Consider the following 60,948-nt stretch of genomic DNA (forward strand, 5'->3'; position numbering starts at 1 on the left):
GTTGTAGATAGAGTAAATGCAGACTTGTTTTGGGCTTGGATAATGCTCTCTAGGGTTATAGAAAAAAACTGACTTAAATTGAAAAAAATTCAAACTTTGGACTGAATTGGCAAAAGTATCAAACCACAGGGACGAAAATGACCAATAACTCAAAATAAAAAGGAGAAAGACAAAAATACCCTTAAACTAACGGCATAGCTGGATGCCGTTAGACGGATAGGACGTAATTGGCTAATATTTAAATCTATGAGGACTAAATTGACAAAAATACAAATTTTGGACTGAAGTGGCGAAAGTAGCAAACCACAGGGACGAAAATGGCCATTAACTCTAGTTAAATTAGTTAGATATATTAATTAGAGAGATTTATTATGGTTATATTAGTTGTATTGATTGGAGAGAGAGTGTGTATTTATTGTTGCATTTACATTTTATTTATTTATTTTTTAATATTTAAAACCTAAAATAAAACTAGTGGTTCATATTCATTTCTCTCATTTCTTACAATAATTTGATTTGTTTCTTGAACTTAAACATATATATATATAGGGGATGGTTCAAGAGAGAAATCACTTTACTATAAGAAAAGCGAGAAATGAATCTTGGCCCTTAATTGTGTTTGATCAATGGTCATTAATAAAAATGGCAAAACTGTAAATTTTAGGCCTTTATATTAATTGAATTTAACACAAAAAGGTATACTTGTATTTTGTTATTAAGAATCTATTTAGGAAACACATTAACATTTCTTGAATTAAATGTGTCATAAATGTATTTTGTTGACTTTTACATAATTTTATCCCTTGTTTTACAATAATGTTTTTAGTTGCAATTTCATAGTTCTTTTTAGTTGGATGAAGTTTTAAATAAATAGTAAATTTTGTAATATAAAATTTGTGTGATGATATTCTTAGAATTTAAATTGATTCTACTTACATAAATAGATATAATCCTACACACATTGGTGAATATGTGTAGGGTGGTTTGATTGTATGTGGATGTTATCCTACACAAATTGGATATACTCCTACACTTCATAGGTAAATATGTGAGAAGGTAAACTCATAAACATCTATATAGGCTTCAAGACAAGTTATTTGAATTTTAACAAAAAATATATATCAAAGGGATGTTCGACGCAATACAAATCTATGTTAAAAACTCGTACGCAACCAACCCACTATTATAGTTTACAAACATACATATAAACAATTTTTCCTACACAACTTCCAATCATCACAGACTTTAAAATCCTCTATGGTTATTACAAAAATATTAATAACTACATTTGAATTTAACAAATAAACTATGTAGGGAAAGTTTTAGTTGTGTAGGCTACTAAAAAGATTGTGTAAGTATATCTTAATATAATTCTCCAACACATAATGATTGTGTAGGTACATGTTAATATGGTATATAATTTGTGTAGGTTGTTAAAAAATTGTACAAGTATATTTTAATTGAGTAGTGATATATTAAAAATGATTTCAAGTGTAGGTTGTTTTCTTATAAATGTAGGTTATTATTATGATTTTTAAGCTCTTTTATCTTATTTTTAGGAGTTTACCTCCTTTATAAACACTTAAAATTAATTTGTCACAATCTAGTAATATAATGTATGTCATTTAACTGTTAAAAAATAAAATAAAGACGATCTCAATTTGTTCAGCCGAAAATAAATCATCTATTATGTATTATATACGTAATGGGAATTCTAGTTATTTTTAACTTTTTATTAAACCAATATTACTCTTAATTTTTAATGCATTAATATATTCTTAAAAACTATACAGGATCAATTAAATAATGTTAGTGTTATTGATATTAATTTACCGAAAATACAAAACATAGAAAATTTTACCAACATGTCCTTATAATTAATAAATCATAAATGAAAAAGAAAATTATATGATTGGTTGAAAGGATTTCTCACACTTCTTGTAATAAAATGATTTTCTCTCTTGAATTTAAACATATATATATATATATATATATATATATATATATATATATATATATATATATATGACGTCATCCGGGTTAAAATCCGGTCCGACCTTCCAGGCCGGTCTGACCTGTGACCCGGTAAGGCATCCGGGTTGATGTCCGGGCCAGGCCTGAAAACATTGGTAGGCATGATACTTTTGACCCACCATCCCAAAATTGGGTTAATATGGGTTAATTTAAAATAAAATTGGGCTGATATGATAAGTGATTTTTTCCCATAGGATGAGTTACAATAGTAGGTTGACTGAGACAACAATTTCAATGAAATGAGTCATAAGAGATTGATGTTACTTTTCAAATGGGTTACAATGAGTTAATGTTATTTTTCAAACAGGTCATAACGAACTGATATGGGGCGCTCAACTTGGCACTGGTAGGTGTGTATCGTTGCATCGACCGCCTAACCCGACATTGATATAAGTCTCTAAAGTTTCCAGTTTGGATTATGCTGTTCTCATTATGTAACAAGTTTAGGTTCGAACACTAACTTCATACCAAACATTATGTTAAGTTTGTAAAAATGATCAAAATATCATTTATTAAAATAATTAAAGAAAGGGAATAATAGGCCTGATATTTTTGACCCACCATCCCAAAATTGGGTTAATATGAGTTAATTTTTTTTATAAAAAAGGGTTGATATGATCAGTGATTTTTTCTCATAAAAAGGGTCAGAGTAGTAGTTTGATTGAGACAACCTTTTCAATGAAATAGGTCATAAGAAGTTGATGTTACTTTTTAAATAGGTCACAATGAGTTAATGTTATTTTTCAAACGGGTCATGGGGCACTTAACTTGGCACTGGTAGGTACGTATCGTTGCATCGAACGCCTAACCCGGCATTGGTATAAGTCTCTAAAGTTTCCAGTTTGGATTATGTTGTTTTCTTTTCTATATGTAACAAGTTTAGAATCAAACACTAACTTTCATCCCAAACATTATGTTAAGTTTGTAAATATGACCAAAATATCATTTATTAAAATAATTAAAAGAAGATAATAGTAGGCCTAATATTTTCGACCCACCATCCCAAAATTGGGTTAATTTTAAAAAAAGGATTGATATGATTAATGATTTTTTCTAATAGAATAGGTCGGAGTAGTAGGTTGATTGAGACAACATCTTCAATGAAATGGGTCATAAGAGGTTGATGTAACTTTTCAAATGGGTCACAATGAGTTAATGTTATTTTTCAAACGGGATATAATGGGCTGATATGGGGCGCTCAACTTGGCACTGGTAGGTGCGTATCGTTGAATCGAACACCTAACCCGACATTGTAATAAGTCTCTAAAGTTTCCAGTTTGGATTATGTTGTTCTCATTATGTAACAAGTTTAGGGTCAAACACTAACTTTCGTATCAAACATTATGTTAAGTTTGTAAAAATGACCCAAATATCATTTATTAAAATAATTAAAAAAAATCCTAAAATTGGGTTAATTTTTAAAAAAATGAGTTGATATGAACAGTGATTTTCCTCATAGATAGGGTCAGATAGTAGGTTGATTGAGACAACCTTTTCAATGAAATGGGTCATAAGAAGTTGATGTTACTTTTCAAATGGGTCACAATGAGTTAATGTTATTTTTCAAACGGGTCATAATGTATGTGACGCTCAACTTGGCACTGGTAGGTGCGTATCGTTGCATCGAACGCCTAACCCGACATTGGTATAAATCGCTAAAGTTTCCAGTTTGGATTATGTTGTTCTCATCATATAACAAGTTTAGGGTCGAACACTAACTTCTGTCCCAAACATTATGTTAAGTTTGTAATAATGATCAAAATATCATTTATTAATATAATTAAAAGAAGGGCATAATAGGCATGATATTTTTGACCCACCATCCCAAAATTGGGTTAATATGGGTTGATTTTAAAAAAAGGGTTTATAAGATTAATGATTTATTCTAATAGAATGAGTGAGAGTAGTAGGTTGATTGAGACAACCTTTTTAATAAATGGGTCATAAGAGGTTGATGTTACTTTTCAAATGGGTCACAGTGAGTTAATGTTATTTTTTAAACATGTCATAATTAGCTGATATGGGGCGCTCAACTTGGCACGGGCAGGGGCGAATCTTTATTGGGGCATGGGGTGGCCCCGACCTCCCTGTTTTTTTGCGCAGTTGTGTAAATTTACCTGTTTTCGGTTGAAAAATTTTATACGTAGTGTAAGTTTAGCCTTTTTTGGTCGAAAAATTGAGTCCAGCTCCCCTCGTTTTTGAATTTTTGTATACATTTTGAGCTCGCCCCCCCCGGGTGCCTCAGTCCAAGCTTCGCCACTGGGCATGGGTAGGTGATGCGGGGGTAAAATAATGTGTTTATAATGTCTAATATCGTGTGCTTTAGTGGTTTTCATGTATCGAACACTGTTACTTTGAAGTCTGATTGTATTGAGTTGGTTAACGAGTAAATGAGCTAATAATAATAATAATAATAATAATAATAATAATAATAATAATAAAATAACGTGATAGATGTTTGGAAATTCTGGATGCTAAAAGTGTTTTTGAGTTATAATGCAATTAATTATTAAAGTACATGTTGAAAATAGTGGTGATGGCATCATGGTTGGCCGCACTTGTATTAAATTGTAACGTCACTTGTATATATTATTATACGATTTCCATTACATATGCAGATGAGTTTTAATTTGGAGTTGGGCCGGATGGAGAATTAAAGAAAACATCGTTGGATCATGGCCCACAAGACTTAGGGAAGTAAAGAAAGAAAAGGGAGTATTATTATTGTGGTTTTTCTTTGGACGGCAGCAGCATCACGAGGTCAGGGAAAAAAAAAGGAAGAAAAGTCATTCTCATATATATATTCATATCTATTGCCTATCAAACATCTGAGTGAGACCAAATTTTCACCATGAGCGGCTAACCTCCTCGAGTTATACCCGGGATGTAGAGTTTTTCAGTTTTCTCATGTGTTTAAGAACGAACAATTTTGAAATTGTTTATGATTAATCTATGAGTATTGATGTTTGGTATTACTGTGCACTCTATCGGTTTAGGTTTATTTCGATCAGAACGATTTGTTTGTCAGTTGCTATGATAATTGCTTATAGGGTTTTTTTGACTAGTTTGAATATGATGAAGCATACAATTGCCCTTAGTTGAGTCACACTGGTATGGACTATTTGATAACCAGTGCCGTATGTTAGCGATTGTTGAAGCCTAAGGTTTGCCTAGTTAGTCAATCTGATTTGATTTTTGACAATTAATCTGTTAAGTGAACATGAGATTATTGTATATTTGCTTACTTGAAACCCGGGTGTGATTTGTCTTTATTAATTGTTTGAAAGTTGTTTAATTTCTTATTTAATATTAAAACCAAAACCGTTTACTGGTGTGATCAACACTTTTGACGTTCACTTCGTAATATTAGAAATTGGTTACTCATTACACTGACCACATACTTCTCGTGGTTCGACACCCTACTTACCCTAGCTTGTTAGGTGATTAGGAACTTAATTTTTAATTGTTATTGACTAGATAGTGACAGTCTAGCATCCATAGGTGCGTATCGTTGCATCGAACGCCTAACCCAACATTGGTATAAGTCTCTAAACTTTTCCAATTTGGATTATGTTTTTCTCATTATGTAACAAGTTTAGGACCGAACACTAACTTTCGTACCAAACATTATGTTAAGTTTGTAAACATGACCAATGTTGGGTTTAATACGGGTGTTGCCCCGGCCCGTCTTGGGTTGGGCAGTTGAAGACTAGAAGGGTTGAATGGGCTGGCCACCCACTCAACTTTAGTGGCCCGTTTTATATTATTTCTTGTAACTTATGGAGGAAGAAATAAAACCCTAGTTAGCCTCCCTATATAAACAACGTTGTATCTTGTAATTTCTTGAACACCTCAATAAAAGAAGAGACCCTGTTCGTTGCCCGTGGACGTAGGTTACACACCGTGACCGAACCACGTAAATCCCGTGTTCATCTTTATTGCTTTACGATTATTATTATTATTATTGTGTTTTGAATCTGTGTTTCGTAAACCCCACTGCCACCACCAAAAGCATATTTATATTGTTTTGTTTGGAAGATTGTGTGCTTGTGAAAAGCCACTGCCATATAACAATTATTATTACATGATAGGAATGTGTGTGATTGGAATTTGTTATATGTGTTCTTGAGTTATACTGCCGCCGCCATTATTGTTTAATATTGAAATTGTCATTGCAAAGTCAAAGCAGTGTATATCAAGTTTGACCCTCTCGTTCAGAAAAGAAGCGGAATCAGGTTCATTGCTTTCGTTTCAGTTTTCTGTTTGGGTTATTTATTGGTTCAGTTTTACTTCTCGTTTATCCGCTGCGTTTACGTATTATTGTTCGTTTTAGAAATCAATTAGAAATACCGTTGTATTGTATTGATTTCTGTCACCCTATCCGACTCCTTTCGGGTCAGCCGCGTACACGTAATACCTAACAAGTGGTATCAGAGCCAGTGTTGGCTCTCACTCTTTGATCTCCGGTATTATGACTGATGAGGGTAAAACGAAAATCGAGAAGTTCGATGGACAAAACTTTGGTTGGTGGAAGATGCAAATCACGGATTTGCTAATACAGAAAGATCTAGATGTGGCTTTGGAGGAACCGCCAGAAAAGATTACAGATGAGTGGAAAGCTATTGACAAGAAGGCGAAGTCAACAATTAGGCTTGCCTTGTCTATGAACGTGGCGTACAACATCTTAGACGAAACCACAGCGCGTGGAATCATGGAGGCGTTGTCAAACATGTATGAGAAGCCATCATCTGCAAATAAGGTGTTCCTAATCCGGGAGTTGGTAAACACACGCATGAAAGAGGGAGGTTCTGTTACCGAACACATATACACCTTCAATTCTCACCTGAGACGTTTATCATCGGTGAAGTTCAAGATTGATGATGAATTGCAAGCTTGCCTACTTTTGTCTTCATTACCTGACAGCTGGTCAGGAACAATCACTGCAGTCACCAGTTCAATTGGTTCGGATGCCTTGACTTTCAACAAAGTTCGTGACCTGATTTTGAATGAAGATTCTAGAAGAAGGAATAATGGAGAATTATCAAGCACTTTGCTAAGTGCTGAAGGTAGAGGGAGAAGCAAGAACAAAGGAGGCAACAGGGGTAGATCAAAATCTAAGAAAAGAAGCAAGTCTAGACCAAGAAAAGATATTACCTGCTGGAATTGCCAGGAGAATGGGCATTTCAGAAGTCAATGTACCAACCCCCCAGCACCTCAACAGAAAAAGGAAGTAAAATCTACTTCGGAAGTAAATGCTGCTACAAATGAAGTTTCAGGTGATGAAGCCCTAGTCTGTTGTGTTGAGAACACAGTTGAGTCTTGGATCATGGACTCTGGTGCGTCTTTCCATGCCACGTTTAGCACAAAGAGCCTAGTGAATGTTAGAACAGGAAACTTTGGTAAAGTCCGTTTGGCGAATAATGAGGCTCTAGATATTACCGGGATGGGGGATATCGACCTGAAGACTTCTTTAGGAACTACATGGACTCTGAAAGATGTCAGAATAATTCCTGGGTTAAGGAAGATGCTGATTTCTATTGGGCAGCTTGATGTTGAAGGTTATAGTGTTACTTTCAGAGGAGGGCAATGGAAGGTCATAAAAGGTAACTTGGTAATTGCTCGCGGGAAGAAAAAGGGTACGTTGTACATGCAGAAATCTCAGCGGGAGAGGTGAATTCAGTGGCTAGTGGATCGAGTCCATCATGTTTGTGGCATCAACGACTCGGCCACATGAGTGAGAAAGGTTTGAAGATACTGGCAGAGAAAGGAAAATTCCCTGATTTGAAAAAGGTGGAACTTGATACAGGGTTCTGTGTTCCTTGTGTGCTTGGCAAGAAGAAACGGGTCACCTTCATAAAATCAGGAAAAACACTTAAAGCAAAGAAACTTGAGCTTGTTCATACTGATGTGTATGGACCAACACCAGTATCATCATTAGGAGGCTCCAACTACTACGTTACTTTCATTGATGACGCTACACGGAAGCTATGGGTCTATTTTCTCAAAAACAAGTTCGAGGTATTTGAGATTTTTAAGAAATGGAGGGCAGCCGTGGAGATGGAAACGAATCTGAAAGTGAAGTGTTTAAAGTCTGACAATGGTGGGGAGTACATCAGCAAGGAATTCGTTAATTACTGTGCTGAGAGGGGTATAAAGATGATTAATACCGTTCCCGGTACGCCACAGCAGAATGGAGTAGCCGAAAGAATTAATAGGACACTGAATGAAAGAGCTAGGGCAATGAGGTTAAATGCAGGGCTTCCAAAGACCTTCTGGGCAGATGCAGTCAACACTGCTGCATATCTTATAAATAGAGGACCGTCAGTTTCTCTTGGATTCAGACTTCCAGAGGAAGTATGGAGTGGAAAAGAGGTTAAATTCAAACATCTTAAAGTGTTCGGTTGTGATGCTTACATTGGGATAAAAGATACTGAGAGGGACAAGCTTGACCCTAAGGCGAAGAAGTGTACTTTTATAGGCTATGGAGACGCAAAGATGGGCTATAGGCTTTGGGATCCAGAGGCCAGAAAGGTATGTCGGGCTCGTGATCCGGTTTTTAATGAAGCAAGACTTTACAAAGATAGAAAGTCATTCACACAAGAAGTTGATAAAGAACATGTAGAGTTTGAAGATTCAAGTGAGAAGGTTGATAGTCAGAGCTCCGAAACATCAGAAGAGGTTTTGGAAGAAAATGCAGATGAATTTGAGGATTTCTCTGACAGTGGGAGTTCAGAGCCTAATACTGAACAGTCTCCACTAGAACAAGAAATGATTACACCTCAGCTAGAGGTTAGGAGGTCTTCCAGAACCATTAGACCTCCTAAGAGATATTCTCCTTCTGTTAATTACCTTCTACTGACAGAGAATGGTGAACCACAGTGTTACTCTGAAGTAATGAGCTTGAAAGACTCGTCTCAGTGGGAGAAAGCGATGAGAGAAGAGATGGATTCACTTAACAAGAACGAGACTTGGGTTCTTACAAAGCTTCCGGCCGGGAAGAAAGCTCTTCAGAACCGATGGGTATTCAGGATCAAGGATGAAAGTGATGATACAAAGAGATACAAAGCACGATTGGTAGTGAAAGGGTTCCAACAAAAGCATGGGGTTGATTATAATGAGATATTTTCCCCTGTGGTAAAAATGACTACAATCAGACTGGTGCTTAGTATTGTGGCTGCAGAAAACTTACATCTGGAGCAGTTGGATGTGAAGACTGCTTTTCTGCATGGTGACCTTGAGGAGGATATCTACATGGCACAGCCAGAGGGGTTTCAAACAGTTGGTAAAGAAAGCATGGTGTGCAAGTTAAAGAAGAGTCTTTATGGGTTGAAGCAGGCGCCCAGGCAGTGGTATATCAAGTTTGATGATTTTATGGGCAGGAATGGATACAAAAGATGTGAGATGGACCACTGTTGTTATCTCAAGAAATTCGCCAGTTCTTATATCATTCTACTGTTGTATGTAGATGATATGTTGATTGCCGGTTCAGACATGTCAGAGATTAATAAGTTGAAGCAACAGATGTCTGAAGAATTTGAAATGAAAGATTTAGGTCCAGCCAAGCAAATTCTTGGCATGAGCATCACCAGAAACAAGAAGGACAGTTCTCTAACTTTATCTCAGGAGAAATACATATGGAAGATTTTAGAGAAGTTTAACATAAGCGATGAGAAAACCGCTACTCGAAGTACACCTATGGGTAGTCATATTAAACTTTCTAAGGATCAGTCTCCTAGTACTGATGGAGAAAAGGCAGATATGGCAAAGATTCCTTATGCATCTGCAGTGGGTAGTCTTATGTATGCAATGGTATGCACGAGACCTGATATCGCTCACGCAGTGGGAGTTATTAGCAGGTTCATGTCAAATCCAGGGAAAGCACATTGGGAAGCAGTGAAGTGGCTGCTTAAGTACCTAAAGGGAACTTCAAAGATGGCGTTATGCTTTAAAGGCAAGAATGCAATTCTTAAAGGTTTTTCAGATGCTGACTTGGGCGGATGTAAGGAGACTTATAAGAGTACTACGGGATATGTGTTCACTATGGGGGATACTGCAATCTGTTGGAAGTCTAAACTGCAAAAGAGTGTGGCACTCTCAACCACAGAAGCTGAGTATATGGCAGCTGCTGAAGCAAGTAAAGAGCTTGTTTGGTTGAGGACTTTCTTAGAGGAGTTAGGCAGGGAACAAACAGATTATCCATTGTACTGCGATAATGAAAGTGCTGTGAAATTAGCCAAGAATCCTGTGTATCATGGTAAAACAAAGCACATTCATATGCGTTATCATTACATTCGGGGTTTAGTCAGTGATGGGACTATTCGGTTGGACAACATTAGGGGAGACAGGAATCCGGCGGATATGTTTACCAAGGTTGTGACCTTGGACAAACTGAAGCTATGTGTAGCTTCAGTTGGTCTCCAGGAATAGTGTTGAGGAGGTGGCGACGAACAGGTTGAAGACAAAAGATTACAGGTACGGGTGTGTTTACAGGTGGAGCAAGTGAAGACGTTCCGAGGCTCCAAGTGGGAGATTGTTGGGTTTAATACGGGTGTTGCCCCGGCCCGTCTTGGGTTGGGCAGTTGAAGACTAGAAGGGTTGAATGGGCTGGCCACCCACTCAACTTTAGTGGCCCGTTTTATATTATTTCTTGTAACTTATGGAGGAAGAAATAAAACCCTAGTTAGCCTCCCTATATAAACAACGTTGTATCTTGTAATTTCTTGAACACCTCAATAAAAGAAGAGACCCTGTTCGTTGCCCGTGGACGTAGGTTACACACCGTGACCGAACCACGTAAATCCCGTGTTCATCTTTATTGCTTTACGATTATTATTATTATTATTATTGTGTTTTGAATCTGTGTTTCGTAAACCCCACTGCCACCACCAAAAGCATATTTATATTGTTTTGTTTGGAAGATTGTGTGCTTGTGAAAAGCCACTGCCATATAACAATTATTATTACATGATAGGAATGTGTGTGTTTGGAATTTGTTATATGTGTTCTTGAGTTATACTGCCGCCGCCATTATTGTTTAATATTGAAATTGTCATTGCAAAGTCAAAGCAGTGTATATCAAGTTTGACCCTCTCGTTCAGAAAAGAAGCGGAATCAGGTTCATTGCTTTCGTTTCAGTTTTCTGTTTGGGTTATTTATTGGTTCAGTTTTACTTCTCGTTTATCCGCTGCGTTTACGTATTATTGTTCGTTTTAGAAATCAATTAGAAATACCGTTGTATTGTATTGATTTCTGTCACCCTATCCGACTCCTTTCGGGTCAGCCGCGTACACGTAATACCTAACAACCAAAATATCATTTATTAAAATAATTAAAGAATGGAATGGTAGGCATGATACTTTCGACACGCCATCTCAAAATTGGGTTAATATAGGTTAATTTAAAAAAATGAGTTGATATGATCAGTGATTTTTTCTTATAGAATGGGCTAGAGCAGTAGGTTGATTGAGACAACCTTTTCAATGAAATGGGACATAAGAGGTTGATGTTACCTTTTCAAATTGGTCACAATAAGTTAATGTTAGTTTTCAAACGGGTCATAATGGGTTGATATGGGGCGCTCAACTTGGCATTGGTAGGTGCGTATCGTTGCATTGAAGGCCTAACCCGACATTGGATGTGTAACCGGTGTCGGTCACGCATAAGATGACACTAGTACGTTCGTAACTTGGCATCGAGCGTGTAACTAGTGTTGGTATGCGTAAGCATGGCAACCGACTAATGTAGATGTTTTTAGATGAAACTCAATTGCATCTGTTGATGCACTTTTGTGGCGTCAATAATGTAGCTTACCCGCAACAACTGTTGGACTTTCTATTATTTTAGGGCTTTTAACATGTCCTTTATTAGTTAAGATCTAGCTACAAAATGAATGGAGTTAGCAGCTCTGAAAATGGTGAGGTTGTATGCAAACAAATGCTCTTTTTTTCATTTCGTTGTATTGGGAGCAGTCCCTATATCTCATGGGACAAAATTAAGGTTTTGTACTGTACCACCCTCCCCATACCCTACATGATTTATGAACAAACCGGGTTTGACTTAAATGGGGAACTCTAATGCCAACTAGTGAGCAACTCTAATGTCAAAGTCGATGATGATGATGATGATGATGACGAGGGTGCAAACAAGCCAAGCGACACAAGGCTACTTAACTCACTAAAAGCTCGTATCGAGCCATGCTTAAACGTGTTCGATCATGAGCTCAAGCCTAAAAATAAGTTAATAGACAAGCACGAGCTTTCATTAATCAAGCTCAAGCTGGCTCGCAATGCTAAATGATAAACGAGTCGACTCAAGCTTGAGAAAATACTCATGCGCTGAGCTTGAGTTTGCTCTATTAGAAGTTAAACAAGCCAAGCTCGAGCCTAGTCGAGCTCGTGCTCGGCTTGTTTACACAACTAGTGATGATGTATATCAATAACCGTAGAGAAAATATAATGTGCATGTCACATCTCCAATGCTTCCTTTTTGGCCTTTAAAACTGGCAAAATAGGTGGGTCGGGTTGGGATTAAAACAGGTTCTGATTAAAATACATGGGGCAGGGTGACTGGGTGAGTCGAGAAAAATCTGGTGTCCAAACGGGGTTTAACTAAAGTGGGTTTCGGTTAAAACGAGTCGTTCTAGAATGAAATTCATTTTTTCCCTTTTTAACTATTGCTTTAATAACTTTTACTCGTAAGAGTTATGATAACATAACATAACCAGGATCCAATCAATCATTGATCAGGCCATGTTTCAGTACACAAAACACAAATTGGGAAACTAACAAAAATATGCAGCTTTGGCATATTTAAGTAATAAATCTTGTTAGGAAACAAATATTCTTGAAATACAAGAAAAAGAAGAAAAGATTACTAGAACTGAAGACCGTGTTCTCGTCTGAATCAGCAAGTGCCTGAATGTAAGGCCCCGTTACCGGTAGCCCTACTTTCGTGTTGGATTTACTCATAAACACAGTTCTAAATATCAGAGTTAATTTAAAACTTTACGCGGAATATAAAACTTTCATAAAACATTACATAATTCATAACTTGTCTCAAAACATCCTTTGTCTTTCAACATTAAAGCATTAAAATTAAAACATCATAAGTCTTCAGATGCCAGGCTCTTATTCTTCTGCCATGTGTCCCCACTCAAGCCAGCTGTCTCATCCTACTCACCTGCGTGCATACTAAAAGTCAGCTACGCTGAGTGAGTTCTAGTTAATCATACGTTATACAATACACAATAAATTATATTCTTTCATTCACACTTTCATACTTTCTTACTTTCATACTTTCTTACTTCCACATCTTACGTTATAAAGAGCATTACGCACTGCATTCCTCGAGTATTATTAGGGCTCGGTACCCTCCTTCCTCGAGTATTATTAGGGCTCGGTACCCTCTTTCCTCGAGTATTATTAGGGTTCGGTTCCCTAGTTCTCGAATATTAGCAGGGTTCGATTCCCTCTTTGTTACCATACAACCATACTTTCATTTTATTTTATTAACTTTATCACATTCATACACATAAGCATACATATCATACTTACCTTATTCTTAGCGCTGCAACCTGACAGTACGTGCAATATCCGAAGATCGTTCACGTACCGTCAAGCAATCATTCATATCTATCACATATATCACATATGGCATACACTTATCACTTAGGATAAATGTATTAACAAACACATCGAGTATGCACGCAGCCCCGAAAACATAACAAGGAATGGGGCTAGAAACTCACCTGAATCCTGTTACGCTCTCCGTTAATAGTTATTCCCTTCTTGAGTTGTGCACGGCTAACTGTATAATATTTACACGTATCAATTAATTACTACTACTCATGTTGTATTTCTATCTTTATATGACCCACAACGAACGGGGGTCCGGGGGCAGCGCCCCTGGTAGCGGGGTCTAGGGGCGGCAGCCCCTAGTAGGGTCCAAGGGGCAGAGCCCCTGGCTGGGGTCGAGCTGCCAGGTCAGCTTGGAAAAATTTTATTTACATTAACTGTCTTAACACATTTTCCATTAGGTTTTTAATTTATTTTCTAAGCGAACTTAACTTTAGGCGAAGTTAAACCTTAAGCGAACTTAGCTTTAGGCGAAGTTAAACCTTAGGCGAACTTAGCTTTAGGCGAAGTTAAACCTTAGGCGAACTTAGCTTTAGGCGAAGTTAAACCTTAGGCGAACTTAGCTTTAGGCGAAGTTAAACCATATGCGAACTTAGCTTTAGGCGAAGTTAAACCTTAGGCGAACTTAGCTTTAGGCGAAGTTAAACCTTAGGCGAACTTAGCTTTAGGCGAAGTTCATCAGGCGAACTTAGCTTGCAGGCGAAGTTCATCAGGCGAACTTAGCTTGCAGGCGAAGTTGTCGTCTGCAGGTTCTGTTCGCTCTTAAATCCTTCGTTCCTTAACCAAATAACTCGATTTAGGTACCCATGGAATCGTCTGACCAGCGCCTACAAACCCCAACTATCAAATCGACCTAACATCGATGTTTAGAGGGTGCGATTTAGGCATATAGGTTACGGGTCCTTTTTATCAATCGATTAACCCATCAAATCATAACCATTTTCAGTAAGTTTAGCTTTGTTGGATTCGTTTTTACCATACAAACTCAGATTTACCATTTCTCAAATCAAACCGAACCTATACGAACGATTTCTAACCATAAACGTACCTTGAACGAGTCGAACTTACGAACACGAGCTGGTCTTGTTGCTTTGGTTCGTCACGACGATCTAGCACCAACTAACGTTTACTCTCTCTCGGATCCTGCTTGTTTATGGTGTGTGTGTTTTTGAATGTGTAGAGATTAGAATGGAAAGAGATGAGGTTTAGGGTTTTATGGTGGTTTAGGGGATATTTATATCCCTTAAAGCCCATGGACCTAAGGCCCATTCTCATTTAACCCATCTCAATTAATCTAAGTCCATGATCCGTTCTTTACACGATATTAATTAATTAATAACGCGAAATCACTAAACGTAACTTTCTTTATTTAACATTATAAATTTTAGGATGTTACACTGAATCCGTCCATGATAAGGATAACCACCTCGATCAAAGGCCACGGCTGTGATCCCTTTCTCTATGCACGACTTTGCAATCGCTTCCCCAATTTTCTTAGCTACATCCTGACACCAAAAACCGTCTTAAAGTTACACCTTATGCATACACCTATTATTGATATTGCTAGTGTATACTCTGCAAATTGATTCAATATTTGAAACGCTACTTACAATTGTGGGACCAGAGGTGAAATCAAACTCCTCAGAGAGCGGTTTCTGCATCGTGGAAGCTGATGCAAGAGTATGCATTTTAGTATCATCAATCACCTGGACATACAGATGCTTGTTGGACCGAAAGACGCACAATCTTGGCCATTCTGGTGTCCCCTCCACCTAAAATATATGAATCATCAAAACTTTATATACCAGTAATTTACAGAAGCTGCTGCATGATGAGTAATTAGGCTAAGACTTCAGAGTAAATTAGGATTGTTCAAAAGGTTCGCGACTCGCTTGAAAAAAACTCGAAAAAAGTTCAGCTAGAAAAAAATTCGTACCTAAACGAGCCTAGCCCGAGCTCAAGCCAGGGATAGGCTTGGCTTGTGGAGCGGTGGGATTTAACTCCAAATAATATACACACACACATATCATAAATTAATATATATAATAATAACATATAAAAGTATAAAAAAATAAAAAAATCAAACATAATACGCCTCTCGATATTTAAAAAAATAAATAAATATTTACATATGATGGTTCTAACGGCGATAGTATATATAATGTTATAAATTCTATTGTTTATTAATTTTGCATCAGATATATTTAAAAAAAAACATTTGTAAAAAAGAACTTAAAAAAAAGCTCCCAAAAAGACAATTAACAAGCCGGCTTGACGAGCCACGGAGCTCGAGCTTAATTTTTCAGCTGGTTCAATTAAACATGATCTATAAACTCCAATAGAAAACTCCAACCTGTAATTTAGTGTACAAAATTGATAGATACATTGAACAATACCAGAAACAAGAAAATTCAGTGTGCAAACTTAATACAAACTTCTTATAATTTGGGGAAAATAACCAAAATACTTCAATTGCTAGATATCAGATAATTAGTATAAATTAAACCGCATAAAATTGGGGAAAGTGTAAACAGTAAAGAGAACTAGGGTTAATAAGAATCACCTTCTTACGAATATGAAGAGGTAGGTCCCAGCAGAGCCCAGTTGGACCTGCAAGACTCACCTTGAACAGGGACGTCTGCGCGGTTGGACCCGCAAGACTCACCTTAAAAAGGGACGTCTGCGCAAAGACCAACTGGATCTGCAGGACCCACCACGCTCAGAGAGATGACGTCCTTACGCGCAGTACGCAAACTGTTCCCGCAGGAAAAGCCTCCCAATGGTAATGTACTCCGCTTGTTCCCGCAGCTGCGGATACTAGCCATCAGGGAAGGCTACCCGCACTAACAGCAAGGCTACACGCACAAGGCACTAACTCTCAAATAATTCAGTAGTGTCACCTGAAGAAGGAATGAGCAAGCCGGGAATACTCCCGCCCAAAGCCGGGAAAACTCCCGCCCAAATGAGCCAGTCCGTACGCTACTGGAGGATCTTTTGTACTATACCTGCCAAGGTATGGACAAAAGATCCGACCAAAGCTACGACAGCTCACTGACAACAGTACGACGAGCAGCACGCTCTAGTACTTAAAGTCACTATCAGCCGTTGCCTACTCACCAACCCCTGTCGTGGCACGTACATAGCCTGCAGTTGGTGGAAAAGGAATAGTACACAGCCGGCCATGTCACTATCAGCCGCTGCCTACCCACCAACCACCAGCATGGCACGTGCGTAGCCCACAGTTGGTCGAAAAGGAATATTATACAGCTGGCTGTACCTGCTTGGACACCTACCTTCGGCTATAAATACTCCAACACCTTGGAACGGTATCATATCTTATTATCATATCTCATAATATATGCTCTAGTCATTTCTCTTAATATACACTTATATTCAAGAGCAATCTAGTCTGATTCTCACGCCGGAGGGTGGTCACAAGGAGGTACCCCCCTCCCTTCTCAGTGACGAGCTCACGGTGTCTGTTTTGCAGGTCATCAGAAGAATAACCATCTTGCCGGACCTAACCCTCGTGGGAAACATCTATTTAACCCCCAGATTATCCGTAGTCTGCCGGGGTCACTTAGTGTTTCTTCAGAATACGAGCGTGACGAGCTTTCCTGTTATCTTGACGAGTTTTGGCGGACGCTTGTACCACCAGAGAGGTTGTTATCCGGTGAGATGACGATGAAATTAACGGCGGTTGAACCAACAGCTTCTGGTGCCGATGAAGGTTTGAGTAGGAGCAAGTGCTCTGTAGAAATGACAGCGAAATTGATGACATTGTTGCTGTGTTTATCTCACGCACCTGTTGTTTGTTCTTCGTTTATGCAGACTTCAACTGAAGATAACGTTTTATTGAACAGATAGGCGTAGGAAGTTGTGATCTTTTTGGTTTTTACACAAATGGTTTCTTGGTCGACTAAGCTCGAGCTCGATTTGTTTTGAACTTGGAGGGCTCAGGCTTGAGTTTGACTCGTTTTGTTATTTATTTATTAATTTTTGTATGTTTTTAGTTATCTTTATACAATTTTAATTATAATTTTATATACAATATACTATTAATGATATAGTTATTTTTATGATAATTTCACATATAATATATATTATTATATAAAAACACTAGTTTTTATCCCTCGTATTACGGGGCTATTTACATTATTCGTTTTTAATATTTATATATTTTGTTGAGTTTAATTTTATTTATTGTAAAGAAATTTATAATATACTTAGAGTTTGATGATAAAAGGGTTTCACAAATAACTAAGATGAAATAACCCGGTTTAAAAGTTATCTGGTTTTGATGAGATCTAAGATCCGCTTATTTTTTTTTATAAAATTGTTTCTTATAAATAATATCTTTTAAAAAAATCATATAATAATTTTTAGTATATCCTATTTTATAGGATTTTCATATCAATAATTTGGTGAGAATAATTTTTAATTTAATGAGACGTTATAACCCGTTTAAGGAATATCTGGATTTGGTAAGACTCATACCCATGAATTCGGGTCAAATGCATGAGAAGCCTCAATTTAAAAATCAAGCAAATCTGGTGACTCTTAAAAAAGGGGGAGCGACCGAATCGCGACACATATGATTTTTATGCTTTCATTAACATAGATTATAGATATATTTGGTATATTAAATAAAATTTATATAAATAATACACTTGTTTAATGTTTAGATTCACGAGCCTAAACAAGTTTATTTATAAGGTTCAAGCTCAGGCTCAAGCTCGTTTTGGCTTGGCAATATTCAAACTTTTAACGAGCCAATCTTGAGTAGCTTACACATTAGCTCGGCTCGCTTTCACCCCTAGGTTAGAGGGTTGAAGTTGTATACTTAGGGGGTGTTTGGCCTAGCTTTTTTTTATAAAATAAGTTTAATTTGGTGTTTGGTTTAGCTTTTCTAGCTTATGCTTATAAGCTTATATATGCTAATTTGAAGAAGCTTACTTGAATATGGTTTTTTAGCTTATTTGAAGAAACTTATTTGTTTAAGGGGGTAAAATACTCATTTGCCTTTAAATGGTGATGGATTAATAATATTGAAGCAACTTATTACTAAAACAAATTAACGAATGATGGATTTAACAACTTATTAAGACGTATAATCAACTTATAGAATATAAGCTAATCCAAACACTTATAAAGAGCTTATCAAATAATAGAAAATAAGCTATGAGCTACTTTAAAATATAAGCACAAGCTAAAAAATAAAAGCTAGGCCAAACATCCCCTAAGGGTGTTTAGGTTCACATGCCTAACTTATTTTAAGAATCAAGCTCGTTGAAGCTCGGCCAACATCAAACTTTTAACAAGCCGATCTTAGGTAACTCACGAACCAACTCGGGTCATTTGCAACCCCCTAGATTAGAGGATTGAGATTGTATTATCATTCATATCGGTTGGTTGTAATGCATGCACACTTGTGAAACATCTAAATGGGTGGTAATAAATATCTGAATGGGTTTGTGGGTTGAAGTTAAAATTTTCATTGGGTGTGTGTGTGTGTGAGGTCATGATGAATTCTGTTATGTAAATTGTGTTTTCTCTTGCCATCAAATTTGGTTCTAATAAAATTATTCTCTCTTTGTCCTAATTCAATTGTGTTGCTAATCTGTTGTCTATCAATCTCTGATCATTACATTGGTGCTTGCATTGTCCATCCGCTACGATACGATGGCTGATGGAACTCGCTCGAAGATCATTGATGAAAGCCTGAAATCCTTGCATGAGTCTCAACAACAGATGCAGGCGAATCAAGCGAGCCTCCGATCGGATTTGGATTCGATATCAACTTCCCTGGAAGAACAAAAGAAGATGTTGAATATGGTGTTAGCTAACATGGGTCCTCGCACATCGTCGTTCAACGCTGAATCTTCTTCTGGTGGTTCTCGCCATAAGCCTGCTCCCATTTACCTTACCCGTTTTGCAGGCGAGCATCCGGAGCGTTGGGTTGCACAAGCGAATCGTTACTTTGATTTTTACTCCATTCCTGAACCCGATCGACTCACAATAGCCTCGTTCTATTTGACGGTGGTGCGTGCGATTGGTATGATTGGATGCAGAGGAATTACAAACTTGCAGGGTGGGAAAATTTTACGGAATCCTTAATCCAACGTTTTATGGCTCGTGAATTGGAAGAACCGGAAGGAATACTCGCTAAACTGCAACAAACATCGACGGTGGCAGAATATAGAGGTCGGTTCGAACAAGTGTCTAATCGTGCAATGATTTTGCCGCCGGCTTTCCTTGTCCGATGCTTCATATCCGGATTTAGGGATGACATAAAGCAATCGGTACTTGTTCATCAGCCGACGGCCTTGGAGGACGCTATGCGATTGGCTCAACTGCATGAGAACAGAATTAACCTGGAAAAGGGCTATTTCATTAAAATCATTAAACAATACATCAGCTGTAAACTCAAATCCTGATATTTGAACAATACACGATTACTGATATCGACTTTTAATTCAAGTTACACTAGATAACATGTTTTAGAACTTGTGCCGATGTATGAAACCTCACTCTACAAACACTGATTTCATAACACATTTCCCAACACCTGCAAACCAGTCGACGCATGAATGAACGGCACGGGCCAGCTTTTAACTCAAGTAATACAAGTCTTCACAGTTCTTACACCTGCAAACCAGCAAACAGCTACAATCTGAACACAATCAATCTTCAACTCCAGCCCGTTTGTCAGTTTGATACATACAAAATGCCATCAACATTTAAACAATTTGTGCTTTTATCGTTTGATTTATAAACTTTGGTCCTTGACAAACGGGTGCATCAATAGTTCAGCAGCGGTCGGTCTATTGTTTTGGTTAACTTGTAAACACTTGCGAATAAAATCCTGTGCCTCTAACGATAATGTTTCAAGAATAGGCGGGAGTTCACCCCTACCAATTCTGAACAAAGCTTGCATCTGTCAAACCGAAACATCATTCATGTTTTCATTACAACAATATAACCTAATGACTGTTATAAAGAGTTTTAAATACGAATTAAGAACAAACCCCTTCCAAGTGAGAATATGGAATTTTGCTTGTTAACATCTCCAAAACCGTGCATCCGAGGCTCCATATATCAGCTGCAAGTCCATACCCGTTATTCTTTCGATTAACAACCTGGTACCCCAATAATAAATTGTCAAGCGATAATATTCTCCAACATAATCCCTTCTGATAAATATAAACTGAGATATTAAAGAAACCTCTGGTGCCATCCAATATGGAGTTCCTTTGCACGATTTAATATCATTCAATTTTGTCGCCTGCGATCATAAACTAAAATAATTAATCAGTTGAACAAATGAGGAAAAAGATGTGCGTCTGTTACCTTTGCCAGCCCAAAATCTGCAAGCTTCACCGATCCGCTTGCATCGACCAATATATTAGCACATTTAATATCCCTAGAGGATGAATATGAAATGCTCAAATGAGAATAAAGATCAAACTGTAAAATAATGAATTTATGGTTATGTTCAAAGTACAACTTTTACCTATGAACCACGTTACGCTCATGAAGGTAATTTAAGTCTCCTAGAATCTGCCTAGTGTATGAAGACACTTGGGAATCTCCAAGGTGATACTTATGATAAAGACTTGCTAGTGAACCTTTTGTTACAAGCTCAAGGAAAATGTATAGTTTGCCATCACCCTAAACAGTAAAACACCATTTCTTCAAGAAAAGTCAACACTTATCATAGATATAGAAAATAAGCAAGTGTAAACTTGTTTTGCTCTAAAGATATATAAAAATGCATACTGTATCAGTCCCAAGATACCGAACTATGTTCTCGTGTTGGAATTGGCTTAATAAAGAAATCTCCTAAAACAGCATAGAAAAAACAGGAATACATTAGTATGCAGCAACAACTCGAACGAGAAAAACAGCCAATAAACCACCTGTTCAAGCTGAACAATGCTCTGCTTTCCTTGGCTTCCTTCCTCGAGCAGAGAAACCTCCTTAACAGCAAAGAATAACCCGTGTCTGCAAACAAACATCTATATCATACGAAATAAACAATTCCCATATCAACATTTTTTGATCTCCTTGACATGTTGTAGAACAGTGCAGCATGAAAACAGAAGTGATTCTTAGTTTACATAAAAGAAAGCACAACATTTACTTAACTATTTCAAGAAGTCGAACCGAAAGAGATGGCCGACAAGTCACATCCTAAAAACCTTCTTACAGTAGCATTAATAACCACCTAACAATATGTAACAACTGAATGTCTAAATTTGAATGACTTTCTTTTCTCTCTTAATGTTTTAAAGTTAAAGCTTTTTGATCATTCTACTAGTTAAAAGTTTCTTTATGTAAGACAAATGCATATGCAGCTTCAAGGAAGTTTAACAACAATTACATAACATCTACAACTGCAACGAAAATTCAAACAACTTACTTGGTGAAGCCTTCACAAACCGTTCCATACGACCCCCTTCCAAGAAAATCCCCCTTCTGCCAGTTCGTAATACTACACTTCAACGGTCCATTAGGCGACAGCGAATCAACTTCAGTTGCCGCATTTGAAGACAACTCATCCTCATCATCCTCAACCACATCTTCACTTAAATTCACATCCAATCCAGATAAAACATTAACTTCTTCCACCATACTAGCAAATCCCCAATGCGAACCGATGCTATCTTCCACCACGACAACCGGTGGAGTCGCAAGCACCGGAGGCCGAACACCCTTAATCCCACTTTGACAAGTCACATAACTCTTCTCACTAACTCCACATAACCGATATATCACTGATATATCGGCGATATCGACTGCTTAGTTTTAAACACAATATATTAATTTACTTTATAATGATAAAATTTATAAAACACAACAATATTCAGTTATATTCTCGTTTGATGTTTAATCTTTTCATTTTTGTAAATGGCTTTCCTTACTTTTTATTTTACAGGGATGCAACGGAAAGTTTGTTATTGAAAGGTTTTATCAAAAGTGATAAGTAAATAACATCACTACTAATGTCCATTGTCGGTTTAACGGTTTCTTATTCCAATCAGACCAGAAAAGCCGAAATTTCATATCTGTTCATAGGGTTGAAAATGAACATAATAAATACAAACAATGCCTTGTTCGTGTCTGTTTGTTAAAGGAAATAATGTGTTCACGAACATTTACCGAACGAGATTTTATGTTCATGCTCGTTCATTAAGGAAATGTGTGTCTTCATGTACGGTTTACGAACACAAATAAAATCAACAGAGCCTAGAGAGTGAGACCGATGTGTTCATCCATGTGAATAATGAAAGCCTGTAAACGAATTGAACGAACACGAACAAGGGCATGCTCGTGTTAGTTTATTTAACTTTAAATAAACACGAACACTTAATCGGACAAATATCTATGTTCATGTTCGTTTATTTAAAAAATGAACATTTGTGTTTGTTTGTCTAAAATCTAAACAAACTAATCGAACAAAGATAAAAGAACATATATGAACAAATGTAAATGAACATAAATGAACAACAATGAAAACATAACACAATTTAACAAATATAAAACATTTGAATAGATGACTTATCCAGATAATATTTAATTATTTTGTATTAATACATAAAAAACATAGACATAAACGAATAAAAATAAACGAACATAGACGAACGGAACATGTGTTCATATTCGTTCGTTTATTAAATAGACGAACTTTATATCAAACGGTTCATGAACATTTCACTGAACATTCAGTTCGTTAACAGACCTATCCTTTCATGTGTTAACTGCGTGTTATCCTAACAGATCATAATCATCAATTACACGTTACCAAGTTACATGTTACCTACTTCATCAGAAAAGAAAATCAATAAAAGGTTACATAACATGTTACTATGCAAACTTGTTTATTTTGTTTTAAACAACTCATATGATAATAACAAACAATTAGGCTTAGAAAAACAAGAAAAACACACACACAAATTTCTGTGAAAATTTCACAAAAACAAGCCCTCACGCCAAAGACATCATCAATTCCAAAACCAACACCGAACAAGAAAATAACTTCTCCCTATCTCTCTCACACACAGTCACATACTCGCCGGTGCTGTTTACACGGCGGCAATCACACAGTACACACATACTATCTAATTCACACAACCAAGAAGATAATACACACGACGAATTAGGGTTTTTTTTTCGGGTGTTATTTTGATCCAACGGTTGAGGGTTGGAGTCAATTTTGGATATTTTTCGTAAATTTTACGAATTTAGGATACCCTTTTGGTCATTATTCAGGGCCGTGTATTGAACGAACAGAATTAGGGTTTCGATTTGTTTTGCCTAATTTGGACGGTTTCAAGATTAGGGTTTGGTGATTGTATGCAATGGGATATAGACGTTTTTAAGTTTAGGGTTTGATGCTAGTGCTAATTGAACTTATTTATAAGATGAGGGTCTGGTGAGTTTTGATTGGAATTGAAGTTTTGGTGGATACAATGATGTTTTATGGATTGTTTTAGCTGATGGTAGTGGTGTTGTTGAATAAAGTTTGAAACTTGATCGGAAAAAAAGGTGCGGTTGTTGTTTTTTATTTTGTTTTTATGATGTTCAATATTAGCTATGGAAAGAAGTGAGCCAACGTTTGTACCCGAATGGTTAAAGAGTACCCAATCATCCACATTGCACTCTGGTAATTCTGTTATATTTTAGTTAGTCATATCTTAATTAGTATTAACTTAATTAGTCTTAACTTTGATAATGTTGTTTTGTATCTTTGTAGATGAACAAGGTGTGTCAAGGACATTAAGAAATAAGTCGCTTGTTAACATAAGTGATAAAGACTTAGGACGGCCTTTGGTTTCAGAAAAGACAACTTCTTCGTTTTTTAGACGTGCGTCTAGTAGTAACGGGTCACCGTACTTGAGGTCTTACGGTAGTTTTGATCAGTATTCCGATAAGGAAAAGTCAGAAAGTAGGCATCGTTATTCTGATCCTTTTTTACCAAGTAGGTTTGAAAAAGACGGGTTAAGACGTTCACAATCAAGTGTCTCTACTAAGCGTGGCGAGTCATGGCCCAGGAAATTCGTAGCTGACTCAACCACTGGTGGTGGTTTATGGTCCGGTGGCAGCATTGGTGGTGTAAAGACCGCTTTTGAGCGAGATTTCCCGTCACTAGGGGCTGAAGAGAAACAAGCTGATGGTGAGATTGGTAGAGTCCCATCTCCTGGTTTGAGTGCTATTCAGAGCTTGCCGATCGGTAACGCAGCAGTGATTGGTGGTGATGGGTGGACCTCTGCACTGGCGGAGGTGCCAGTTATAGTTGGGAGTAATGGAAACAACACATCTGTTGTACAACCGACAACTGCAAGCGTGACAACTGGTAGGAACATGGCTGAAACTTTAGCACAGGGTCCGCCTAGGTCTCAGACTACTCCTCAGGTAGCTGAAGAATATTTTGCATAATGCATCGTTTGATGTTATGTATTGCGTACTTATGTTTATTGATGTTCATGTAGTTGTCGGTTGGAACTCAAAGGCTTGAGGAGCTTGCTGTTAAGCAATCGAGGCAGTTGATTCCCGTGACTCCTTCCATGCCTAAGCCTTTGGTAAGACTGTTTGTAAACCTTTTGTTGTTTCTTACTTAGGTCGTAACATAGAACTGGTTTACATATCTGTCCTACTAGTAATTTAGCACCTAATTTAGTAATTCAGGTATGGGTGACATAAAGTGTTACGCGGATAAATCGTTTTACTTTGAGTTTGAATGCTTCTTTTAGCACAGGCTGTTACATCTTTAGAAGTGCTAAACTTAATAATAATTCTTGTTCAGAAGTTGCATTTGAGATGAAAATTTACCGTCTGATAAATGCATATGCCAGTGAAGTAGTGAACTGTCTTTTATAAACTTCTCTTTCCATTTTGTAAGTTGAAATATTTTTACTTGAAGTTCTTTTATGATGAATATATACCTTTTGTAAATTGCATACACTGGTGACTTGCAATATTTTTATTTGAATGCTTATATGTGTTTACTTGTGTTACCTGTGCTTCTACCCATGCAAACATGTATGTATAATGTATCTATTCATTTAAACGTGTAACTAAAAAGTCATATTAATGCCAATTAAAGGAATTCTAGTGTTGGTTAAACTAATATTTATAATTATTCATGTCCGTCACCAAATTTATAATCATATATCTGCAGAACAAATGCTTATTCATATTTTTCTTACTTTTTTAGGTGTTAAACTCTTCTGATAAAGCAAAGCCAAAGGTGGCTCAAGTACAGCTAGTCAACTCCCCTCGATCTGTCTCTACTAAGTTTGACTCTCCAAAGACACCTACTGTGGGAAAACTTCACGTGCTTAAACCTTCACGCGAAAGGAATGGCGTCACCCCAGTTGCAAAGGACACCTTGAGCCCCACAGCCGGTGCCAAATTACCAAACAGTCTTCTTGCTGTACCCTCCGTTGTGGGACCAGTTCCGCTAAGAAACAACAATTCACCCATTGAGCGCAAGCCTGGTGCAGTGACACTGGAGAAGAGACCCTCGTCTCATGCTCGAAGCCGAAATGACTTTTTTAACCTTATGAGGAAGAAGTCTATGTCCCCTATTACTACCCCTGATGATACTGGTTCATCTATTGCTGCTAGTGAAGCTGTAACTGAGGATGGGGTCCAGCAGTCTGATAGTGAGAATAAAGATGATATGGTTTGCACTGGTGATGGTGATGTGGCAACTGAGACTTCTAGTTATAACGGGAAGAGTGATGCGATTGTTTTATCTGAGGAAGAAGAAGCTAGACTTCTGCGGGAAATGGGTTGGGAAGAAACTGCTGAAGAGGAAGAAGGCCTTACAGAAGAGGAGATAAATTCCTTTTACCGAGACGCAAGTAAGGTAAAATAATTTCTTTTTAAGTATTACTTATAGAGCAAGTTTAGTTTTTGTTTTTTAGCTATATAATAAGTTTCAAAAGCCATCCTTAAACCATGGAAGTTACAGAAATCATTATCTATGCTTATATGTTGTACTATTAGTTTACGTCATTTTCTTCAACGGACCCTAATTTTGCCTGTTAAGCAAATGAGGCCATTTTTGTCATTTTACCCCTTCAATGGAAAAAAAAGTTAAATAGTTAACTATAACTCAATCTACTTTTCTTGAGTATGTGACTTTCAGTTAAGTCTGGCTGGCAAAACGGGGGCTCGGTTTGGCTAACGGGTCCAGTTCAAAACAAATATCTTTAGAAGTATCAATTAGGTTTAGGTCAAAATGGGTCATGACCGTAACGGGTCGGGTCAAAACGGGTTGTTTTAGGAAAAAAATAGTTTTAACTGACTATGCTTGATCTTGAATTCTGAACGGGTTTGTTATTTGTGTGTGTGTGCAGTATCTAAATTTGCAGGCGGCCTCCAAGATCATCAAAGGAACACAACCAAAGCTACTGATACCGTCGTCTGACTCTAAGCTGGAATCTTGAATTTGCTGGAAAAAAGGTGTTTTGGGGTTATCTTTTTATATTGTTTGATCAAAATATTATGAGGATGGAAGTAGTAGTGAAAGAGAGGAAGTGATTTGGAAGTTTTGAAATCCTTGCAGTCAGTGAGAGTGGGTTATGATGAGTGAATAGGAATAATAAGTACATATGGGTCTCTAATAGCTTGCTGTAAACCCGTGTTTATCACTTGCTCTCACTCGACGTTTTTAAGATTTGTCTGACTTTTTAAGGTTGAAGTTTAAGAAAAGAAAAGAAAAGAAAAAAAGTGAATAGGAAATTTGCTTTGTCTTTTGTTTTTCTTTAGAAGGTCGCAGTTAAACAAAATAGTTTATGGTTTGTTATATAGTTTAAGAAAGTAAAAAAATGAAGTTTACTTTTATTTTGACACTTCTATCTATATTATTTCATTTAGCCTGCCTTGTGATCTTTTATTGCAATCGGTAAACTCGGTCAGGTAGACTTGTCAAGACGAATTGTTTTTGGCGGTTTGCGTTTATTATTTTCTTCAAATGTTATTCAGATGTGTAACTACAGCCTTAAAAAATGGAGTATATGATATATGTCAAATGGCTTGATTGGTTTGTAAGGCTGGTTTCAAGTTTCAAACCGTCAACTGAACCTTTATGTTTTGTATTTGAAACCGTAAATCTAGTAAACCGAACCGCATACTAGTAAACAGAACCATATACGTATACGATTTACTTTGCTTTGGGATGTTTGATCAATTCTAAGAGCTTATCACAAAAGGTTATTTTTTATTCCCTGGAATTGGCCCATTCTTAATTTGTTATGGGCCTATGGCTACTTAAGAGTTAAGACTGATTGGGTTAGCCACTTGGCCATAATACTTTTAGAGCTAAACCTTTTTTCCTCTTGTACATAGTTAGGATGTTTGCGGTTTAACTAAATCGGTTTGATAAAAATTGCTAACTACAGTTAGAAAAAGGCAAACCAAGCAAGTCGGGATGGTTAAGCCGCTCAAACAAGAAATAACATGGATTTCAAAACTTTTTGGGGGCCAAAGCACGTAATAAAACGGTAACCCTTTTTATAAGAAAATTTGTTTCAATCACGTGGCTCCTATGTCATCCATGCGCATATGTAATTAAAGACCACAAACTCTATCTTCAGACAATCTTAAAACCAAAAATGCCTACATATAATTAGTTACGTTTTATAATTTTGAGGCCCTAGAATAATAGGGGGCTAAAGAACTAAAATCACTACTTCATTTCATTCACGTTTGAGCCACCCCTGTGTTGTGCATGGAATTCCCCACAAGGTGGAGGTTCTTAATTGTTTATTTTTGTACTCTATAATAATTATGAACCTCAATTGTTTTTAAGTAATTATTTGTACTCGTAAACCTATTATAAGAATTCAATTATATAGTATCGTTTATAACATTCGGTATGAACTTTATTGAAAATCGAGTTGGTTTCAAAAAATGAATTTTTTTGTGTTTGTGTTATATAAATGTCTTGGATTCGTAGTTTTTTTTTTAAATAATGTTTTTAGTAGTTATTCAATATGCATGTTTTATTAATCATTATTGTGTAATGTTTTTTTAATTATTAATGTAAAAAGTAAGAATGACTTGGTAGCTTCCATACCGTGTGGAAAGTATAACCCTCCACCCCTCGCCTTCCCCCCCCCCCACCCCCACCCCACCAAAAAAAAATGATAAAAAGAGCCGACCCCCCCCCCCCCCTTTTGTTATGTATGGAAATCATGTGGAAATGAGGTGGCGCTTAAATGGCAGTTTTCACATCCCATTTCAACATGGCCACTTCCCATGGTTCCTAGTTCTTGATTTGATATTTGTTTCCCTGCACAAGCCCCACACTCTTCCGAGTTCAAAAAATGATACTTGTTGGCGAATTAGAATACTTTGCTTGTTGTCAATAAGTTAAGGTACAAATTCCTAAATGCCGTGTGTATGGATTTTGATCTCGCCTACCCCGTAGTTGGAGATTTAAATTCGTTATTATGTGGGTCACAACTTGAATGTGAAATTGTTATTGTTAAATCTGAATTAATTTTAGATTGAACTCTGAACGTGGCCTAATCCATGAAAATTGATGTGAACTTTGAAGGTGTATTCTGAATGTGTAACTTTAAAATTTTTATTATTTAGATATGAAGATATTGAATATATTACTGAAACTGTTATATTGAATACAATACTATTTAAATACTGTTAGCTTTGTGTTTATATCTGAATATGTTATAGTTGCTGCTGGCTTGCTGTTCACTGAGCATAAAAGTATACGGAGACAAAATATGTGTTCGATTAAGCGTTTGTATTCGTTTAAAGTTAAACAAACAAACACGAAGAACACGAGCATGCCCTTGTTCGTGTTCGTTCGGTTCGTTTGCATGCCTACATGAAAGATTGTTCGAGAGCTTGAAGATATCGTATTTCAAACAATGTAGTTTAATTTCTTCTATAACTTTGGATTGATTTTTGTAGGTGGTGGCCATGAGACTCTATATAAGGAGGTCTCCACCTCCTTATCATGGGTCATGCTCAATAAGAGCCACCACCGCTTTTTGTGTCTGTGAACAAGAAATCCTCAGGATATCTTAGCAGTCGCCTCCACACCCCCGAAACCATTGCAGGTCACGGCATTGCAGGTCGCCGGCGCAGCCGCTGAAGAAGAAGAAGATCAAGACGTGGTTCGTTCATCTCAAAATCCGTGGAAGCATCGTCTGGATCAGGTTAGATTCGTTTCGTGCTTCGACAATTTTTATTTTTGATCTTCGTATAAGTAACGGCCAGTCCTAATACTAGCTGGTTGAGGTGTTAAATTAAATTTCCAACACGACTTTTCATATTTTTGTTTCAGTTAACATGTTATCAATGATTCATTGAGGGTTGATATTTGCAAAGAGAAAACGAAAACGTTTAAAACAATCAATTTGGCATTGACATTCTAACGCAACTCTTACCTAGTCTTTTGTGTGCTTGAATCAAACTGAAAAGAAAGCTAATATATTTTATTTTAAACCAACTACAATTAAATTGAGTCATGTTACAAGTGAATCGATTTAACCCCACACCTTGGTGTGATGACAAAGATGGTAAACTTTTTAAATAAAGGTTGAGAGTTTAACCCTCACTTAGGATGGTTGTAAATAATAATAATTTGGTTGTTCAAAAAAAAAATCTACAATTTAATTATCTTTAGGTTCGTTCATTAATGGACCCTTTGTAGATTGACTAAAACCCAAAAAAAAGATCAGTATTACGTTAAAGATATATGCAATCAACATCCTCGATCATAAATCGTAAACTCTAAATCCTAACTTAAGATAGTTTAGAAACATTTTCTCAAATATGTGAGATGTTTGTTGAAAAATTTTAAATGACGTGACAATTTTCTAATTAAGGTAAAAAGAAAACGCAAAATAGAAACAAAAATTAGAAATTTGAGAATGATTCGTGGTTTAAAAAAAACTCCTTAAAATAATTCAAGAAAAATAATAAAAAATCATAACTCAAAATATAAACAAAAAATGAAAAAAACAAAAAGAGCCTAAAAACTAAAATGTTTTAAAAAAACAAAAAGACACACTGACGAAAATAAACAAAAAAACACAGTGATGGATAAAAAACATAATATGGCGCTAATACAATGTCAAACAGTATATAACACAATATTGAATAATATAAAATAATATAAAAGAAAAAAGACCCCATGTCAAACAAAAAGCACAATGAATGACGGAAATAAACAAAAAACACAATAATAAATAAAGAGACACAATGATATTTTTTCCTCAGGGTTGTGTCTTTTATTTTTTGAACGAGGACCACATGATTGTTTTTTATCTATATTTTGTTTCTCATTTATAAAGTAACTTAACCTTGTGATATATGTTGTAGAAAAACGGTAAATGATCATTCTCTTTCCGTCAAAATATCAAACTAATTTGTTTCTAAAAAAAATTATAGGTATTTCATCACAAATCAAATGAAATAGTGAGGATAATTATATATTATTTCATTGAGTTTCATAAAGATAAAGATAGAATGAATGATTTTTAGAGTTGACATGTTTTTTAATACACAAACTGTTACACTTTAATATATATAAACTTTTTCAATTTTGTACACTTAGATGCATCATTTCTTTACACTTTGATGGGCACATTTTTTACACGAGAAAGAGAGAGAGAGAGAGATTTGGATGATAGTGAGAGATGCGTAGGTCAAGATAGCATTTTGATAAATATCAGTGTTTCAACTCTAATATAATTTTAATATGATGGATACTTTTGTCCGCATCTACAAGAACTCGATTGATTGGACCTCGATGATCACAAATAATATCATGTTATGCGTGTCTACATTATATATAAATTTATTCAAATATCCTACTCTCATAAAATATACACTTAATTGCTAGGTGTAGCCCATACTATGGATGATCTTATGTGTCAACAAATATGGTCATTGCAATATATTATCTTGATTTCCTGTTGATCAGGCAGTAGCCAATAAAAAAGCTAATTGAAAATGAAAATCCAACATAAGAGATCAATGATGTATATCAAATTTTATTTTGTTTCAATACTAATATTGAACTCTCCTTATAGGAAAATATTTTTCCATTTCAAAATTTTTAATGTGTTAAAATTTTAATTGGATGATATAAGCTTCCGACATCACTTTTTAAGAGTGAGATTTTTTTAGAATTTTATTTAAAATATAATAGATCTATACTGAAAATTTTAATTTATGTACTATGGAGCTAGGTGAAGGGACTTTTTTCTATGTAATTAAAATCAAAGTTAATAAAATTAGGACTGATAATTGGGTAGATGTTTAAGACACAATAAAATATTTAAATCAAAAAAGTGCGGATAGTGATTTTTTTATTTTGTTAAATAATTGAAACTAAAAGGCTAGACCGTTTTCTCTTATTGGTATATGAAATTTAAAACTGTCTTATAACCATTATAGCCATGACATATAAAGTAGTTAAACGAGTCATATTCATGTTTGATATATGTACTAAGTGTGTCATTCTAACATGTCAAGACACGTATTTCCGGCCCTAAATAAAATCCACAAGCAATTAGATTCGCTCTGTGATCAAATCCTCAAATATTTTATATTAAATTTGATCAGAGGTTATCATACATTTCTCTACAATGAAGTCTAACATATTAGTTTCTCTTGCACATTTAGCATTGAGGGTCGTTAGTAGGATAACATATTCATAGCTTTGGAAGGATTGGCTTTGCCCTTTCCCCTAGGATCATATCATGTAGACTGTTGAGTAACATAAACTTGGATATCATACTTGTTTCTCTTTTGTCCACATTTGAGAAGGGCCGGCTATGATAGCCCGCTTTTTCTTCGAAACTTCAAATACCCGTTCAATATATCATTTCCCGTTGCTTCTTTACATATCTTGAAAGATTTTTGTTTTTCATATTGTGGGCATGTAAATGATTTCGTAAACACAACACAATCTTATATATACATTAGCAAGATAATACTTGTATAGTGATGTCATCTAAAATAGTTGATTGCTCTAAAACATTAGTATTGCTATTTGCTCCGGTAGAACTAAATCACACATGGCATATCCAAAAATCATAGGCAACTTCGTTGATGTTGACCTTACCAACTCATATATATGACAGTTCGATCACTCCATTGTGTAACATTGAGCATACTAGGAATGTCGTGTACGAATTCATACACATTGTATACTTTTTTAACCAAGTCAATATTCTCAAATATCTTTTAATGTATAGATCAATTACACATAAATAATTATCACTATAATAGAATTTAATAACAATTAACATTATCTTATATAATTAAAATATAATAATAAAACATAAATTAGCTAATTACCTTGACAAAAACTGTTTAGAATGCCTCGCAATGCTTTTTCAAAATTCAAATATTTAAATACTCAACACGTCATAAATAGTGTCGTATGCAATTTTGCCAATTGAAAACGTATGGGCTTTTGCATAGTCCTGAAACATGTTAACCTGACCTCTCCCATTTCTTGAAAAACAGGGAAATTCTCTCTTGAAATTATTAACTATTCTAACCATTAGTTCCCGACTAATTCGAAGTCGGCATCTGATAGGTAATCCTTAGAGGGGATTAGGCTCCAAGCAATAAAAAGAAAAGAGATAACACTTTGGGACAATTTTATCGGTATTTTTCGTTATGCAAAACAGAATTTAAACATGCACTAGATCAATGGATTAACCACCCATGATCCTTATTTTATGCCACTACCACTAAACATGCAATCACTAAGTTAGGAACATGGAAATCATGCAAGACTACTAGGCAACAACTAATTAAAGAACAATAAAACAGTAAACGATGTCTTCATGTTTGGAAACGGGCCGGCTTGTTAATCTCTCGTTTGTGCCGAGCATGTTGTTGGGTTGGATCTGGTGTAGTGCGAGCATGGTCCGTAACGTATCATCCCCCTCTCCTTGAGAAACTTCATTGTCCGCAATGTTGGTGAAGCTTGGAAACATCTCTTCAAGTGTGTCTTTGTCTTCCCACGTAACTTCCTCGAGTGGCTTTTTCTCCCATTTAATCAGCAGCTGAGTTTTTCCATAAGCATCCAAACGAACATCCAATATAGTTTCTGGCAGGGAACTAATTTCAATTTCATATCCGAATTTTTCAAGACTCCCTTTGTTGCTTAAATTGTTTCCATGGCATTGCTTTAACAAAGAGACATGAAACACCGGGTGAATGCGAGACTCCGGTGGTAATTCCAATTTGTACGCCACCTTACCAATGCGCTTTAGGATCTTATACGGACCATAAAAACGACGTGAAAGTTTATGATTCGAACGAGTTGCCACCGACGATTGACGATAACTTTGTAGCCTTAAATACACATAATCACCAACTTGGGACTCTTTGTCTGCTCTTTTCTTGTTTGCATACTTGATCATTTTTTTCTTAGCAACTTCAATGGAAACCTTTAATTGGTCGATTATGCACTGATGCTCCAAAAGAGAATTCTCAATCGATGCAGTTTTTGTTTCACCCGGAATGTAGTCATGGATCGAAGGAACATCTCGGCCATATAAAGCTTTAAATGGGGACATTTGAATAGTCGAATGATGAGCTGTGTTGTACGAAAATTCAGCTAAGTACAAAAATCGTTCCCATTTTCTTGGTTCATTGAAAACGAATGCACGGAGATACATTTCGAGGCCCCGGTTGACTACCTCGGTCTGATCGTCCGTTTCTGGATGGTATGCACTGGAATGTAGTAACTGAGTACCCATGATCTTAAATAACTCCTTCCAAAAACTACTAATGAATACGTGATCTCGGTCCGAGACAATTGATTTTGGCAACCCATGAAGACGGTGCACCTCGCGCATGAAAATAGAAGCTAAAGAAAAAGAAGTGTACCCTGTTGGAAGTGCAATGAAGTGGGCAAACTTAGACAAACTATCAACGATCACCCATATGGCCGTTTTTCCTTTTGATGGTGGAAGACTTGTTATGAAATCCATGGATATGTCATGCCACGGATGTTCCGGTGTCGGTAATGGCTGAAGCAAACCATACGGCTTATGGTTAGGATTTTTGATACTTTGGCAAATCTCACATGACTTAACAAAATCCGTGACATCTTTTTTTAATCCTAACCAAGTGAAAGTGCCCGAAAGTCGTTTGACGGTTGAATTGATACCGGCATGGCCACCAACGAAAGGAGAGTGAAACTCCTGTAACAAATGGTTTCGGATATCCGAAATTGGTGGCACCAATAGCTTCCCATGAATATAAACAAGATCCTCACGGAACTGATGATGAGGAAAACTCGAAGGATTAGCCTGAATATCTTGAATTAATTGCCGACCCAAAACATCATTACCAAAGTACGAGCGTAGCTCATTCAGCCAAGTAGCCGTTGGATAAGAAAACGCCAAAATCGATGGAATATCGACTCGGCTAAGTGCATCGGCCACATTATTTTCTTTTCCCGGTTTGAAATGAATTTCAAAATCGTATCCCATCAACTTGGTGACCCATTTTTGTTGCTCCGAGGTTTGGATGGTTTGGGTGAGGATATGTTTTAGGCTGTGGTGGTCGGTATAGATTCGGAATCGACGACCAAGGAGGTATTGTCGCCACTTTTTCACTGCTTCGGTTATGGCATAAAGTTCCTTGGTGTATGTTGATTGTGCTTGCATTGTGGGGCACAACGTTTTGCTAAAAAAGGAAATTGGTTTATTGTTTTGTGAAAGGACAGCACCTATAGCAAAACCAGAAGCATCTGTTGTTACATCAAAGGGTTCTGAAAAATTTGGTAAGGCTAGAGTGATGAGTGTTTTCATGTGGGACTTGAGAGAGTTAAATGCTAGGTTGGCTTCGGGATTCCATGCAAACTCTTTGGCTTTCAAAAGGTTGGTTAGGGGAGATGCAAGTCGAGCGTAACCCGAAACAAAACGGCGATAATAGCCGGTTAGACCCAAGAAAGCTCGTAAGGTAGTGAAAGAATATGGTGGTGGCCACTGTTGGATGGCTTGGATTTTATCCGGTTCCGGAGCAACCCCAACGTTCGAGATTTTGTGGCCTAAGAATGAAATCTCTTGAACACCAAAAACACATTTTGAGGCCTTAGCATGATACTGGTTGTTGATAAGGGCATTGAAAACAAACTTGAGATGCTCATAATGGTCAGCTTCAGTGGAACTATATATCAAAATGTCATCAAAGAAAACTAAGACAAATTGACATAGTACCTTACGAAACAAATCGTTCATGGCCGATTGAAATGTCGATGGAGCGTTGGTGAGTCCAAACGGCATGACAAGAAATTCGTAATGACCATCGGTGGTGCGGAACGCGGTTTTGTGAATGTCTTCATGTGAGACCCGAATTTGATGGTAGCCGGAACGTAAATCAATTTTAGAAAAAATTGTTGCACCATGAAGTTCATCCAGTAACTCATCAATAGTCGGAATAGGAAAACGGTCTCGAACCGTAACCGCGTTCAATGCTCGATAATCGACACAAAAACGCCATGAGCCATCTTTCTTTTTGACTAGCAAAACCGATGATGAAAATGGACTTTGGCTAGGTCTAATGATACCATTTTGGAGCATTTCGGTGATGAGTTGGGACATTATTTGTTTTTGATAATGTGGGTAGCGGTATGGTTTAACATTAACGGGCTGGTTGTTATTGGACAAGGGAATGTGGTGGCCATGTGTTCGGGTAGGGGGTAACGACTGTGGTTCATCAAAAAGTCTTGAAAATTGTTGTAGGAGCTGGGTGATGGTTGGGTTTGGTGATGGTGTTTGGGTGGAATGGTTGGTTGTAACAGGTGGTGTGGGGATGTACGATAAAGTATGGAGAGAGGCAATGGAGTTATGATGGATAAGTGTTGAAAGTGAACTCGGCTAGCAAGAACGACCCATGGTTTCTCCACGTATTGTGTGTGTTTGGCCATCTTTAGTAAAAGATATTTCGGGTATCAAAAAGTCGGCGGAAAGGCGACCAAGAGATGCCATCCAAGTGATTCCTAAGACAACATCGGCGCCTTCGACCGGTAAAATGTAAAAAGGAATTGTGAATGAAGCCTTTTGTAACTGACAATCAACCGATGGACAAATCCCTTGCATTGAATAAACTCGCCGTTTTCGACCATCACATCAAATTGGGGAATGGAGTCGATGGATAAGTGAAGAATGGTTGCGATCCGGTGTTTAACAATGTTATGGGTGCTACCACAGTTGATAAGGATGGTTACCGGTTGCCCTTTGATATACTCGGTTGCTCGTAGAGTTTGTGGAGACGAAAGGCCGAAGTAAGCCGCATCGGACAAGGACAACATTTGAGGAACGATGGTCTCGGAGGACAGCATGGTTTCGGTCTTTGCTTCGGTGGTTTCGGTGTCGTCACGGTCGTCGTTGTCGACAATGAGGAGGAATTGGGGTGGGGAGCACTTATGACCTGGGAAATATTTTTCTGGACATTTGAAGCATAATCCATCTTTACGACGTTGCATGAGGGCCTCCGAACACAGTTTTGTGAATTGAAGTGTGGGTGGTTTGGATGGTGTTGGTAGCAGTGGAGGATGAGGGTTACTGGAAGATGATGCCATTGTTGAAGGGTTTGAGGAAGGGACGGCGATATTAGTGGGTGTATTTTGTTGAAAAAAGTGGGTTTGGATTTGTAAGCATGGTTTAGTTTATCTTCAACCAAGCGGGTAAAACCATAAGCATCGTGTAATGTGGTAGGCTTTAGAATAGCTAATTCATTCTGAATATCCAAACGAAGGCCAGAAATAAAACAATTTTTGAGAGTCCGTTGGGAGAGACCTACCACACGGTTGCTTATCTTCTCGAACTCGGTTTGGTATACCGCAACTGTGGAGGTTTGCTTGATTTTAAAGAGTGTAGCTTCGTGATTCTCATACGATGATGGCCCAAATCGAATTTCCATCTCTCTCTTGAACTCGTTCCAGGTACCCAAAAGATCATTGTCGTCTTGGTTTTTGTACCATGAGAGAGCGTCTCCCACAAAGGAAAAGACGGTGAGTTCGACTCGTTCCTCGTCTGGTGTTTGATAGTAGGAAAAGTAATTTTCCGCTTGAAAGATCCATTCGAGGGAATTTGATCCATCGAATGAGGGTAAGGTGATTTTTGGTTGACGGGGGTAGCGACGATTCTGGTTGTTTGGTTGGCGGCGGGGAGGGGAGCGGTGCTGGGGTGGGGATTCGTCACCAGCAGTAATGTGGTCCGTTAGTTGATCGATTTTGGTGGTGAGGGTTTGGGTCACGCGGATGAGATCGGCTAAATTATTAGCCGTTTCGGTGGAATTGGTAGATACGGCGGTGGTGGCATCGATTAGAGAGTTAATTGTTCGGCAACTGTGGGTGAAGTCTCATCGGAAGAAGAGACATCTTTTCGTGGCGGCATGATGAAGGCTTGAGACGAGAATGAAAGCACCAATGATAGGTAATCCTTAGAGGGGATTAGGCTCCAAGCAATAAAAAGAAAAGAGATAACACTTTGGGACAATTTTATCGGTATTTTTCGTTATGCAAAACAGAATTTAAACATGCACTAGATCAATGGATTAACCACCCATGATCCTTATTTTATGCCACTACCACTAAACATGCAATCACTAAGTTAGGAACATGGAAATCATGCAAGACTACTAGGCAACAACTAATTAAAGAACAATAAAACAGTAAACGATGTCTTCATGTTTGGAAACGGGCCGGCTTGTTAATCTCTCGTTTGGGCCGAGCATGTTGTTGGGTTGGATCTGGTGTAGTGCGAGCATGGTCCGTATCAACATCAAAATTAAACGTCATTAAATATGCAATCCTCAGCAAATTAAGTGCTGTTTGTTTTTTCAAAAAAAATGTCTGCAAAGGCTCTTTTGTCTGCGTTGCACACCCCTGATACATTTTGTTTTTTCGAAGATGTTTTAATAAAAAAAGCGTCTACGCAAACTCTAGCAATAAGATTATGCATGCCCACAATCCTGTCAAGAACCGACCGCCTGAAATCGAGTTCGGCCCGATTGAAGGTGAAGGTCATGAAGGTGTATCAATCTAAGATGTAATTAAGTAATTAACACGATTTTATAATTAATTAACTAATAAAGATAAAAAAAAGTGTTGCATCGGGATCAAACAAACGAAGAAAACAAAGAGTATGAAACCTTAGTCAATGCTGCATCACATAAACATCTACCCAAATCACATCGAACTAATCAAACATATATAATCACACTTTATTTATTTATTTGCTTGCTTGCAATTAATATAAATGGCGTCAGAGCTTGCTGCGGCGACGCTTGCTCAATTCCTGACTCCTTCCACCACCCTTTCCTTGCACACCACACACATATATATCTTTATATATAATGTATGTATGTCTGAATTAATGACTTATATTTATATCTATACATGTAGGTAAATGTGTGAGAGATCAAGATGTGCAAAAGTCGTTTTCCAGATATAAAAATAAAATGGGAGGGTGTCACTCGCACAAAACTTGTTTCCCTCACTTTTGGTCAACGCTTATATAACAATATATCAAACATAAAATTTGGAGAGGCAAATTTACTTTGTCGGATTTGTATTCATAACCTTTAAATGTTTAAAAAACTGTCTTTGTTATTGAGACACTAAAAACATATCAAGCATACGCTATAAGGTACATAGTAATAAACTTTGTATTAAAGAAATTGAAATTTAATATTTCAAACTTGGACTCACTAGACAATGATAGTCTATACCATTAAGGCACAATGTAGTGGATGGCAAATATGGGGCGACAAGAGCGAGAACACCGCCCCATGGCCTACAAGTAAGTGTGTGTGTGTGGGGGGGGGGGGGTGCAAATCTTTGTCGCCTTGTGTATGCGTGTGTTTGTGAAAAAGTAATAATAAAATATAAAAAGTGCCAATTTTTGGCCTACAACACCATCACGGGATACATATCGTCCCTGTTGGGCACGTGTCAAAAAATCATCCCGATTTTGTAACCATCCACTACACATAATCTAATACAACCATTAACACATGGTTATTCATACACCCTTTTTGGTTATTCACATACCCTTTTAACACACATTTAAACCCTATATACACCCTATAAAGGGTGTATGAATAAGACATCCCTTTTCATTTGAACTAACAATGACACCTCTTTGATGTGTGACTTACAAAGTTACATACCATATGACACTTATTTAACGCTAGAGTGGACTGATGTTGACAACAGTAAGGTAAGAAGGTAAATTATAAAATTGTCTGTTTAAATTATAATCTACCATCTACTAATTAATATTTAATAGTTTGAATTATCAAAATATGAGTCTTCTTAAATTAATACAAGCATATATGAAACAAAATAAAAATATATCTTATATTTCTCATATTTTAATTTTTTAATCGGGATAAAAATCGTGGGCAGTATAATTGCACGTGAGAGCTTTAAAACGAAGTTGGTGGCCGGGTACTGAGTTATAGGAGTTAAAGTTATTCTATTGCAGCTCTTTAATTCTTTTTGGCTTCTCTACAAACTACAAAGTGAGGCCACCGAATTGGAGTTCGTCACACCTTCCTCTTTTTTCTTTTTTTTTAAATCTAATATCACTTGTTGAAGCAAATGTGAAAATGGCCTTTTCAATCTTTAATTTCTTTGAAACACATTAGTGACTCATATATAGATGTTAATTTGATTACTTATAATACAAGTTTTATAAGAAATCATGTTAAAATATCTTTATATATTATAAATTAACGATTCCCATTATAGTTGTTAATAGAAAAAATTAGGACAAAAAATATAGAATCACCTAAAGATTTTTTTGAGAGAACAATTTGTTTTAGCGTTATAACTTCAAAGATTTAGTATTTAAATTCATATTTTAATCTTATCCAATTCGGTTGTTAGTACATTTTCACATGTCGACATTGTTTTAACATATTTTCTTTACAAATAAGTATTTGGTAAGACTTTTTAGTTTTTAGTGTCTATCCTTGGCACCAAGATTTGAATTCATGGTGCGTACGTGTATAATATAGTTAAGAGTTTAATCAAATTCAAACACTACATAGTTTTACATTTTTCTCCTTTCGAATACCTTTGTAACAACTTTTATTGTTGAAAATATGATCGACGAGTGGTTTACGCAATAAAGACTAAGATTAAAACTAAAACTAGTCACGGAGTCACTCAGTCACCCGCACACCTTCTTCTCTTAACTAGTTAAGTGTATCTAATTTTGCAACGCTGTACATATCCACACAAGTGCACGAACGTGTTTCAATAGTCACTGAAAGCTCTCGTTTTGAAGCGTTTGCACTACAAGCAAGGATGTTGACCGCCATTCATCTTGATCTTGGTTGAAGTATACTAGCGCACATGTGTACGCAAGTAAAACTGTAACTTGGTCAGTAAATTATTCTAGTAATTTATAAGATTTGCTTATGACATTTTAGCTGGTTGGAACGTTTGACATTTTCTCTAGTGAACATACAAACTGCTTGAATTGATGTGGGTTCTTTAGATGCTTATATAATATATATATATATATGTATGTATATATTACTTGAAATAAGAATATCTGACTAGGTGAACAATTTAATTAACGTGAACAACATACAATCGATCTCTTTAAATCGTGTTGTTTACTAGTATTGATGCTACACTAGACATAGAAACACATATAACTTTACATAACAATGTTATACGTAAGAAAAGTGAGTTAACGTTTACGATTAAAGACATGTGAGAGATTCAATGATGACAAAATTAACAGTAACATATTATAGCATGATGTAAAAAGGCACTCTCATTTTTATGGGTGGTAAGATGGTTAATATGTGAAATATGAGACCAAAGCTTCCAACCAATACTAAAAGAATAAGCATGATGTAAAAGTCCCACTAGTTTTTGTCTTTTGTTTTTTAGTGTTTTTTTTTTTTTTTTAAAGGAAGGCCATATGGAAAGAATTACGTAACTGATGTCATAGTTGAAATATGATTATAAAAGAGGCTAATAGCTAAATGACGTTCAATTTGAATTGATTAAATTAAAATCAACAAACCAAGATCAAGTGACACATATCGAGATAGGAAAACTATTAATGCTATATTTACTTATTTAATATATAAAATTAAGTTTACTTAAACAAAGGAAATATAATTTAGATAGATAAGTGTTGCATGTAATTAAGGTGTTTTAGGATAGTATACGTTAAAAGTATAAATAACATGACAATACAAGATTGACAGTACACTCAACGTACGCACATGAGAGCAACCACTCTTTCTAACGCTAAATCGAATAACAAGTAAAAGTGCAATTAATAAGAAAAATATCTTAATTTGTTGAGAAAAGGAGCGAATTAGATGTTTGGTAAAAGTTGTGTAATTTAATTGAAAGATATAACTATAAATACATAAAGATGAAGTAAATGTATTTGCTTATAAAAACTTAAAACTTATTGTCGAGCTTATTTTTGTGGCTTATGTATTAATTTCTTTTTTTTGAAAATAATCTTAAATGTTTTTATTATAAAAAGTTTCAAAAATAAATTAAAAGTATAAACTCACATTTTTTTATAGACATTGCGTGCCAAAGTAACCATATAGTAGTATTATTAATAACTGAACCAACAACTTATAATAGTTAATTAATATAACCAACCTTGAATGTCAATCAATCTAAGCCTATTTTTCTATGAAGAGTAGGCATTTTAAATATAAAATAATTAGAAGAGAATTAACTAACAAGTTAAATATAGTTTGGGAAAATATGGAGGATCTAATGAAAGTCAAAACTTAGATGCGTCCTTGTGTGTCTAAGAATACCTCCCTTTAGACGGGTGAATTGACTTTGGTGTCTCAAAAGTAGCATTCTAGAGAGAGAAACATAGTTCCCATTGATGTAAGTATGGCAAGAGAAGAAAGAGAGAATCATAATACAGAAATGGAAATAGATTTGACTTTGAAGCTTGATGCTCAAGATCAAGAGCTTGCTAAAGATTCATCAAAATCACATCATGTTGAAGATGATGATACTCATGATGATGAAGTTGGTGACACAAAAGTAAAATCACCTGAACATGAAGTACAAGAATCAGAAGATGATGCACAAACTACCACCACTCCAACTGAAAAACCAGAAAGACAAGATCTTAATCATGATCAACAAGAAAAGGTACAACCTTTCAAACCCTAAGATAAACGTTAATTAAATAATTACCCTTATCTTTTCTTTCTCATATTCTTTATACTTCAATAAAAAAAAATTATTAAGAAACTAGACAGGACGAGACAAAGATACAAACCGACCCCAGATGATAAAAAACTAATACTTTGTGTATTTTTATGCAAGATGTCGATATTACAGATTGAGATGAATCGGATGAAAGAGGAGAACAAGGTGTTAAGACAAGAAGTAGAGCAAACCATGAAAGATTATTATGATCTACAAATGAAATTTTCGGTCATCCAACAATCTTCAAACCAAATCAAGGTATGTTAATATTAATACTCCAAGATAAATACCGCCTAAAGCTATGTTCTTATATAGTATTATAATCTTATATACAGGATCCGAAAGTGTTTCTATCTCTTAATGGACACGACGGAAATCAAGAAAGCAAGAAAAGTAGCCCAAGATCTCTGCCATTACAAGAAAGTGAAATCGAGGATTTAGGTTTATCGTTGAGGATTCAAAGCAATACCACAACATCCCAACATGCAAAAGATCATCATGAAGGGAATAAAAAGGATTTACTTGAGAGCGCAACAAGGTTTTCCCCGATGCAACAAAGTGAGTTGCTCAATCCGGGTAATTTTGGTGGTGACAATGTTAAAGCTGTTAATATTGTTAATGACCAAATCGCCTCATTGCCAAACCGAAAAGCTAGGGTTTCAGTACGTGCTAAAAGTGAAGCTGCCACAGTAAGTTTGAATCACTTGTTGAATGTAAATAGGTCTAGTTTTTATATTCATTAGAAAGAAACTATTGTTCTTGTTAAAGTACGAAACAAAAAATATATTTTTAAAAGATAGAACAATTTTAAGAGAATAGTCAATTTAGTAGTGAAAGTTAAGTTAGCTAGCCATTTAGGTATAGTAGTTAATAATCAGTTAATAGATTGAGAATTTACAATCTAAGTGCCATATTTTTTATAGATGAATGATGGATGTCAATGGAGAAAATATGGACAAAAGATCGCTAAGGGAAATCCTTGCCCACGAGCATACTATCGTTGTACAGTTGCTCCAGGTTGTCCTGTTAGAAAACAGGTTTGTCCCTCCTACCCTCGTGTGTTTTTATCTTTGCGCCGTTCTTTTGTTCTCACAACCGAAATTTAAAACGGAATTTTATTTATTGTTTTGCAATATAAATTAGTTTCATTTGTGACTTGTGAGATATAATGAACACTACATGCAGTATTTCAAGACTAGCTAATATCTCATGGTTTGCTTTTAGGTGCAAAGATGTTTAGAGGACATGTCGATACTAATCACGACGTATGAGGGGAATCACAACCATCCACTACCCGTAGGAGCCACCGCAATGGCTTCAACAACATCAGCCGCAGCAGGATCTTTCATGCTACTAGATTCGAAAAATCATCTTCCATCCGAACTTGGAGCCATGAACCAGTCACCTTTCATTAATTATTACACTTCTTCGGGCACCATGAACCCTAATTCTTCTCCATATACATCAACACATGCTAGAACAATGAATCCTAATGACCCTTCAAAAGGCATTGTCTTTGATCTCACCAACAACATGATAAATCCCCACCATTTCCAAAATTCAAACCTCTCACCTCAATTAGGATTTCCTTGGATGTCGACTAACAAGTTTCCTAACGAAAGCCATCTTTCAAGATCGAATCAGGTAAATGGGATTAATGGGATCCTAGAAGGTGTTGAGGATCAAAATAATATTAACAGTAACAATAACAGTAACAAGAAGTCAGTTCTGGCTGAGAATATGAGTGCTATTGCTTCACATCCTACTTTTAGAGTTGCCATGGCGGCTGCAATCTCTTCCATTATTAATAAAGAGAGTCAAATAACTAATAACATTCATGTTGGTGGTCTAGATGATAGAGAGAGTGGTGGTAGTAGCTCCGATGGCAAAACATGGGTTCTCGAATCTCTCTCTAGAAGCGGCTAGCGTCATTTTGTAATATGATCGATTGCAAGATTGATGCGCGCAACCAGACTAGAGAAATCTTGTCAGGATACGGATCATCAAAAGTTTTAGTTTGTTTAATACTAATTGTTGTGTTTGAATTTGTAATTTATATGGGAAAAGTAAGGTGATAAACGATAAGTGAATGAATTTCGACAAGAAATATATATTATATACATGTTATTAAACATATTTTCTTATGTTAATATCTTTCTTTTATATGAAATATAACTATAACCAGAAATTGTCTAGGGAATGTCGTTGGTTTGACTATCGTTCGTGCCAACATGTCGCACTGAGTCAAGAGTTTTATCATAGCGGTCTTTTGAACAGTGAGTTTCTTGTGATGGATGAGTGACCAACAGCGCGTTCTTCGATCGTGGACACGGGTTGGCCTTTTGCTGATCGGTGTATCCGTGTGTTCGGATTTGTGGATGGTTAAAAAAAATAACAGGAAATTTGTGAAACTATATTTATATATTCCTTTAAATAGTGTTTAATTTGTCTTGTCTATTAAGGTTTGGGTGGTTCCATGCATGTGAGCTCTTCAATGCTAAACTGATCAAGAACCTAAGACTGAGGGGTGCTTCAAATGGGGCGCTAGAGCCCCTCCGTTCGCGCTCCCAGGCGCTAATACCACACCAAATGGGCGCTAGAGGGGGCGCTACCGAGGCGCAAACATCACCCGTGAGCATGGTAGCGGGAGAAGAGAGAGAGGATGTGGGGCTTTAATATGGGCGCTACCCACACCAGGGGCCAGGGGCTCCAACACCCCTCTTATCCAGTTTCTCTCTCTGCTACACGTCATAATATTATTGGTTCTTGGCTCTGCTGGAACCCCCACTAAAGCCCCCACACCCCTTAGTCTAATAATAGATTACTTTAAGTTCACTAGCCATTAATGAAGTACATGTACTGCATTACTATCGTAACCAGTACTGGGCACATACCGAAATTGATTTTTTTTAGTAAGCTTATTATATGTGTATATAATCAACACGTTAACATTAATTAATAAAAAAAGAAATTATTATGAATCATGAGATCTCAATAAACAATATATATAGTTATTTTTACTAGCTTACCTTTTAACAACTGTGTTATAATTTAACTAAATAAAAAAAATGAAAAATGTGATCGGCTGAAATGGAGTGGTCCCCACCTATTATATATTTAACACTCGTTAATGTGTCAACTGACATCCCGTAATGTCGGGGCCTTAACACCGCGGCATAGTGTAGCTGGCAATAAGGGTCGACCACCTCATGATAACGCCTTGTATTTGGCATCCACAACGAGCAACTAAGAGATAAAAAGCGTGCACCCTAGCTAGCTAGCTGCTACTTCTAGTTTACAATTTCATAGTTCTCGTGTAAATAAAGGTTTACTCGATTGATGTAAAGATGATATTAACTAGACTCAGTATGATGTTCACGATTTGTTTTTTTGGAGGGGACCGACCTGTACAATGTTCTAATAACCTAAAAGAAACCTAAGATGAAGAAGTTGTACATTGCATAGGTAACAATGGATCAATGTTATTGGCTCTCAAGAGAAACATATATAGTAGCAAATTCGTTATTTCCTAGGTTTTTATTAAAAGTATAACATTTGATCTTGAATATCTAACTTTCTGTATCATGAATCATTCATATAACCGATGAATCACATCTCAAAATTTTTTAATCTAGCTTTATGTTTGTGAAAGGGTTAAGACGTTCTTAAAATAATAATATAGAGGATTAAATTACTAGAGAACAAAATAAGTGTAATTAAAAGTTGGTAATTTAATTATGTAAATTGTAGGGCTGCCAAAATAGGTCTTATCGTGTTAGACAGATTAAAGATGGCACGCTTAATACAATTATCAAAAAAGAATATAACTCGTTTAGCTACTTTATTATTATTAACACATAGCCCTAGTAAATTGATTCATCTTAACCCTCCTAATTAAGGAATACTACATTCATGAAAGAAAAATCTTAAGAGAACTAATAAAATATAGAGCATGAATGGTGCATAACAAATATTATTTCGTTACAATATTAAACAATAGATTCGTAAAAAAATAAGAATAAAATGATGTTAAACTTAGATCGCAAAATACAGATGATAGAAAGAATTGGCCCTTTTGGAAAACCATGGCTGACTTCTCCATTTCCAAGGAATTTCAAAAATATATAATTAATAAAAAAAAATATTCTTACAATTTATTATAATCTTTAATCATCAAATTGATTTTTTTAACAACGAATTTTTCCTTCTAAAATCCTGTAATCTTATAGTACTTACAAAGATTTAAATGCACCATCTTTGATAATAGTTACACGTATACACTAAACCACTAGATCATAAGTATATAAAATAAAATAAAGTATACCAAAAATATCACAATACACTAGACATTAGTGTAGTCAAATTCTTTAAATGGCCGTTATTGTAATAAAAAATAAAAATAAAAAAACGGCGCATAAACTATAAAGCTCGATAAGTGCTATTTTTGTTTTATTAATTGGTTTTACAAAAATCCTAAATATTTTTATATTTTAAAATATTTCACTATAAAAGTATTTTAAAATATAAAAAATATTTATACGTACTGGCCTTTTTATTTATTAGTTATAATAAAATCCTAACTATTTTCATATATTAAAATATTTTACTATAAAAGTATTTTAAAATATAAAAATATTTATATTGGTCAATAACTATAATTTTTATTTTATTAGTTATACAAAATATTTTAAAATATAAACGTATTACTAATTTTTTTATAACTTGTAAAATAAAAATAATAGTTATCGACCTTTATAGTTTATGTGTTTTGTTTATCTTAACTTTTATTCTTGGGATTTTGGGATTTTTAAATTACTTTATTAACTGTCCATTTAAAACAAGCAGTTTTTGAAAGAAAGATGGATTCAAAACATGTACATTTTATGAAGTTGAATCTCACATTGCGGGTAATTTTGTGACTTGGAAAATATAAACAAGTTTTCATTTCAGCCAATATTTTTTGTGCCTGTTTTATGATATATAAATTCAATCGATTCATTCTTCATCTACCTGCCTTTTTTTTTCTTTTGTGCTAAAATTAACTTTCATAAACAAAAGTCAAACAATATAATTTAATTCGAAGAGTCGATTGCCTAAAACAATAAAGTCATCGTTTTCAAAATACGTCATCTCTCCTGCATTGTTTGTTGATTAATTGATAAGGTTTGTTGCATTGGATGTTTGACAACTGTTGATATATTCTCTTTGGGCTTTTTAGCTAGTTGAAGAGTGAAGACTTTGAAGTCTTCAACTAATCTTTTAGTCCAAGTTAGTTGATATATTCTCTTTGGGCTTTTTTTTAAAATACAATTCTATATTCCTTTAGTCCAAGTTAGCTAATCTTTTATGAGCCCATTTGCTTAGACGTTTCATGACTCCATTAGTATGGCCCAGCCCACCTTAAAGATTTAACCTAGTTAAAGTTTTCTCAACCTAGAACACGCGGTACGTGTTTTTCCTCGGATACAACATTACAATATACAACCCTAATCTCCAACATTCGGCTATGACATAGATGATGATGTTCTCGATGATTTAACAACCGAATCGTGAGTTCAGCGACCACCATCAAGGTAACAAAGTTGACCCGATATTTTTTTTTACCAGGATGCGTTACAAATTTGATAATATAACCCCAAAATTACAAGATCTATTAGATGAGAAAGCTACCATTGGTTTGGGTGTGAAAGGGGAAACCTCTATGGTCCATGTATCCTGTATTGTCGGATGGCAAGTGGCGAAAGAGGCGTTGGTTGACAGGTTATTGGGTTATGAATCGTGTTATATATACTTTAGCATCACTTGAGGGTAATAAATTGGCTATCTGTCACAAATGATATTGGGAGTCGAACTGCTCCTGGAAGTCCAGTGATTGCAAGAATCCGCGAAAGAATGTTTTTACTCCTTTTGTGTTCAGAAGCTACATAGTGGAAAACTTAGGGCGACTTTCTTCTCCCTAAAAATGTCAATTCCGCCATCAGTGTCTAGCAAGAAGCATAATTATGGTGGAATGGTTTTTGTGTCGAGAATACTTTGTCGAGTTGTTGTGAAGGTCATTTTTTCAACATGAATTAAGTTGGAAATGATATCTATGTCAAGACTTAATGATGTGGTATGGAGAGGTGTTATGGAGTATCTTTGGGCAGTTGAAGATTTATTTATATGGAGGTTTAATGAAATAAGATACTTGTAGGAATCAGAATTAGTTGCAAGTAGGGTTATTGGGGATGTAGGGAACTTGAAAGTTGAAGGCTGTGGTAATTTGGTGAGTTTAGGAGAGAAGTTTTATACGAACATTACAGATGTCCATATAGTATCGACGCGTTAGATTTTGTACATCAATTACAACCTACCGACAAGATGGCCATGCTCAAGTCTTTTCGCACTATTGATTATACACATCATTTCAGCTTTGGTGGTAAAGGCTCTTGCTTTGAGAGTGAAGACCAATGTTCAAAACCTAACATAAGAGTATATTTTCTTGGAACAGTGTAGGAATATGAGTGTGTGTAGCCTTTCAAAAAAAATTATTTTTATAAACTTATGGAAAAGGAGTTTTTGATGACAAAAGATTAATAACACAAGCAACATGTCAGCTCGTATTAATTAACAACAATGTGAGGTTTCTTTTTAGTATTCTAGTTATAAATGTTGTGATTAGGTTTTGGTGTATTATGTTATGTATAAAAGCCCTAGTAATAAAATGAAAAACGATTGCAGATTATGATTTTTGTTTTTTTTTCTTGGTACCCCGACAATGCTACTATGTTCTTGGGTCAAAGCATCAACAATGTTACTATGTACTTCTAAAGGATGATTTATAATTATTAATGTCTTAGGTTGTCACCAGCCTTAGCATACTTGGATACACCACTACCCCATTTGTTCTAATATTGTATTAATCAAAATGTACTTCATCAGAATTATTTTCATCTGAAATTGTTTTAGTCTTTTCATCAAACAACGTGTGAGCAACTCTGAATCTTTCCATCTTCTGGTGAACAACGTGTGAGCAACAAAAATTTATCAATCTTTGGGGAAAATTCAAGTTCTTTGGTTAGGTCCGAACATCAGTGTCAAATTGGCAAGCTTGTATAGTAAGATGGACAAATGGGCCCACAAGTTGGCAAATATTATGTTGCTGCATCTAAGTGTCCCTGTATAAAGGGCTATAGTGTGAAAGTATGACTTGGGATGTAATTTGATATTCATATGGTACAATGAAATACTCAGTTGACTTTTGGTGTCAAAATTGCAAACTGTAAGATCAATTATTAATAGCACTATTACTTAGGGTAACTTAGTCACCTACAGTGTGTGTTTTGTGTATGTTGGTTGGAATGTGTTTAAATGTTATTTACCTAAAATAACAATTGGACGTGCTAAGTTGGTAGATACATTATATACACTGATCAAGCTTTCTTCTTTTCAAAGATAAGTGTGACCCAAAACAAACCGAATCTGAGTATCAATGTTCATACCAAACATGTCTCTAGATAAACGAATATACCTATGGTGTATATATTCACAACAAAACCTCAATTGTGGATAAGTAGACACTCTTCAACCACCAAAAGAACAAGGCTTTAATAGTACAAACTACTGATACTATTGAACTACCAAAATAGCATGATGCAGAAGTACCTTTAAGATACGTGCAGTAGAACAATGTGAGAGCATCTCCTTATGCAAAAACCCCAAATAATCGATAAAACTCTAGGGTAACAGATACACTCCAAAACCAAACCAAAATCGATAATCAGAGCAGAAGATTCAAAGGCAGTCGAGGAAGAAGAATGAGAGGATCTAATGGCAGAAAGAAAAAAAGACTAAGATAAATTGCACTTTGTAAGGGCAGAATGTTATTACGTGTAAAACAAATAGGTTAATATATGCAAGGGTTTCTTGGGCACCGCTCGGCTAATGCCTCCGATTCATCGGGTAAAACAGAAAAAGTGCCGCAATCAATTCGGCAAAACCATTCGGTTAAAAATAACGGGTATATGCAAACACGTAATGGAAACCAAAGAACAATGGCACTCTGGTATGTCTTATAGTTCAGATAAAACCCTTGAAACATCGGTTTGGCCAATCGGTTTGAACTTTTGTGAATTTGGTCCGACTCATCTCCAAACGCCCCGCTTAACCTAAATAACTTAGGCATACAAAATTTCCAACAATAGAAATATCTTTGTAACAGCCTTTGCTATATAATATAATTTTATTTGGGCTTAATAACTTTTATAAGTGACGGGCCACTAACTCATCCGATCATCTCTATTCCACTCTCTTGAAGATACCAACCTATAGGTGAGAAAACTCATGTTCCAACTTGAGCCCTCTAATTTTTTTTGTCTCAAGTTGGACTTGAACCAAAGACTCCCCCTTATTAGATTGAAGTATTTGGGTGTCTCATCCTAACCACTTGGACTAGAGATTATTGGCCCAATTTATTGTTGTTTAATATTTGGAATTATTAAGGTGGAATAATTAATTTAACTTCATAAAAAAATATTGTAACCACAGTAATTCCATATTTGACTACTGTTCTCTTTTTTGAAAACGTGAACTCTTAACTGCTTCTTAACAAAATCTTTTTTCTTTATAATCATAAAACTTGTATCCTCACAATTTGAAACGATAAAACCTTAATTAATCATGAAGCTTAAACCTTCACTTAGATTTCATGATCGCACATGGATGGAGGATAAACATTATATAAATTTGGCTGAGATGTAAAGATTGATGAGAAAAATGAGATAAAATATGAAAAGTGCTTTTCATGAACTTTTTCTTTTGAATTATTCTTGCCTCTTTAGCTCTCAAGATGAGTCTGCTCTAGGTATTCAAAGCTCCCTTAGTCGTTAAGATAACATAAACAAGTTATAAAACTACTTAGTATATTGGCATTTTATCAAATGAACAAAGAAGCTGACTAGGTGTTTTGATGTCATGAACCTTTATGATTAAAGAAAGTCTGATCTGTACTTTTCCCCAAAATGTTGCTCACTTTCTGTTTCCAAATGCACAAGGAGGTGTTGCATGTTAAATCAGTGGTCTTTCGAGGATTTTTTTTATTTGCTTATTAGTTATTATTGGATTTCTTGTAAGCTATAAAAAAATCTTCAAAAAAGAAGATTAAGATTACCTGATAGGTGAAGATGTAACTCACGATCTAGTAATGATTTAGTGGTATAGTGTTTGTTGCAGTAAAATTGTGTGGGTTCATATCCTCACAAGTGCAAGTTAAGCGGGTTTTAAGTGTAATAGATTTGTTAAAAACAAGTTGGAGATGTATATGATGACATAAATGTCATATTGTTGTTTCTATGATCTTATAACTGAACATGTCTAGATGATCTATACACTAGTCTAAATTCTTGCAACTGAAACTAGTTTATATTAAAAACTACATGTTCGGTATATGTTGTTTGAACCATATGTTTATTATATATGTGTTGTTCTATAAGCTATTATTGGTTGTGTCCGGAAAATCCAATGTTTGTAGTAATCAATATTGTCTGTTTTTATCTTACATACCTTTGTGATCAAGAGCTCGCTTCTTTGTTTCTAGACTTAACAATACTTAATGAGAAAATTAAGAACATTTCACCCTTCTGACAATATCTCAACATTTCATATGACCCCAAATAATTCATGTAGACAAGATTCTATATATTGTAAATCGAACTAATTAAGCATAATTTGGGTTGAAAGTGTAAATTAACAACTTACTTAAACAAACCAACTATACAATTCAAGAGATTAGTTATTGGTCCACTTAATGTCATAGTAAATGACTTTAGAATCTATCAACCCCATATAAGATAGTGAAATAACCTCCTTTTCCTTTTGAGTTTCTTGAAGGCATGCTTGGCCACAACTGCGAAGATATTACTATGGTAGTTATGTCATACCAAAATTTGCCAAACGACTATAATTACGAGAAATCGTGATAAATTGCTTGAATTATTTTAATTATGCCAACTATCGCTTGAACGATTATGATTAAGAAATCATCAAAGATTGCTTGAGTCGACAAATTTTGTTATGCTAAAACTGATTGATTATAGAACTAATGCTTGGGTTGAGGGTTAGACGATTGTGATTCTAATTATTGAAGATGTTGAATCAGTTGATTTGTCTCGTGATGCTTGGTAACACGTCGAGTCAAGTCAACAATGAACTAATTCTTTATCTATGGTGTCTTATTTGATGCTTTAGATTTGCAATACATTAAAACTCCATAGTGGACTAGACACTCGCTCTTCTATGTTGTGATTGGGAAACCATGAATCAATTAATAAATCCATATATTAAACTTTTTCTCATATGACAATTTAAATCCCTTAAGTGTCCTTTACTTGCGTTTTTGACATCAAAACCTAAATTTACAGAGTTTAACGCTCCTTCAAATATTTGTTTCAAATTTTCACATTAAATAAATTTAATTCAACAAAACTTTTGGTTAAAGCTTTACCATCATCCCTGCTCATAACTAATGATAATATATATATGAGAAAAGGGAGTAAAAGGCAATTCAATATTATGGAAGAAAGACATAGAAACGCAAAAACTTAAAGAGGAAAAAATAGAAACACAAAAGCTTAGAGGTAGGGTCACATTTGATATATGGGGTGAAAAGAGAGATAGAAACACAAAAAGCTTAAAAAGGTAGGGTCATATTTAATATATGGGGTGAATAGAGTCATAGAGTAGAAAAACAAAAGATTAAGCATGTCGATTGTAGGGTCATATTTGTTTGTTTGTTTTAACATAGGGTCATATTCAAGAGATACAAAATCATTGGGTGAAAATGCAATACAGCGTCAAACAGATCACACGATTTAAAACAAAACATTTACCAAATGGCTTTGGTATCCCCTCTGTGGTAAGGAATATGGATTCAATCTCACACTAAAATACTATGGGAATTTAACAGGTATGATTTATCAACCGTTGAAGAAAATAAAAAAATTTACTAAATATAAGATTAGCTTCTTAGTTTTGTGATTTTGAATCCAAAAATTAGTAGTATTCAAGCAGAAATATGTAAATAATCAAGAGTTGATATCACTGATAAGTGATGACAATTTAGTTGACTAAAAGACCAAGATACGTATGAGACTATACGAAGTGAATGATGTAGCTGCCATTTAGTGGTGAAAATATTAAAAAAAATACTTAACTACACTTCTGTTAACACAAATTTTAATCACATTTAAGGGTCGTCACCTATCAAAGGCGATAGTTCTTTTCTTCACATCACCCGGCCACAAGCGGCCCTTCCTCTTCTCTCACATTTTAGTATTTTACACCTTTATCTGCTCATGTTTATAGATTTCAACGCTTCTTTATTTTCACCATATAAATTCACCCGTCCCCTTCCTACTTCTCTTTCCTAGTTTGGGTGTGTTCCACCAACGACAAAGATGGCCTATTTACTAATAATACACTAAATAAAATATATGTGCTTTTAGAGTAAACTATTTCTTTAAGTAAAATTTGAAAATAATGATTTAAATAATGTTTAAAAAAAAAGCAAAAATAGTCTTTCTTCATAGAGGTGGACAAATAAACCGGCTAACTAAATCGGTTTAAAACTTATTATGTAAAAACCGGTGTGGAACTGATTGAGACCAGATGCTCGGAACCGGTTTGTAATTTTATCCACCTAAACCGATTCCAAACCGGGCAAACCGTTCAAAACTCGAACCGAAACCGATCATAACCTGATAAAGAAACCTGTTTCAACCGTAACCGAAACTGATCATAAAATGATTTTGACTTTTATTGACTTAACAATACATGTTTCAACCCAAACCAGTTTTGAGTTTTAATCTGATTTATGTACATGAATTCTCCAAATTTAATATTACAAAAAAAAAAGAGAGTAGTTTTTTGAGTTCCAAAATTTGATTACTTTCAAATATTCTTTCCACATTTCTCCATCTTATTAATCAAACCTTACTTTATATTAATCCCTTTCTCTCCACTCCACTCCACTCCACTCCACTCCTCTCCGAGGAGTTTCTCACGGCAGCAAACAATGACCTCCGACCACCACCCCCATCACCACCACCCAATCCGTCCACCACCATCATCAACCTACCACCCCCACAACCACCACTACTACCCTCACTCCACCTCCTCATCCTCCATCAAAGGCTGCTGCTGCTGCCTCTTCCTCTTATTCTCCTTCCTCGCCCTCGTCTTCATCGCCATCGTCCTCGTCATCTTATTCGCCGTCAAACCCAAAAAACCCGACTTCAACCTCCAACAAGTCAGCGTCCAGTACATCAACCTAGATTCCAATAACCCTCCTTCACCATCAGCTGCATCTTTATCACTAGCAATCCGCATGCTCTTCACTGCCAAAAACGATAACAAAGTTGGCATCAAGTACGAAGCTTCCACGTTCAATATTATGTACCGTGGGATACCCTTAGGTCGAGGTACCGTACCCGGGTTTTACCAACCTGCCCATAGCGTCAGGCAGGTGCAGACCACGGTGACCGTGGACCGGGTTAATTTGATGCAAGCGGATGCTGCTGATTTGATCAAGGATGTTTTGCTTTATGATCGGGTTGAGCTTCGGATCATGGGGGATGTCCGGGCTAAGATTCGGATCGGTGGGTTAACTTCACCCGCTGTGCAGGTTAGCGTTACTAAGACCATGTGTAGTCGTAAAGCTCCACATCCAGGGGTTATGCGCCACGTGGCGCCCAGTCAGAGTTATGATTTTGTACAAAAAACAAGTGTAGTCATAAAGCCTCCATAACTTGTATATAAAACGCTTGAAAAATTGAAATCAACATAGGCGGTGTACCCCCCGCGTTATGGCTCAAAACGCAGGTGGCAAAGCCACCACTACACATGGTCTAAAAACTAACTAACCCTTCTGTTGCTTTGTGGTAAAGTTAATCTAACTTACGCTTTTTGCCAATGTACGCAATTAGGATGATACTTTGGTTGCATAATTTCTAGTTTGACAAATAGCGATTTAACTACAGTAACTTAGTAATTTTTATTATTTCATTACACCCTCAAGCTCATTGTTTTAATGATTAATTAAAAAGAAGTTTAGTAATAATTACTTAATTGATAAGATTTGCATAAGATCCGATAGTTAATTAACTACATATAGGTATATATTTTCTGGATAAAGGTAAAATTTAACCCGTTTTACCCATCTCGGACCTTGTCTTTGGTATAACACATTAATGCGTATTTTGTGAATTACTCCCTTCGTCCATCTATAAGTGTTATAGTTAAAAATCACAAAGTTTAAGATAGATTAAATAATTATTTTTTTTGCTTGCCAAAGAAAATAATGTCATCGAAAATTGAGTCTATCAATATTGTTTACTAACGCTAGTTGTGCGTGTTTAAGGGTAAACTTGGAATTTGATAATAATTTAGAAATTAAACATTTGTAATGGGACATATAAAAAAATATGGATTCTTTTAATTTGACGAAGAAAGTATATATAATATAATTTGTTGTTTTGTGTACCTTAGTGGTATCAGTGTTTTGTATATATAAATATACCGAAAATATGTCTCTTTACAACTTTTTACATATTGAATTATACCAAAAAGTTATAAAGCTAGATATGTGATAAATTGTTTCAAAAGAAAAGGGAAAGTTCTTAAGAGCATCTTGGGGTTTTTACTACTTTATTTCTAAATTTGTAAGTTACAAAAAGAAGGATAGTGAATTTAGTTTTTAGTTCGCTTAATTAGTGACAAGTCTTCTTACAACTCTGGAAAATCCGCTTATATAAAATGGGTTAGGCTAAATGTACCCCCCCTCCGGTTGCTTGTCATACCCCCTTGAAAAAACCAACTTTCATATTAACCCTTGAAATTATATAATTACCAAATTAGCACAAAAGTAAGGATTTAATATTATTTTTTTACAAGTTGCGTTTTCTTTTTATGATTTCGAGTTTAGGGTTTTGAGTTTCGGTTTTAGGGTTTAGGGTTCGGTTTCGGTTTTAGGGTTTAAGGGTTTAGGGTTCGGTTTCGGGTTTAGGGTTTCGGTTTTACGGTTTAGGGTTCGGTTTCGGGTTCGGTTACGGGTTTAGGGTTTAGGGTTCGGTTTCGGGTTTAGGTTTTAGGGTTTAGGGTTTTGGTTTTCAGGTTGCGGGTTTATTTTGTAAAAGATAAAGTGGTAAAATAAGGATATTATAAATACATATACTATTAAAATTTAAAAAAAGATATTATAAATATTTATAATATTAATATTAAAAAAATAAATTAATAGTAATACTTGATAGTTTTTAATTTGATATATGTAGTGGAGGTTATCAAATAAAAGTAATGTTGTAGGGACTAATATGTATATAAATAATGTTAAGAGCTAATTGTAATTTATGTAATAAGTTCAGGGGGGTATATTTAGTAAAAATGGAGTAAGGGGGTATGTTTAGCTGCACCCATATAAAATACAAATAATAAATCTTGGTGTGTTTCAACATTAAAACAAGACGAAGTTGCCAAAGATGTTATACCGTGATATGTATCTTATGGATATTAATCTGGTCGACTTGTTTCAGTTTAAACAAACTAAGCTTCAATGTATTGTAAACATCTATACTTTTTATGGATTAGATATGTTTTTATCCGTTAAATATAGGAAATCCAACTCTAAAACCTATTCTTGAACAAACACAACTTTTTTATTATTTTCTTTCGTTTTCTTAATTTCTAAATTAAAAAAATTAGAATATTTTTTTACTTCACGAGGAATGTTTCCTGAAATACGGATTACTGTGTTGGTGGGACCACTTTCACATGACGGTAAAATGTCACCGCAATCATTGGGAGTGGGTAACGCGTATTCTTTGACTTCATTCATGCCATCTTTTACCCTTTTTGGTTAATCAAAATCTACGCATATATTTTTTTCTCAATAATTGAGGTAACTTACTATTATGCATATATTTTTTTCCCTTGAGGTAACATATTATTAGTTGGAAAAAGATAGTTTTCGGATTATTTTTAATAAACATAAAAATAACCGGATAGTAGAAAATATACGGGTTGTTTGGAATCCTAAGAGGCTACCTCTTAATTAATCATAACGTGTTAATGGTTAATAGATAATTTTAAGCCTAAATGGTTAATAAGAGGTAATCATTAAAAAGTAGCCGCATCTTAACAATTCAGACTTAAGACTACCTCTTAATCATTAAAATGCTATGAACCATTAAGAGATAGTTTTTTAATGGTCATTAAGAGGCTAACAAACAACCTCCTAAGTTTATGATGTTAATTGGTTACGGATGTCATTGTTTTAAATTTATATTCAGTGTAAAAAGTAAATAAGTTATTTAAAAGAACTTAACCTTTTATGCTCTTTATTGAAAAGTAATACTTAAAAGAAAAAATGTGTGTGTGTATGAAGAGAACTGAGTTTATATAAAAAAAAGTTATATGGCTCAAAAACTTTATTTTGTTTACACAAATTTTGAGTGTATTTTAAGCAGAACACAGCTTTGTAAATTGTAAGATGTCACCTGAGTTTTCTATAACGTGCATATGCTATAAAATGGTGACTGGTAATATGTTGAGAAGGTTAATCGGTTACCTATTATCTTTACTGAAAAATTTGTAGATTACTATTTTACTAGATTACCTTTGACGGATTTAACAATAGTTATTGACATAAAAATATGCCTAATGATATGATAATAACGTTTTTTAAGTGAATTTTTTTATTTATTCATGATGATAAACGGTGTATTTTTATTGAGAGTTAAATATTGGTTGGTCCTATTAAAGATAGTGACTTCAAGACATGGATTGTTAAAAAGTAGAACATGGCAACATCAGTATATTTAAATTTGTTGGTAATTCAGTTTGTTTGTTTTTATTTTTCACATTTTAATTTAACACTAATTCAGTTTTTCTATTACAGCATGTAATATCTAAGATTAAAAAGAAAATTGAAATATACAATTTTGTTTTCATTTTTATTTTCATTGTAAATGAATGTAACACGTATATATGTGATATTTATAGGTATCGATTGATTGTACGATAACGATAAGCCCAAGGAAACAATCCCTCAGTTACAAACAATGTGGATTTGATGGTTTGCAACTTTGACAGTCTCGAATCCAAATGTTTGCGACTAAGTGTCCCCAAAAGGGATTGGAACACAAATTAGTGCAAGTCATCACCATTTGGAAGAAAAAAAAAGAGGTTTAAATTAATATTCTAATTCTTGATTTATGGAATATATTTCTTTTATGGAAGAAAAAAATTGTATTATGAATCTTCTAATTTGACCCGCTATTCTTTCGTTATCAATTTTCAAGTCAAAATTAGTTATCGTTTCTAGCTATAATGTATAAGATTGTATGATTTTTTTTCTGAAAAGGCCAATTTTTGGAAAAAAAGAAAAAAAAAACAACTAACAAGAGGTAAGAAGTCCGGAAGTACAAAGAAACGTACAACCAACTAATCAACTAGAAACATAAGCTTGTATGATACGACCATGCGTAGTCATAAAGCCCCACCCCTAGGCGTTATGCGCCACGTGGCGCTTATGGCTTTTTACAAAAAAACAAGTGTAGTCATAACTCTCCATAACTTTGTTTATTTGTTTTTTATTTTTAATTCTTAAAGGTAAAAAGTAACGGGTTTTTTCGATTTTGGTGCCATTATAGCGTTTTGTGTATAACTTGCACAAAAAAAACCTCTATAACTTGGAGGGGGGCGGTGTTTCTCAGAGTTATGAGCCATAAAGCTGCCCCATAACTCTCCACTACATTTTTATTTCAAAACATAATGAAATAAATCTCATAGCTTTCAATTACTTTTTAAAGTTTAATCAAATATCTTGTGAGTGGATTAATGATTGATCAGTGAGATGAAAATCATGAAACAGAGCCCATTTATAATTATTCTTTAGCCCATCAGAAAATTTTAAGCCCACGTACTCTAGGTTAAACAACTATAACTTATCTATATCTATATCCATATCTATAGGTGATCAAATCGGGTTGGTCAAAGGAACCGGAACCGGTTCAGAACCGGTTCCATTAGTCAACATCACTGTTTAAACCGGTTCCATGGTCGAACCGGTTAGGGAACCGAACCGGTTCCCCAACCCTCGGACCCGGAACCGGTGGAACCGGTTCTGACCGGTTCCTAAACCGGTTCTTACACTGTAACCGGTTCCAACCGGTTACAGTGTAAAATATTATTTTTTTTTCGTTTTTTGTTTCCGCTGCTTGTGTAGGTGATGATTTGTGTTCTTCTGATTTCTGAAGAGGCTCATGCTACTTTTGTTGTTCACCCACAGAGCAATGGTAAACAACATATTGAACTTAATGCTATGAGTGTCAGTGTGTTTGAATTGATTAGTCTGTATCGTGTATCGTGTAATGGTGAACTTAAATCTGTATCGTGTTACATTTGTTGAGTTTGTTATGTATTATAGTCTTTTGGCTTACGCAAGTCAAATGCTGAATTATAATCAAGAGCGGTGTTATACGATTCGTATTTGTATAACATGTTAAATAAAAAAAACAATTAACATAAAATTCATTTTATTTACTTTAAGAAGTTCAAAAAAAAAAGGTTACATGTTTTAAAATATTCAAAAACAAACTAACAAAACATTAAACTTATAAATATAAAGTTGTGACATATTATTTCTAGAAAAGCCTTCTTGTTCGTCGTAATTATTGAGTGGCGACTTATTCATCAGAATTACTTGTAGAAACGCCTTCTTGTTCGTCGTGCACTCGAACATCAAGTGGTGTTTCGTCTTCCAGAGTGGTTACGTGTTGAACACGATCGATTGAGTCCAAGTGATCCTTCAAGCAAATGCACATCTCCACCGACTCCGAATTCAGTCTTGTTCTTCTCACCGATATTACCCTGCCACTAAGAGAAAAAGCAGATTCCGAAGCTACCGTAGAAGCTTGGGCGGTTAGTAAATCACGGGCCATGGTGGCAAGAATCGGAAACTCGGTTTCCTTTACCTTCCACCAAGCCAAAACATCAAAAGTGCCA

The 60,948-nt window shown here is 35.5% G+C and overlaps 4 protein-coding genes and 1 long non-coding RNA gene across 6 annotated transcripts; 3 read left to right on the forward strand and 2 right to left on the reverse strand.

The window, feature by feature from the left end:
• Nucleotides 1–15,069: 15,069 nt before the first annotated feature.
• LOC143537884 (uncharacterized) lies at nucleotides 15,070–17,531 on the reverse strand. 2 transcript variants are annotated; one of them, XR_013136158.1, is made up of 3 exons: nucleotides 17,248–17,531; nucleotides 15,278–15,433; nucleotides 15,070–15,172 (listed from the first exon to the last, which is right to left on the reverse strand). It is a non-coding gene; the product is annotated as an uncharacterized LOC143537884 (long non-coding RNA). The 2 variants fall into 2 exon arrangements; XR_013136159.1 differs by lacking the exon at nucleotides 17,248–17,531 and adding an exon at nucleotides 16,231–16,246 and having other exon boundaries at nucleotides 15,278–15,439.
• Nucleotides 17,532–20,042: 2,511 nt separating this feature from the next.
• On the reverse strand, nucleotides 20,043–22,946 carry LOC143537936 (mitogen-activated protein kinase kinase kinase 1-like). Its single transcript, XM_077031600.1, has 9 exons — nucleotides 22,931–22,946; nucleotides 22,090–22,465; nucleotides 21,587–21,671; nucleotides 21,447–21,509; nucleotides 21,181–21,338; nucleotides 21,018–21,090; nucleotides 20,893–20,952; nucleotides 20,696–20,806; nucleotides 20,043–20,604 (listed from the first exon to the last, which is right to left on the reverse strand). Exons 1-9 carry the CDS (start codon nucleotides 22,944–22,946, stop codon nucleotides 20,437–20,439), a joined length of 1,110 nt encoding a protein of 369 aa, XP_076887715.1. The 3' UTR covers nucleotides 20,043–20,436.
• Nucleotides 22,947–23,539: 593 nt separating this feature from the next.
• Nucleotides 23,540–27,554, forward strand: LOC143537917 (uncharacterized). The gene is made up of 5 exons (XM_077031580.1): nucleotides 23,540–24,333; nucleotides 24,424–25,082; nucleotides 25,160–25,249; nucleotides 25,885–26,541; nucleotides 27,035–27,554. Exons 1-5 carry the CDS (start codon nucleotides 24,264–24,266, stop codon nucleotides 27,122–27,124), a joined length of 1,566 nt encoding a protein of 521 aa, XP_076887695.1. The 5' UTR covers nucleotides 23,540–24,263; the 3' UTR covers nucleotides 27,125–27,554.
• A 15,031-nt stretch (nucleotides 27,555–42,585) lies between these two features.
• LOC143537938 (WRKY transcription factor 72A-like) lies at nucleotides 42,586–45,097 on the forward strand. The gene is made up of 5 exons (XM_077031601.1): nucleotides 42,586–42,852; nucleotides 42,952–43,170; nucleotides 43,248–43,601; nucleotides 43,836–43,949; nucleotides 44,137–45,097. The coding sequence occupies exons 1-5, from the start codon at nucleotides 42,586–42,588 to the stop codon at nucleotides 44,836–44,838; spliced, it is 1,656 nt and encodes a 551-aa protein (XP_076887716.1). The 3' UTR covers nucleotides 44,839–45,097.
• A 9,723-nt stretch (nucleotides 45,098–54,820) lies between these two features.
• Nucleotides 54,821–59,046, forward strand: LOC143537885 (NDR1/HIN1-like protein 13). The gene is made up of 2 exons (XM_077031553.1): nucleotides 54,821–55,570; nucleotides 58,945–59,046. Exons 1-2 carry the CDS (start codon nucleotides 54,962–54,964, stop codon nucleotides 59,029–59,031), a joined length of 696 nt encoding a protein of 231 aa, XP_076887668.1. The 5' UTR covers nucleotides 54,821–54,961; the 3' UTR covers nucleotides 59,032–59,046.
• Nucleotides 59,047–60,948: the final 1,902 nt, after the last annotated feature.

Source organism: Bidens hawaiensis, unplaced genomic scaffold (genome assembly GCF_021521415.1).
Source record: "Bidens hawaiensis isolate Kalapana, Puna unplaced genomic scaffold, B.hawaiensis_p1.1 tig00011436_1, whole genome shotgun sequence".
NCBI classification, from domain to species: domain Eukaryota; kingdom Viridiplantae; phylum Streptophyta; class Magnoliopsida; order Asterales; family Asteraceae; genus Bidens; species Bidens hawaiensis.

Bases quoted from the DNA above. Each gene is read 5' to 3' on its own strand.
- LOC143537917 (XM_077031580.1), top strand. From the start codon at position 24,264: ATGGAAAGAAGTGAGCCAACGTTTGTACCCGAATGGTTAAAGAGTACC. The intron at 24,334-24,423 runs GTAATTCTGTTA...GTATCTTTGTAG, and splicing joins ATCATCCACATTGCACTCTG to ATGAACAAGGTGTGTCAAGG. The intron at 25,083-25,159 runs GTAGCTGAAGAA...ATGTTCATGTAG, and splicing joins GGTCTCAGACTACTCCTCAG to TTGTCGGTTGGAACTCAAAG.
- LOC143537938 (XM_077031601.1), top strand. From the start codon at position 42,586: ATGGCAAGAGAAGAAAGAGAGAATCATAATACAGAAATGGAAATAGAT. The intron at 43,171-43,247 runs GTATGTTAATAT...TCTTATATACAG, and splicing joins AATCTTCAAACCAAATCAAG to GATCCGAAAGTGTTTCTATC. The intron at 43,950-44,136 runs GTTTGTCCCTCC...GTTTGCTTTTAG, and splicing joins GTTGTCCTGTTAGAAAACAG to GTGCAAAGATGTTTAGAGGA.
- LOC143537885 (XM_077031553.1), top strand. From the start codon at position 54,962: ATGACCTCCGACCACCACCCCCATCACCACCACCCAATCCGTCCACCA. The intron at 55,571-58,944 runs GTTAGCGTTACT...TGATATTTATAG, and splicing joins TAACTTCACCCGCTGTGCAG to GTATCGATTGATTGTACGAT.
- LOC143537936 (XM_077031600.1), bottom strand. The intron at 21,091-21,180 runs GTAAAAGTTGTA...TTCATCCTCTAG, and splicing joins GAGCGTAACGTGGTTCATAG to GGATATTAAATGTGCTAATA. The intron at 20,953-21,017 runs GTAACAGACGCA...TTATGATCGCAG, and splicing joins CAGATTTTGGGCTGGCAAAG to GCGACAAAATTGAATGATAT.